General features: G+C 42.9%; 1 protein-coding gene across 2 annotated transcripts; it reads right to left on the bottom strand.

Moving 5' to 3' along the window:
- Positions 1–29,366: 29,366 nt before the first annotated feature.
- Positions 29,367–70,268, bottom strand: ANKRD46 (ankyrin repeat domain 46). 2 transcript variants are annotated; one of them, XM_068983679.1, is made up of 5 exons: positions 70,198–70,250; positions 42,320–42,415; positions 39,209–39,546; positions 37,885–38,043; positions 29,367–31,344 (listed from the first exon to the last, which is right to left on the bottom strand). In XM_068983679.1, the coding sequence occupies exons 3-5, from the start codon at positions 39,517–39,519 to the stop codon at positions 31,128–31,130; spliced, it is 687 nt and encodes a 228-aa protein (XP_068839780.1). In that variant the 5' UTR covers positions 39,520–39,546; positions 42,320–42,415; positions 70,198–70,250; the 3' UTR covers positions 29,367–31,127. The 2 variants fall into 2 exon arrangements, with proteins under 2 accessions (XP_068839780.1, XP_068839781.1); XM_068983680.1 differs by lacking the exon at positions 42,320–42,415 and having other exon boundaries at positions 70,198–70,268.
- Positions 70,269–72,089: the final 1,821 nt, after the last annotated feature.

Raw genomic sequence — 72,089 nt, 5'->3', positions numbered from 1 at the left:
CCTCTTTCAATTCCCCTGGAGCTAGGGACAGAGCCCTGGGAGGAGGCTGGGCCCTTGGAGAGTATGTCACCTGTGGGTCCCAGGCTCCGGCGAGTTCTCCCCGCCCCTCTGACTCCAGTGCCAGCTTGGGTGTTGGGTATGGGCAGCTCTTGAGCAGATGGGCCAGGCATCTGCTCTGCTGGCTGGGAGCCTGCCTCGCTGCTGGCTGAGGTCGGCGTCTCCCCTCGGGTCATTGGCACGGTAAAGCAGGTCTTGCGAGTCAGTGGAGGCGGGCAGGTGGGGTTGGAGCAGGCACCCCCAAGAAAAGAGGGATTGGAGTGAGGCCCTGGGACCTTAGAGGGGTGAGGACCTGAGAGGTGGGGGGCAGGCATAGCCCCCTTCTGCGTGGAACCGATTATGGTTGCCTCAGTAGGTGCCAAGGCCACAACCTAAAACTTGGGTGTTAGGTTTTATTTGGCAGACACACTGAGGACTTAAGTCCAGAAGACAGCCTCTTGGACAGAGAACTCTCAGGGGGTAAGGGAGGAGCCACGATATAGAAATTATATATATTTAAAAAAAAATCAGGTAGTCAGAACATCAAAAGATGACTGTTAATTAAAGAAAACCAGACATTTCAAGTTAATGAACTTAGCGCTTTTCCAGGTATGGGAAGATACAAGAGTCTGGGCTCACTGAAATCATTGCTTTGCTTGGCACCTTGGCTGTCTGGAGCCTGGAGCCTTACTCTTCATTCTGATCCCCTCTAAGTGCACACTCAGGGGTGGCTGCTGGTTTGATGGGCTCCAGGCAGCATTCTTTGTTTAGTGACAGGGAAAGGCAAGCCTTTTCCTGCACACTTGCACGGCCGCAGCCCTCCCAGATGGGCACGGTCTTAGCGGCTATGCTGAGACTCTGGCCATGCTCCTTCGGAGGCTGCAGATGTTGACAGCTGGGGCAGAGCAGGAGAGGGAAAACACACTCCAAAGGAGACTCGTGACTGGCGCCCCACCTGTTCCTCCTCCCTTCTGCCCGTCTTGAGGAGTCGAGGCCAGAATTCTAGGGGCCAGGTTCCACTCCTCTCCCATTCAGCACGATCCAGTATCTGGTCCTCTCCACCTCTAACCTGTCCCTCGACCTGCCCAGTTTGGTCCCCCACATCCCACCATCTTATCCAAGCACGATTTTCTCTGGCTCGGCCACTGCCATGGCCGCCCACCTTGGACCCCATCCCCATTTCCACCTTGGCCTTTTCCAAGTGTAAGCGATGAAACAAATCGAATCTCCTTCACCCTTGCTTCATCTGCTTCCCGGGGGGGGAAAAGACAACTCGCCATCGTGGTCCCGGGGTCCTCCCTGATGGCCCCTTCCTGTGCTTATCACTCACTCACTCATTCGTTCATCCAACGCGCATTCACTGAAGCACTATCACATACTCTTTTTAGACCCTGGGGGCAGTGACAAAACAGGGGAAAAACCCTGATCTCTTGGAAGGAAGTTTTTGGTGGAGGGAGGGGAGACCATCAGTAAACCAATATACAAGATGGTAGATGGTAAAACCAGGGAGAATAGAGAACGAGGACAGGAGCTAGGGAGTTGGGGGCTGAGGGGGGGCCACAGGGGAAGGCGGCCTCGAGAAGGTGACCTTGAAGGAAGGCCTGAAGGAAGTGAGAAGCGGGTCACGAGGATGTGCAGGGGGAAACTCCTTTCTGCTGAGAAAACAGCAGTTGTGTCCTGACGTGGGAACACACAGGATGCTTGGCATATTTTTAAGGAACACCCTGTCTACTGTTGATCACTATCAGATAATTTTTATCACAATGCTTCCACAATTTATGATTGTATATATTTTTGTAGACGATACTCAATAAAATGTCGGAGAAGGCAATGGCACCCCACTCCAGTACTCTTGCCTGGGAAATCCCATGGACAGAGGAGCCTGCAGTCCATGGGGTCGCTGAGGGTCGGACACGACTGAGCGACTTCACTTTCACTTTTCACTTTCATGCATTGGAGAAGGAAATGGCAACCCACTCCAGTGTTCTTGCCTGGAGAATCCCAGGGACGGAGGAGCCTGGTGGGCTGCCATCTATGGGGTCACACAGAGTTGGACACGACTGAAGTGACTTAGCAGCAGCAGCAACAAGATGTCTTAGAGTCTTCCCTCAATTAGCTGTCAGCTGTCTACAATCAGGGATGCATCTCTCTGACACCTGAATCATTCATATGACATCATTAGCACAGGGCTTGGTGTCTTGAAGGTATTCAGTAAACTTGTGTTAAATGAGGCAATCAACCTGGCAGCTGGCACTGTGAAGAGGATATGTGAGGAGTCCCTTTGGGGGTTTCCAGAAAATGCCTGGGACACTCTGAAGGGGGTGGAGGTCTATGTGAGCAGGTGGTTCTGTGTGTGGTGGGGATGGGGCGCATCACTGTGAGGTGGGCGTTACCATGACACCACTGGTGGCAGGCTTTTTTTCATTTTCTTGTAATTGGAGGATAATTGCTTTACATTGTTGCATTGGTTCTGCCACACCAGACTTCTCTTCTCTGAGCTGTCCTTTCTTGTTCCAATGGCTCTCCCACCAGTGGCAGGGGACAGTTTCAACTCATTTAGACCCCTCACTCTTCCAGCCACTGGTATGGAAAACTTGAGAAGCAGATTCTACTTTACGAGAATTTCTTGCAGACCCTGGAGACAGGCTTATTCTTTTTTGTGAAGGTCCCACCCAACTAGCAGTAGGAATGTTAAATATTGACAAGCAGGAGAAGATAAAAATCACCTTCCAAGGCCTGGAATCTCCCCATTCCTGAGCCCCGGCCTCCCTGTCTGAGAGATAGACTGCCAGTGCCAACCCTATACCCAATCTCCCCTACTGCCTTGCTGAACTGTGGTGTTGGAGAAGACTTGAGAGTTCCTTGGGGTACAAGATCAAAGCAGTCAATCCTAAAGGAAATCAACTCTGGATATTCATTGGAAGGACTGATGCTCAAGTTGAAGCTCTAATACTTTGGCCACCTGATGCAAAGAGCCAACTCATTGGAAAAGATCCTGATGCTGGGAAAGATTGAGGGAAGGAGGAGAAGAGGGTTACAGAGGATAAGATGGTTGGATCGCATCATCAACTCAATGGACATGAGCTTGAGCAAACCCGGGAGATAGTGAAGGACAGGGAAGCCTGGCGTGCTACAGTACATGGGCTCGCAAAGAGCCAGAGATGACTTAGTAACTGAACAACAACAATCTTAGCCAGGCCTTAGTCTAAACAATCTCATATAAGACCAACATCAGGCAAGGCCATTCTGTGCCTGTGAGGCCATAAAGTGAGTCAAATGGACCACTTCACAAGTTTACCTAAATGCAGACAAAACCAAGCACAAAATGCTGAACATCTCCCTTCCCTGGCTAATATGAATGACAGCTGCTTTTTTATCAGTTGTGACTTTAGCTTTGATCTAGTCTACCCTCCTTACAGATAAGACTTCCAAGGTACCCGACCATAAAGTCGTCCCATTTCCTGACAGAAGTCAGTCCAGAGCAAAGCCCTGCTTTCTTGGGCCCTCCCTAAATTCCCCTAACCAAAGTCCAAGTCCTTGGGGTGAGCCATCTCCTTTGCAGTAAGTGATTAGGGCAACTTGTTCAACTACAGGCATTCAAGTAAATCACGTGGGGGTTAGTTACAAGACAGACTGGGATTCTGAGTGATAGAACACTTGCTCTAACTCATCCCCAGCAGTGGAGCATCGGGCCACGCGTTGAGTAGCAAGGCAGTCAAGAATAGTTGGTTCCAATGCTAGAAGCACTTGAGTTTGGTCACTGGGCCCCTCTATGAACCCTGGACTGCTTTCTAGAGAAAACATACCTGTATTTCAGTAAGTCACTGCTGTTACCAGCAGTTAATACTGTACACTGTCCTTAGACAGACTTGTGGTCCCAGCTGACAGGGCCTTGTGGTGACCCAGTGTGTGCAGGCCTAAAGTGAGCTCGGGGAATGGTTGATCAGAATATGTTGTCTTGGAGGCAACATTTTGAGCAATCAGAGAAACCACGTCATTCCACTTAGCTGACTGGTTGAAAATCCTCCAGCAGTCTCCAGCTGCTCTTGGGCTCAAGGACCCGAAACACGGGAGGTTCCAAGCCAGCCAGGCTGAGGCAGTCTGGGCCTCGCCCCTCCCCGCCCTCCCTGTCTCACCACCCTCACCTAAGAGCACCTCGGCGCCCTTTCCCCTCCCTCCCCTCGTCTTCCTCAGCTCAGGGTCCTGACCCTCTGAGGCTGCCTGGGGTCTTGTGCTCCCAGGGAACCCGGCCTCCCTCGACCCTCGCTCTTTCTCAGGATACCCAACAGTTCTTTACTTTGTGTTCCTCTCTCTTTCCATTGGTGGTCAACGCCTACAGGGCAGGAACCACGTTCTGTTCATCGTCACCTCCCCGGAATAGTCTGCAACACTCAGTAAATACGAAACTGAACTGAAGGCTCCAGCCCCCACGGTTGGCCCCTTAACCTCTAACCAACTGGACGAAGGTTAGAAAAGAATAGTGAAAGAAAGCTTCTTCACTTCACAATGTTTCTCCTTTTCAGCCTGTGTGAAATCGGGGGACCCCACGGGGTTTAGATGTGAAGCTCTAGGTCATACTTCCCCCTGGAAACTTGGCCCCCAAGAAAAACGTGGGCTTCTGAAAAACCACAGGTGTACGAATTAGTGTTTAGTAAATGACTCTTAAACTGAAAGTTGGGATTCGTCTATATCTGGGCTTCTCATGCTTGAATATGTTTACATATCAGCTGAATAGCAAATGTGTCTTAGCCCCAGGGTGAGTTCCACAAGCTGAGACCTGAGCACTGGCATCACCTGGCAGCTGCTTGGAAACACGAATTCTTGGAACCCACCCCCGCCATGGATCCTATCGAATCAGAATCTCTAGGGGTACGATCCAAGCATCTGTATAAATCTCCAGGTGATCAAACTCAGCTCCCAGATACAACAAAAACACAGTTAGCTATAGTAATAGCGCCCATCTAAGCAAGTGGGCTTACGGTGTACATTCCTTACTTTCCAATCTTACAACAGCTGAAGGGAAGCTGTTGAAAATAGACTTTTAAAAACCACAGAAAGAGAAATGCTAATGACAATACCTGGATAGTGATGGTGACGATGACAGCAGTGGTATACACTCTGTGCACTGGGGTCTGTAATGATATGACTGTCGGGAAAGCTTTGTAAGGAAATAAGCTAAAATGCTCACAGTAGCTGGTTTAGGAGTAATTCTCCCCCTCTTCTCTAAGTTAAAAAAGTTAATTTTTGTATTATTTATATAATAGAAAGATGCAAGCAAGTGTGCTAAGTGGCCTCAGTCCTGTCTGACTCTTTGCAACCACATGGACTGTAGCCTGCCAATCCTCTGTCCATGGGATTCTCCAGACAAGAATACTGGAGCGGGTTGCCGTGCCCTCCTCCAGGGGATCTTCTCGACCCAGGGAGCGAATCCGGGTCTCCTGTATTGCAGGTGGATTCTTTACCGTATGGGCCACCAGGGAAGCCAATAACAGAATGATACGTTTATTCAACTGAAAATTCTGTTCTTATTTCACACTATCAGGGACAGAAGGGGCTGGAGGTTGGGATGGTTTGGTAGCCTCCACAGCACCACAGCATCAGCCTTTCTCAGGGTCGAAGGCAGGAGGAGGGGGATGGGCAGGCACATGAAGTGGAAATGCCATCAGGGTATTTTGGGGGAACAATTTTAGTACAAGAGACGAAAACCAAACTCAAACTGGACTGTGCCGAAATAAGTAAGAGAGAGAGAAAGAGAAGAATGAGGAGGAGGAGGAATGCTGGAAGGGAGGGAGGAAGGAAAGAGAAAGACAGAAGGAGGGAAGGAAAGAAGGAGAGAGAGGGAAAGATGGAGAGGAATTTGCCTGACTCTGCAAGTTACAATACCAGCCGGAGCCAGGATGCTCTCAGGATTCTGTTCACCTCTTAGCCCCCCTTTCCTCAGCATCAGCTCCACTCCCAAACTAGCAGAGTCTGCTGAAGTTGTCTTTGATTGGCCCAGCCTGGGTTCTTTTTTTAAAATTTAGTTATTTATTTATTTTTGGCTGCAATGGGTCTTCAGAGCTGTGCTCGGACTTTTCTCCAGTTGCAATGAGCGGGGGCTACTCTTCCTTGTGGTTCAAGGGCTTCTCATCATGGTGTCTTCTCCTGTTGAAGAGCATGGCTTCTAGAGTGTGGGGCTTCAGTAGTGATGGCGCAGAGGCTCAGTTGCCTCCAGGAATGTGGGATCTTCCCAGAGCAGGGATCAAACCCATGTCCCCTGCATTGGCAGGTGGATGCTTGACCACTGGACCACCAGTGAAGTCTCCAGCCTGGGTTCTGTGTCCAGTCCTAGGATCTGGACCAGGTTCCCCTACAGAAGTACATCAACAGAGAGGGTTGAAGAGTGCTCCCCTAAGGAAAGCCGAAAGGCTGCTGTCAGAAGGATGAGATGCAGGGCAGGAAAAATCTTGGATAACTGCTTCAGTCCATCAATATTGGCACTAGGAGACTGCCTCCTAGGTTGGTCCCGGGCATTTTTCAGACTTGGGCTGAGAGTTTGGATAAGACCTGGGGTGGCTGCAGTCATCCAGAGAGCAAAGCTGTCCTCAGAGGCATGGGGGTGGTGGGGTGGGTTCTTACTCACCGAGGTTAACCCTGCGTGCACTGTTCTCCAGAGGAAGTGGGAATTTCCACATGGTAAGTTCCCTTCCCTGTACAATGAATTGGTATCTTGGTGAGAAACCCGTGGGCCGCTGGTTGAGAAGAGAGGTCTTCTCTGAACAAGAGGGAATTTACCACCTTCCTCTCGACGGTGACAGGGCTGGGTGTGGATTGATTCATCTGCAGATGTATACATCTCTGTAGACACCATACTGCTGGCCTCTGCAAAATACATGCCTGGAGATCATTTCTGCCAGCCAGGATATGTCTCCTTTGTCATAACCACTCTCTCCCCCCACCCCTGCACCCTGTGGGCCTGGAGTTCCCCAGTTGGAACCAGATGAGAGATCTCTGAGCCCAGGGATTGCAGAGGTGGGGCTGGGGGAGGGAGAGGGTGATAAGTTGTCTGGCAGCGGCCAAGAGCCTGGCCCGGGCCTCTCTCTCGGGGCTGTCTCTTCCATCATTGAGTTTCTAACCCGAGCCTTCAAGGTCATGCCTATCTCATCTCGTGCCCCGGGGTGCTCAGATTCCTCGTTCCCCCGAACCCCCAGCCAGAGCTTAGAGCCCTGGTCGTTGTTCCCGGAGCCCCGTCCTCCCCAGGGGATGGGTGGAAGCCACACAGGTGCCACTGTTCTGGATTCTGAGTGGGATTCATGGGGCTCCGTGTGTTGCTTCCTTCTCCGAGATTTCTCCCCCACAGTTATCAGGCCCCACAGTTGCCCCCAGAAGGCTTCAGCTGCTACAGCTCCCCATGACAGATGTTCGGCTCTTTTCTGCTCAAACACGGGCTCTTCCCCAGCCCCAGAATTGCGCATCCACACTGAGTGCCTGTGTGCTGAGCAGCTGAGCAGGAGGGAGAAAGGCCAACCACCCCCCCCACCCCCCACCGGCACCAGGGGGTTCTGCGGGTTGACCAGACCTGACACTCTCTTCCATGGAGTTCTTAGCCAGCATGGGGTCACCAGGGAAAACTGCCCTGATCTTGTCAACAGGTCGTTTGACCTCCACCAGAGCCTAAGGACATTAAATTATGGGTAAGTGAAATTTTTATGGGACAAGGTGGAGACTCTGAGAGTGAAAAAGATTTTCAACACTTACAGAAGGAGCCAAAGACATTCTCCCAATATTTCACTCTCTATAGGCTCATTTCTATCAACATACAGATAGACTGTTCTTTTCTTCATCTTTTATAGAGAAAGCTTTCTCTATAAAAGCTATAAATTTATAGCTGTAACTTTATAAAAGAGTAACTTTATAGGAAAGAAACCTGTTGGACACCATTTTCACCAAGTGATAATGGTCCCATCACGTGATAAGCCAACATGATAAGTCACATTGCTATCATTCACACATATGATCTAATCAAAAGGGCACTTCACCCCTGGAATGTTCTTCCTTAAAACTCATAACCCCAGTTGAATCATAAGGAAACCTTGCTGTGCTGTGCTTAGCCTCTCAGTCATGTCTAACTCCTTGCGATCCCATGGACTGTAACCCGCCAGGCTCTTCTGTCCATAGGATTCTCCAGGCAAGAATACAGGAGTGGGTTTCCATTTCCTCCTCCAGGGAATCTTCCTGACCCAGGGATCAAACTCATGTCCTGTGTCTCCTGCACTGGCAGGCAGATTCTTTATCGCTGAACCACCTGGGAAACCCTGTTGATGCCATACCAAAGTGAATTTCTTAGTTTTGACAAGTATACCATGGCTTTGTAAGATGATAACATTAGGGAAAGCTGGGCCAACGGTATACCAGATCACTCTGTAAACAAACAAACAAGCCTTCCTGGCAGTAGCAAGTGTTTGGTAACTGTGTGGAGCAACTGGAACTTACACATCGCTGGTTAGAATGTAAAATTAAATAGTCATTTTGGAAAACATTTTGGTAATTTTTTAATAAAATTAAACATACATTTTGATATGACCCAGCAATTCTATTCCTAGATTTCTATCCAATAAAAATAAAATTCATGCCCAAACCAAGACTTACATGCAAATATTCATCGTATCTTTAATCACAATAGCCAAAAACTGGAAACAACACAAATGTCCAACAGCAAGTGCGTGGAAAGTCAAGTGTGATCTGTGCATACAATGGAATGCCACTTAACGCTACAAAAGATACTATGTCTCAAAAACATGCTGAACAAAAGAAGCCAGACTCAGGAGTACACCCTAGATGATTTAACTTTTATGAAATTCTAGAAAGGGCAAAACTAATCTCAGTAACAAGAAGCAGATCAGTGGCGGCTTTCCTGGAGGCTCAGGGGTAAAGATCCGCCTGCCGGTGCAGGAGACACGGGTTCGATTTCTGATCCGGGAAGATGTCACATGCCGTGGAACAACGAAGCCCGTCCACCACAACTACTGAGCCTGTGCACACGGCAGCTCCTGAAGCCTGTGTGCCCTGGAGCCTGGGCTCTGCAACGAGAGAAGCCACCACGACGAGAAGCCTGCACCACAACTAGAGAGTAACCCCCGCTTGTCGAACTAGGGGAAAGTCCACACAGCAAGAAGGACCCAGCACAGCCCCAAATAAGCAAACAAAGTTAGTAAAAAGGGAACGGAGGCAGATCAGTGGTGCTGGGGATTGGGGTAGTGATGGTGAGAGGGATTATAAAGGGGCACGAGGGAATTTTGAGGGGGTGATGGAAATGTTAGACATCTTTGTTGCAGAGGTCACATGGATACATATATCTGTCAAAACTCATTGAATCGCATACTTCAAATGTAAATACTTAAGTGTAAATTATGCCTCAATAAACTTTTTTTTTTTTTGGCTGCGCCACACATCTTACAGGATCTTAGTTCCCTGACTAGGGACTGAACCCTGCCCCTGGTACTGAAGGCCCTAAGTCCTAACCACTGGACCATCAGCGAGTTCCCTAAAGCTGATTTTTAAAAGAAGCTTTCCCTTGACTGCATTTACCCTTCCAGCTGCCCTTCTGCATCTGAAGGAGGTGTTTGTACTCAGTGTCTCCAATTCTGTCCCACGTAGTCTCTCTTAAGTCTACACCAGTCATGCTTTTGCTCCCTGGAAACAGCTCTCATTATAAATGCAGAGGCCTCCATGTTGCTAAATCCAATGGCCAAATCTCATTTCTCAGTCACATCTTACTTGACTGTCAGGAGCATTCTACACACTTCCTGCCTTTTTCCCTCTGGATTCCAGGACGTGCCAGTCTCTTAGTTTTCCTCCTATCTCACTCCTCCTCAGTCTCCTTTGCTGATTCTCCTATCTTCTCAACCTTTTAACGTTGAGGTGTCTTGGGATACTCATCTCTGTACTCACTCTTCAGATGGTCTCCTTGAGTCTCAAGGCTTTAAACTCCACCCATATGCTGAGAAATCCAAATGTCTTGGCAGTCCTGATCTTTCTCCAAATTCTAGACTCATCATTCTAACTGCCTACTTGATATTTCTATTTGGATGTTGAAAAGACATGTCAAAGTCAACATCTTCAAAACTAAACTCCGGGTCTTCTCACATAAAACTGCCCATGTACAGCCTTTCCTGCCTCTGTGGATGGCCTTGACAGCTAATCTTTTGCTTGAATAAAAACCCAGGAATCACCCTTGACTCTTTCTTCTCCCATGGACTCTATGTTGAAAACATAATCTGTCTATTCTTCATCATCTTTGTTGCTACTACCCTGGTCCAAGCACCATCACCTTTCATCTGGACTGCTGAAGCAGATTCCTAACCCTCCTGCCTCCACTCTTGGCTTCCTCTACTCTCTTCTCAGTGCAGCAACCAGAGGGACCCTGTTGAAATTTAAATCAGAGCAATGTTATTCAAGGCTTCCCTGACAGCTCAGTTGGTAAAGAATCTGCCTGCAATGCAGGAGACCCTGGTTTGATTCCTGGGTTGGGAAGATCCTCTGGAGAAGGGAAAGGCTACCCATTCCAGTATTCTTGGGCTTCCCTCATGGCTCAGCTGGTAGAGAATCCACCTGCAATGCAGGAGACCTGGGTTCAGTCCCTGGGTTGGGAAGATCCCCTGGAGAAGGGAAAGGCTACCCACTCCAGTATTCTGGCCTGGAGAATTCCATGGACTGTATAGTCCCTGGGGTCGCAAAGAGTCGGACATGACCGAGCGACTTTCACTTAACTTGATGTTATTCAAAATTCTATCATGATTGTCTCAGAATAAAAGCCAGTGTCCTTGGAAATGACCTGCAAGGCCTTGCCTGATCTGCCCCCACCAGCTTACCCTGTGGTTTCATCTCCTAACACGCTCCCTCTTGCCCATTCCTCTCCAGGCACGTTGTTGGCGTGTTTTGCTATTTCTTGAACACGCCCTGCCCACCTGAGGGTCTTGCTCTAGCTGTGTTGTCTGGATGCTCTAGCGGCCAACGTCCTTGTCTCAAATCTTTGCATACGGATTTGCCCAAACCTCACCTTCTCAAGGAGACCTGCTCTGACCACGACATTTAATACTGCAACCCGCCCCATCCCCAGCACTTAGTTCCTTACCTTGCTCTGTTTTTTCCTTTGTTTCCACAGCACTTACGGCTTTCTAATACACTCTTCGATCCGTTTACCTATTTTGTTTCCTTCTTATTGCCTGTCTACTCAAGGGCAGGGATCTGTTTTGTTCACTGCTGTATCCCAAAGTCCTGGAACAGGACTGCCACATAGAAGCCACCCTGTAAGTGCTTGTTAGGTAAATTAATGACGTTTCTCCAGAGGAAGCAAACCTCCTACCCCAGACTTATCTACCCAGATCTGACCAGGCGAAAACAAGAGACTGCAAGGAAAAGATGGGTCTGGGGGATCCCAGGCCATGTTAGGACTGAGAAAATTGAGGGAGGCTCCGGACTCCTCCTGTTTTTGGCATCACTGACTCGATAGACATGAGTTTGAGCACACTCTGGGAGTTGGTGATGGACAGGGAAGCTGGGCGTGCTGCAGTCTGTGGGGTCACAAAGAGTCGGCCACGACTGAGCGACTGAACTGAACTGAACAGTCCGGCACTGTAGCCCAGTGCTGATACTAAGTACTTGAAATGTGGCCGGTCCAGACTGACGGGTGTTGAAAGGGTAAAATTTCAAAGACTTAGGGCAAAACAGAATGTGACATGGCTCACTGATATTTTTTAATATTGATTCCATCTTACTTTTTGAGATTAAATTTGAGATTAAATAAAATATACTATAAAAATTAAGTTCATCTGTTTCTTATTACTTATCAAAAGTATGGTTACTAGAAGATTTAAAATTCCTTCAGTGTCTTGCACTGGGTTTTTATGGGAGAGCCTGATCTGTGAGGAAAAACTACTGATGTCTAGAAGTCAAATCTCACGAACTTGAAAGTCCACATTTCCTAAATGCAAGCTGATGGTCCGTTTATTTCAAGTCATCAAGAGATACAGCAGGATTCCATTAACACAAAGGCCCCTTCAGGATTTGACTACTTGGGTTAATGGGGACTTTTGAAGAAGCTTGGCTTTGTTTTCATTCATCTATTATCTGGCAATGCTTTGCCTGAGGGGCCAAAAGCCCTCCCAGAGACACACTTGGCCTCCCCCTTGGTTGCTCAGGTGGTTATTGAATTCCCACACATCCAGGAACCAGGCAGAATGGGAGGGCATTGGGAGACAGAGGGCGGGCTCCCTGTCCTGTCCCAGAGCCCCTGCCCTGACCAGGTGGCTGGGCAGGAAACTGCTGTGCCCGGGGCAGCGTCGAGGCCAAGGTGGCCCCACTCAGACCTCCAGGATGGCGGCAGTGGGCACTGGGGGCTGAGCTGCTTGGGCACCCAGGCCAGCAGGTACTTGAGGCCCAGGTCTTAGGTCAAGGGAAAGGGCTCTGTGTAATCAGCATGAATACAAGGGGCCTGGTGCTGCTGGGAACTGAGTCTGAGATGGAAATATGAGGCTGTGAGCGAGGGTCAGGAAAGGCCAGCTCCCACAGCCTGGGAACATTGTGGAGGCCAGACCCCAGTAAGGGGTGCCCCAAAATGGGATCGGGGGACAAGGAAGACAGAATGAGGGGCTCAGTGTCCTGGGGACCTGGTGCCAGGTGGATGCAAGGATGGAAGGAGGGGCTGGGTTAGGGAGACTTTCTCGTGTCTTCCAAAAATCTGTGAAAGAAAGTTAAGTTGCTCTGTCCTGTCCGACTCTTTGCGACCCCATGGACTGGAGCCTACTAGGCTCCTCTGTCCGTGGAATTTTCCAGGCAAGAATACTGGAGTGGGTTGCCATTTTCTTCTCCAGGGGATCTTCCCGACCCAGGGATTGAACCCGGGTCTCCTTCATTGCAGGCAGACACTTTACCACCTGAGCCACCTGGGAAGTTCCACGCCTGCGCCCCCCAGCCATTATTTTGCTGTATTATTTTTATATAATTGGAGAGAGAGAGGAGAGAGGAGAGATGGTCAAGGAAAGGCAACATTTCTTGAACACTTGCCCTTGGATATAAGCAATCTGCCCCAAGCCTTTCCTGGCTGTGATCATTCCGCTCTGACCCAGGGCTGGGGATCTGAACTGGGAATTATCCTCTTCAGTTTCTCATGAAAAGCAAAATAGGATTTCATCCTTTATTTATTCCCTCTTTCTCACTGTGCCAACGGGAGGGGAAAAAAGAGAAAAGGACATGAAGAACAGAAAAGGATTCACAAGAGATTGTAAGGCTGGAAAGTGTGAAAGAAAGGAAAACAAGATAATGAGATGTTATTTATAATTTGCTTTAACAGCAACTCAGAAATGCAGGCCAACCACTTATGAGAGGGAAGTGGGCTGCTTTGTGTGAGATACTCCAGGGATGGACTGGCGGGAGGCGATTTAGGGTGGGATCAGGGCAACCACATCCCCAGCCAATCTCCCACTGGGTTACAGGGTCTCCTCAGCGGAGAGGGGGTTGCTGGGGGTCTTGCCCAAAGCCCAGAGGAGCAGGGGCTGCCGGTGGCCATGGCCGGGATGAAGGGGCCCCCTCTTGGAGCTCTTCTTCCATCCCCAAATCATTGTCCACCCGTGAATGCACTTTCATCAACTGCAAACTGTATTTATGGCTTCTTGGAATTTTCCAAATGAAGTAACTATTTTCTCCAGACCATTTTCTTCTCAGCTGAAATCGGATCCCCACTGTCCATGGAGACAAACAAAACAGCATGACGTCATCCACCAGGGAGTTGTCACTTCAGACGCAGTAGCAGCTTTTTATTCAACATCAGATGGATGTGACTTGCCTTGGGGAGGTCTTCGCATCCTGCCCTGGCAGAGGAAGAAATGGTCCCCTGAGCTTGCCTTGAGGAGCTGGGAGGAAGGAGGGAGGCAGGTGCACCAGGCAGGCTGCCGGGCAGGCCTGGACAGGCAGGGCCTGGCGGAGAGATGGCCCTGCCTCCCCTCTAACTGCAGAGACGCTGCTCTGGAAGTCATCACGGGATTCGCCCCACCTGCCAGGGACACCAGCTCGTGTCCCTCCTTTTTCAGAGTCTGATGCTCAGGGGATGGCAGCTGGGTGCAGAGAACACTGACCTCTATTCAGCTTCTGCCCCCTCTGAAAAGGTGGGGAGGGTAAAAAAAAATCCCTGTTCTGCTCCCCTACAGAGATGCTCTTGGACCAAATGAGAGAGGACGAATCTGGAAAGCACAAGGCATATTGCCCTGTTCTTGCCCTCAGATCTCTCAGGGTGGCGAGCTGTAGCTCCTCGGCTACAAAACCCTTGGCTTCCTCCTAGGAGGTTCTGGGGGGATTGGCAGGGGCAGGGATCCATGTCCTCTTGAGCTGATAATGAAGGTATTATTTAATGAAAGCTCAAAGAAGAGGGGGAAGCCGACTGGTCACTTGGGCACCCGGTCACTCATCGCCTGAGGGCCTGACCAGTCCCCGAGAACAGAGGCAGTGCTGTCTCTCGGCCAGCAAAAGCTTTTTAAAGTGTAGCTCGGGGCTGCCACAGTTCTAGGTAGCAGTTGGCCTAAAGGGGAAGCAATCTCATAATTATGCTAACGACTGAAGAGTTATTGCCCACCAGGCCCTGGGCTGAGCTGCTCACAGGCACTGTCTCCTTCAGCCTCCGTTAGGGTTACTATTCTCAGCTAACAGATGAATGGGGCAGGGGGAGGGGGAAGGTAAGCTGCCCGAGGCCACTCCAAGCTAATTGTGGGCTTAGTATCCAAAGCAGGGCTGTCTGACTTCAAGGCCCAGGTGTTTAACCACCACACCATTCTGTCTCCTGGTCACACACAGAAGCTGTCTGTGAAAAGGGGTGCTTTATTTTGTGTTCATGTGAAGCTGGGAAATGGTCAGGCAGGGAGACCAAGTTGGGTGTGTGTGTTACCCTTGGGTGCTGAGGGTGGGGGCACCTCCCTCCTCCTTTCATATCTATCATTGCCACTCAGAAGCACCAGGTTGACCTTCTATAACAACTTAATTTATCCAGAAATCAGGAAATGTCTGTACATACTCTAAAAGGCTGACATTAAAAATAAGTTGACAGTCCATATTTATCCCACAGCTGAGAATGTGTGAGCAGTTGGAAGCCAGTCAATCCTAAAGGAAATCAACCCGAATATTCATTGGAAGGACGGATGCTGAAGCTCCAATACTTTGACCACCTGATATGAAGAGCCAACTCATTGAAAAAACCCTGATGCTGGGAAAGATTGAAGGCAGAAGGAGAAGAGGGTGACAGGATGAGACGGTTAGATGGCCTCACTGACTGAACAGACATGAGTTTGAGCTCCCCTGTCCCTCACTGTCAGGGAGACAGTGAGGGACAGGGGAGCCTGGCGTACTGCAGGTCATGGGTCTCAAAGAATTGAACATGACTTCGCGACTGAACAGCAACAAAGCCAGTGAACCAGAGTCAGGCCACTGTCTGGGTCATTAGGACTCCATTAAAGACAATAAAGAATTCCAATTAGCAGGAGAAAAAGGGTTCAGCCACATAATTTTAGAACTGGAATGGTTTCTTTCTAAAAGGAATAATCCTCTTGATTTAACAGAAGTTGTATTCCCTGTAGTCAACAGAAGTTGACCTCCCTGGCAGTCCAGTGGTTAAGTCTCCACCTTCCGATGGAAGGGACATGGGCTTGATCCCTGGTCAGGGAACTAAGATACTGTGTGCCATGTGTCACAGCTGGAGAAAAAAAAAAAAAAGCTGTGTTTTGAGCAGGATCAGATGTTTAGCTTGCAGCAAGAGAATCGTGATTTTGGAGTGGGAGGTCCCTTCTACTCATAGCTTTCTTTGAGTGAGGGCCAGAGAAAAAGATCATTACTTGCCTTCCGAGTCTCAATCTCTCTTCCAACTACAGCTCAAGATGTGGGCAGGGCTGCTGCTGCTGCTAAGTCACTTCAGTCATGTTCAACTCTGTGCGACCCCATGGACAGCAGCTCATCAGGCTTCCCCATCCCTGGGATTCTCCAGGCAAGAACACTGGAGTGGGTTGCCATTTCCTTCTCCAATGCATGAGTGAAAAGTGAAAGTGATGTCACTCAGTTGTGTCTGACTCTTAGTGACCCCATGGACTGCAGCCCACCAGGCTCCTCCATCCATGGGATTTTCCAGGCAAGAGTACTGGAGTGGGGTGCCATTGCCTTCTCCAATGGGCAGGGAAGTCCTTAGCAAAGTCTAAGGTTTGTCAGAAGGGAAATAAAAGAGCATTGCTTCCTTGCATTGGATGCTGGGGCTGCCACTTTCTCGAATGGGAATTTCAGAATGGCTGAAGGTTTGTTGATGAAGTATCTAATGTGTTCCCATTTCAGACTAACACATGTATTTTGAAGATCCTAAGAAGTATAGGAAGCATAATATATAAGTATAGAGTTTCTAGGCTCAGCCATTAAAACATTTTTGTAATTAGGCAAGATGATGTCTTGATAGTGCCAATGCCATCACAGATACAAAAACCAGGAGAGAAAAGTTTCCTGCTTCCTAAACAGAAACCAAGCTCAATTAGAATGAAAACATAAGCTTCCACAATTCTCATTTCCAAGTTATAATCAAGAGTACTTCTAACAGAGGAATCCCTTCTAAAAGAATTTAGCAAATGTGGTCACCAACATCTGGATCTTTTCTCACAGAACTCAGTGGAAATCACCCTCTTGAGTCTTACAGGGTGTGCATTTGGAATTTTAAAATGTCACAGTTGGTTATAAAGGTACTTCCTTTCTCAGTGTATACTTGAGATGGGACAGTTCAGAAGTTATGAGCTGACATATTTCCCTTCTCCCTCTCAGTGGAGAGGTCTCTGGATTCAACCGACAGCTGAAAGGCTCTTTCACCAAGGAGGAGCTACCAGAGCAATGAGATGATGCATGGAAGGTTCTATAAGGCCATTGATAATGAAAAATAATGGATGGGGATTGCAAATAATAAAGCAGTTGTTAAAGCTGCCTCACCAAGTCATACTGTGGTCATGTATGGATGTGAGAGTTGGACTGTGAAGAAGGCTGAGTGCTGAAGAATTGATGCTTTTGAACTGTGGTACTGGAGAAGACTCTTCAGAGTCCCTTGGACCGCAAGGAGATCCAACCAGTCCATTCTAAAGGAGATCAGCCCTGGGATTTCTTTGGAAGAAATGATGCTAAATGGCCACCTCATGTGAAGAGTTGACTCATTGGAAAAGACTCTGATGCTGGGAGGGATTGGGGGCAGGAGGAGAAGGGGACGACAGAGGATGCGATGGCTGAATGGCATCACCAACTCGATGGACGTGAGTCTGAGTGAATTCCAGGAGTTAGTGATGGACAGGGAGGCCTTGTGTGCTGCAATTCATGGGGTCGCAAAGAGTAGGACATGACTGAGCGACTGAACTGAACTTAACTGAATTGTATAGATCATTTCCTCATAAAAAGTCAGTCAATAAATCAAATAATTTATTCTGCTGAGAGAAAAGAAGAAGTAACTTGTATTGAGTCCCTATAAAGTACTAGGTACTTTCAGATGTGGTAACTCAATAGGAGAAGCAAAATGTTCTAATGGCTACACGCAAAATCACTGGAATTAGATTCTTGCTTTGGTTTACTCTATGACCTTAGGAGACATACTTCACTTTTTATTAAGCCTTGTTTTCTTTATGGGGATAACAACAGTATCAACAATTGTAGGGTCTAGTATACATGCAAACACACAGTACTCAAATAAGACAGTTTTATTATTCCTTTAATTGTAAGTATCTTGGGGAGGGTATTATTTCTGTCTTACAGATAAAGAAAGACAGAGACGCAGAAAACCTAAATTATTTGAGCAAGGTCAGTCCATATTACGCAGTTTTGTCCAAGAAATTCTCCAGGCAAGAACACTGGAGTGTGTTGCCATTCCCTTCCCCAGGGGATCTTCCCCACCCAGGGATCAACCCTGGGTTCTCCGGCACTGCAGGCGGATTCTTTACTGTCTGAGCCACCAAGAGAGCCCTAGGCAGAGCTGGGATCTTGTCACTCAAGTCTACATGTTTCCAATATAACCATAGCCTGCACCATCCGATGCAAACTGGAACTTAGACTAAACTAACAAATGAAGTTAGGCGAAATGCAGAAATGGTAATCTGATTAAATGTCTCCCCTCCCCAAATCAGGGGCTCTACCAAAGCAAGGGAGAATCATCCAGGCCTAAACTTACAGGGTAAGAATTTAGGGATCCTTATATTTTATTTTCTTCTAAATTTGAGTCAGAGTCTAAAAGAACAGCATGTGCTGATGGAATTGTACTAACTAGGACTATCTACAGAAAGTTATAGCTTTTGGACAGCTTTCTGTGCCAGTGACCTAGAAACTATTTCAAAACCTATTTTCGTTTCTTAGGGGCTGAAATTTCAGTAAAACAGTCCAGCCAACTGTGACCCAGAGTCTTCAAATTTAGAAGTTAATCTCCAAAGAAAGGGAATATTAATTTTTATTGTGACAAAGAATAACCTTCTGATAGCCCAATTATAAGAAGAAACAACTAACTCTGCAATGCCACACTTTTAAATACTTGCAATTTATAGCATGAAGATGCAAGAGAATTAGGCTAGCAATTATCCTTGAACCTCCAAAAAGGAATTTGGCTTATGGACACACATACAGAGTGAGCATTCTGCAACACTAATATTGCAGACTGTATCATTTTAAAAGGGATACAACTTTAAAAAGAGAAAACGAAAACAGGTGAAATTTGCTGAAATATATTTACTCATAAAATAAGTATATGTATACATTAATTTGTAATGATTCTGGCAAATAAAAATTTTACTCACGTTTTTTAAATCTCAGGAGCAGAAACTTACTATTGCACATTTCAAGCTGGAATTATCCTTGGTCAGCGCTTACTATTAAATTGATCCTTAGACTAACTGGACATGAAAAAATAACTCAGAATTAAAACAAAGGGCTTCCCTAGTGACTTAGATGGTAAAGAATCTGCCTGCAGTGCAGGAGACCCAGGTTCGATCCCCGGGTTGGGAAGATCTCCTGGAGAAGGAAATGGCAACCCACTCCAGTATTCTTGCCTGGAGAATCCCATGGACTGAAGAGCCTGGCGGGCTACAGTCCATGAGGTCACAAAGAGTTGACATGACTGTGTGACTAACACTTTCAGAAAACCAAACCAAACCTTTAGGGAAAAGAAAAGGGGAGAAGAATCTAGGCAATATCCCTAAAAAGAGTGAATCCTAAGCAGATACAGTGACAGCATAATCCTGGTGTGAGTTATTCTTCTATCTTCACACATCTTTCACTTTAGAAATGCTTCCAAAGATGGGGGAAAGGACACAAAGGAACACCCGTTGAAGAGCTCAATTAACACCTGCAAGACATCTCTGATACACCAGGGAACCAGGTATTGAAGAGCCTTGTCGAACACCATCAAGCAGGGCATTTTATAACTCCAGGGCTTGAGTTTACAACTGGTCCTGCAACCATTGATCTCCTAACTTCAATGAAAAGCATGCACCAGACAGCAGTACTGAAGACATCGCTGTTCCAATAAGAAACAGTGGACTTACCAGTGATAAAGTGGCACGTTGGAAACTTCTGTTTACCTTTCTCACAGCATCTCCACAGTGTATAACACTTCATAGGCTTCCCAGGCGGTGCAAGGGGCAAAGAACCCCCCTGCCAATGCAGGATACGTAAGAGATGTGGGTTTGAACCCTCCAGGTTTGACCCCTGAAGGAGGGCGCAGCAACCCACTCCAGTATTCTTGCCTAGAGGATCCCATGGGCAGAGGAGCCTGGCAGGCTACAGTCCATAGGGTCGCAAAGAGTCAGACACGACTGAAGTGACTTGACACACACACAAGACACTTTATAGATAAAGTCCATCATTTGATGTGGCTCTTTTTTTGGTTTGTTTGTTTTTAGAAGTAAAAAGATTTCTCACTTAAAATGTTTGTCAGGGGAAGATGATAGTTGGACTTCCTTGGTGGTCTGTCCAGTGGTTAAGAATCCACAAAGCAAGTAGCCTCCAATTTAAAAAAAAAGAGAGAATCTGCCTGCCAGTGCAGAGGATGCGGGTTTGATCCCTGGTCTGGGAAGGTTTCACGTTCTATGGGGCAGCTAAGCCCGTGTGCCACAAATACTGAGCCTGCACTCCAGAGCCCATGCTCTACCATGAGAAGCCACTGCAACGAGAAGTCTGCACTGCAACTAGAGAGTAGCCCCCCACCACTTGCTGCAACTCGAGAAAGCCCATGCGCAGCCAAAAATAAAAAGGACACCCTGGGCTTATGACAGTATCAGCCTACAGAAGCACGTCAATATTTTGGTTATTAATGTTTTGGTTAATTATTAAAATACACAGAACACAATGTAAAGCTTACCTTTATGCATCTAGCATCAAACACTCTTTTTGAAAATCAACTTTTATTGAAGTATAGTTGATTTATGATGCGTTAGTTTCTGCTGTATGGCAAAGTGAATCAGTTATACATATATCCGTCCACTCTTTTTTGGATTCTAAATAGAATGGAATTTAGGTCCTAGGTCATTACAGAGTACTGAGTAGAGTTCCCTGTGCTGTACAGTCGGTTCTTGTTGGCTCTCTGTGTTATCAATGTACACAGTGGGGTGTATATGTCAATCACAGTCTCCCCGTTTATCCCTCCCTTCACCCTCCCCCTTGGTAACCATAAGTTTGCTTCTACATCTGTGACTTGATTTCTGTTTTATAGACAGCTTCATTCATACCATTTTTAGGATTCCACATATAATCGATACCATATTATGTCTTTCTCTGTCTGACTTATTTTACTCAGAATGACAATCTCTGGGTCCATCCACATGTTGTTGCAAATGGCATTCTTTCGTTCTTTTTATGGCTGAGTACTATTCCAATGTGTGTATGCATGTATTCAGTTCAGTTCAGTTCAGTCACTCAGTCATGTCCGACTCTTTGCGACCCCATGAATCGCAGCACACCAGGCCTCCCTGTCCATCACCAACTCCCAGAGTTCACCCAAACTCACATCCATCGAGTCAGTGATGCCATCCAGCCATCTCATCCTCTGTCGTCCCCTTCTCCTCCTGCCCCCAATCCCTCCCAGCATCAGGGTCTTCTCCAATGAGTCAAATCTTCGCATGAGGTGGCCAAAGTACTGGAGTTTCAGCTTTAGCATCATTCCTTCCAAAGAAATCCCAGGGCTGATCTTCAGAATGGACTGGTTGGATCTCCTGGCAGTCCAAGGGACTCTCAAGAGTCTTCTCCAACACCACAGTTCAAAAGCATCAACTCTTCGGTGCTCAGCCTTCTTCACAGTCCAGCTCTCACATCCATACATGACTACTGGAAAAACCATAGCCTTGACTAGACGGACCTTAGTCGGCAAAGTAATGTCTCTGCTTTTGAATATACTATCTAGGTTGCTCATAACCTTTCTTCCAAGGAGCAAGCGTCTTTTAATTTCATGGCTGCAATCACCACCTGCAGTGATTTTGGAGCCCAAGAAAATAAAGTCTGACACTGTTTCCACTGTTTCCCCATCTATTTTCCATGAAGTGATGGGACCGGATGCCATGATCTTCATTTTCTGAATGTTGAGCTTTAAGCCAACTTTTTCGCTCTCCTCTTTCACTTTCATCAAGAGGCTTTTCAGTTCCTCTTCACTTTCTGCCATAAGGGTGGTGTCATCTGCATACCTGAGGTTATTGATATTTCTCCCAGCAATCTTGATTCCAGCTTGTGTTTCTTCCAGTATAGCATTTCTCATGATGTACTCTTCATAGAAGTTAAATAAGCAGGGTGACAATATACAGCCTTGACGTACTCCTTTTCCTATTTGGAACCAGTCTGTTGATCCATGTCCAGTTCTAACTGTTGCTTCCTGGCCTGCATACAGATTTCTCAAGAGGCAGGTCAGGTGGTCTGGTATTCCCATCTCTTTCAGAATTTTCCACAGTTGATTGTGATCCACACAGTCAAAGGCTTTGGCATAGTCAATAAAGCAGAAATAGATGTTTTTCTGGAACTCTCTTGCTTTTTCCATGATCCAGCAGATGTTGGCAATTTGATCTCTGGTTCCTCTGCCTTTTCTAAAACCAGCTTGAACATCAGGAAGTTCACGGTTCACATATTGCTGAAGCCTGGCTTGGAGAGTTTTAAGCATTACTTTACTAGCGTGTGAGATGAGTGCAATTGTGCGGTAGTTTGAGGATTCTTTGGCATTGCCTTTCTTTGGGATTGGAATGAAAACTGAGCTTTTCCAGTCCTGTGGCCACTGCTGAGTTTTCCAAATTTACTGGCATATTGAGTGCAGCACTTTCACAGCATCATCTTTCAGGATTTGAAATAGCTCTACTGAAATTCCATCACCTCCACTAGCTTTGTTCGTAGTGATGCTTTCTAAGGCCCACTTGACTTCACATTCCAGGATGTCTGGCTCTAGATGAGTGATCACACCGTCATGATTATCTGGGTTGTGAAGCTCTTTTTTGTACAGTTCTTCTGTGTATTCTTGCCATCTCTTCTTAGTATCTTTGGCTTCTGTTAGGTCCATACCATTTCTGTCCTTTATCGAGCCCATCTTTGCATGAAATGTTCCCTTGGTATCTCTAATTTTCTTGAAGAGATCTCTAGTCTTTCCCATTCTGTTCTTTTCCTCTATTTCTTTGCATTGATCGCTGAAGAAGGCTTTCTTATCTCTTCTTGCTATTCTTTGGAACTCTGCATTCAGATGCTTATATCTTTCCTTTTCTTCTTGGCTTTTCACTTCTCTACCTTTCACAGCTATTTGTAAGGCTTCCCCAGGCAGCCATTTTGCTTTTTTGCATTTCTTTTCCATGGGGATGGTCTTGATCCCTGTCTCCTGTACAATGTCATGAACCTCATTCCATAGTTCATCAGGCACTCTATCTATCAGATCTAGGCCCTTAAATCTATTTCTCACTTCCACTGTATAATCAGAAGGGATTTGATTTAGGTCATACCTGAATGTCTAGTGGTTTTCCCTGCTTTCTTCAATTTCAGTCTGAATTTGGTAATAAGGAGTTCATATTTGAGCCACAGTCAGCTCCTGGTCTTGTTTTTGTTGACTGTATAGAGTTTCTCCATCTTTTGCTGCAGAGAATATAATCAATCTGATTTCGGTGTTGACCATCTGCTGATGTCCATGTGTATGTGTATATATATATGGTTGGCACAGTGGTAAAGAATCCGCTTGCCATTGTAGGAGACACAGGAGACATGGGTTCAATCCCTGGGTCCGGAAGACTCCCTGGAGAAGGAAATGGTAACCCACTCCAGTGTTCTTGCTTAGAGAATTCCATGGACAGAGGGGCTTGGTGGGCTGCAGTCCATGGGGTCACAAAGAGTTGGCCCTGACTGAGCATGCACACACACGCACGTACACGCATGCATGCACACACACACATATACACTTTTTCTTTTTTATCCACTCCTCTGTCCATGGACACTTAGGTTGCTTCCACATCCTGGCTATTGTAAATAGTACTGCAATGAACATTGAAGTACACGTGTCTTTTCGAATTGTGGTTTTCTCAGGATATATATTTAGGAGTGAGATTGCTGGATCACATGATAGGTCTGTTTCTAGTTCTTTAAAGAACCTCCATACTGTTCTCAATAATGGCTGTACCAATTTCCATCCCTACCAACAGTGTAGGAGGGTTCCCTTTCCCCCATACTGTCTCCAGCATTTATTGTTTGTAGATTTTTTGATGATGGCCACTCTGACCAATGTGAGGTGATACCTCATTGTAATTTTTATTTGCATTTATTTGATAATTACAGATGTTGAACATCTTTTCATATGCCTCTTGGCCATTTGTATGTCTTCTTTGGAGAAATGTCTGTTTAGATCTTCTGCTCCTTTTTTGATTGGGTTGTTTGTTTAATAGTGAGATGTATGAGCTGTTGTTATATTTTGGAGATTAATCCCTTGGCAATCACTTCATTTGCAAGTACTTTCTCCCACTCGGTGGGTTGTCTTTCCATTTTATTTATGATTTCCTTCACTGTGCAAAGTTTAAGTTTAATTAGGTCCCTTTTGTTTATTTTTGTTTTTATTTTCATTACTCTAGGCTGCTGCTGTTGCTAAGTCGCTTTGGTCATGTCCAACTCTGTATGACCCCAGAGATGGCAGCCCACCAGGCTCCCCTGTCCCTGGGATTCTCCAGGCAAGAACACTGGAGTGGGTTGCCATTTCCTTCTCCAATGCATGAAAGTGAAAAGTAAAAGTGAAGTCGCTCAGTCGTGTCCTGACTCTTCGCGACCCCATGGACTACAGCCCACCAGGCTCCTCCGTCCATGGGATTTTCCAGGCATGAGTACCGGAGTGGGGTGCCATTGCCTTCTCCGATTACTCTAGGAGGTGGGTCAAAAAAGATCTTGCTGTGATTTATTTCAGAGCATTCTGCCTCTCTTTTCCTTTAAGAGTTCTACAGTGTCGGGTCTTACATTTAGGTCTTTAATTCATTTTGAGGTTATTTTCGTGTGTGGTGACAGAGAATGCTCTAAGTTGTATTTTTAAATAACATTAGAATGGTCTGTGGGGGTTGTGGGGATGGAGACCGCAAGAGTAAGCGATGGTGTACCTGAGCTAAGAGTGGTAAAGTGGATTTGCACAACAGTTCTGTCCTTCACACCTGAGGGACCACAGTCATTGAGCCCTTCCTAGTCTTTTACCCTCCCTAGATGACCTCTAATGGCGCACTATCTCTAAAATTCTTAGTATTTATTAAAGTTTATTTTTCAGGCTTCATTCAAATGATTCATGAAAATGCTAGAATAGAACTAGGACACTGGCCTTCCAGGGTTCAGACTACTACCTGCTTATTCAGCGGAACTCAAATACTTTTTCAACAGAGACATGTGAAGAAGGTAAGCACAACTGCAGCAATGCCAAAAACCATAACTGCATTCTGAATAGGAGGCAACAAACTATTTTTCCAATTGCAAAAGGTCAATACATTTTATGTCATTAGTTTCTGGAAAATGACAGGGAGTTTTGTGGTAGTTCTATCAATCCAAACTAATAACTGCCTAATTAACAACCCATCTCCTATTATGATCCAAAAGTGACAGAGGGCTTAAATAATACAGAATAGCATAAATTCAAAGTGAACATTTAGAATAGGAAATAAAACTAAAGATGAGGCTATAAAATGAATCAGGAATGTGGTCCTCATAAATCACCATAATGACTCATATTGCAGTCATTTCTGATGGAACTCTCATCTGGCATTAAAGTTGACAGCATCCAATGTGGAAGAGGAATGCTACCTGATCAACTACATAATTCACAGAGAACATAAGATGGAAGCAAAGTTCAGCAGAAACGCAGTTTTTTGTGGTTGTAAAAAATACTCACAGATCTTCATACAGAAGAACTGGGCCAACAGCATCCTCAATAACTTTCTTTAGAATAGATGCAGTGGTTAATACAGTGCTAATCCTAGAGACAATTCAAACTCCAAGATGATGGCACCATGATTGAGGAGAGGGCGGCATCACGGCGCAATGGTTAGAAGAGACCCCAGTCTTATACTGTCTGACTTCAAACCCCAGCTCTGCCAGTTAATAGCTGTGGGACCTGGGACATTATTCCAACCTGCCTCAGGTGACTCAGTTGCCCTAACTGTGAGGTGGGGCTACAAGAGCAATCTGCTGAGAATTAAGAAGCACTGCATTGTGTTACTATTTGTTAACAAAGAGCTCAGTAAAAGCAGTTGTGGTGGAAACTGCCTTCATTACATTCCATAGCTAGTTCTATCCAACCCGACGAGCCCAAGGGAGATTTGAGAATATTGCTGTCCAAGAGAAATTTCTGCAAAAACTGCTATCCAAGGACTTCCCTGTGGCTAGTGATTTTCCAAGGTCCAGTGGCTAGGATTCTACACTCATAGAGCAGGCTGCCCAGGTCAAGCCCTGGTCAGGGAACTAGAGCCCACAGGCGAAACTAAAGACCTCATGTGCCACAGCTGAGACCTGGCACAGCAGAAAAAAAGTGCTGTCCATAAAACAGCCGCTTGTGGCTAATGAGCACTAGAAATGTGGCTAGTTTTGTTTTTAAACGTACAGCGCATTTGAGTTTCAGGCTCGGATAACTGTGCTAATGAAGGATTGAATTTCTAATTTAATTTAAATGAATTTGAGCAGCCACAATGATGAGTGGCTACGACATTAGATATATACACAGAAAATCTCCACTGTTGCAGAAAGTCTGGACAGTGCCAATCTAAAACAGCTTCCAAGCAACACTGTGAACATGGTTATCAGCTAAGTTTTCTGATGACTGTTAGACAACAAGGAACTCCAGACTGTATTCCCTGACATCTAACTAGAGCATGTCCAAACCTCTGTTGCCCAGTGAGTGGAGACCCCTGATGCCTGACGTGGAGCTGTCTGTTCATGATGTAAAGTGAAGAGAACAAACGCATGAAGGACTGGGCAGAATGCCAGCCTACCAGCACTTTGAGGGATGCCAAGGAGGTATCCACAGCAAGGCTGAGATCCTCCCTAGAAAACTGTTTTGAATCAACTTCAGAGCCCAGAGGAGTGGGCTTGATCCCAAAGTTCTACTTCATCTAGCACAGCTGGGATTGTTGCAGTTTGAACAGTTTTAAAGGGTGCTTTAGCCAGTGCTGGCCTCTTTCCTTCTCCCTAGTGCTCCATTAACTTTGAGAAATGCTACTTCCTGGTATATCCTCCAAAATAAACTACTAGGAAAAGGTAAACCGAGATGATAAAAGAAGCTGTAGTAGGCATCCCAGATAAAAGTGAGTAACAATTGCTGAAATTAATAGAATGACTTAGTATAAATCATGTAATATAAAGGAAAAATAAAGGGAAAGTAATTGATAACAAAGTGTGTATCTTGATACGTGAGTGCCCACGCACAGCCACACTAGAAGAAACAATGAAGTCATCAGTGCCCACTCACAGGGTTATGTGGGGGACTCAATTATCATCACTAGCACTGCTGTGAAGAAAAAGATTTTCAGGAAGAGGTAAAGTTCCTGGTCAAGTTTTGAACAAAATAAATAAAGAGTGCTGTGCTTAGTTTCTCAGTCATATCTGACTCTTTTTGACCCCATGGACTGCAGCCCACCAGGCTCTTTGGCCCATGGGGATTCTCCAGGCAAGAACACTGGAGTGGGTTGCCATGCCCTCCTCCAGAGGATCTTCCCAACCCAGGGATCGAACCCAGGTGTCCCTCATTGCAGGCATATTCTTTACCATCTGAACACCTAAGGAAAGACGGTTTCTTTTCTTATTCTCTACACGCTTACAAATGGATGTGAGGCCTGAAAATTCTGGACTCATCTCAGAACCACCTGGAAAATGAAACCAACAGATAGGAGGACAAAGTGAAAAGCGCGGAGGAACTGAGCTAAATTTGGATTCTGTCACCCTTGGGGTCAACTCTACCTCTGGGCTTCTGGTTACATAAATCAATTAATTTCTTACGGTTTAAGCTGCTTTGAATTTGCATTTGACTTCCTGAAGCTGAAAGCACTTTGTTACATTCATAAACAACTTCACAAGTCAAAGACTGAGGCCTGGTTAAAACAACAACAACAATGAAAGGAGAACATTGTTGTGTATTTCTATACCAAGTGGTAAAAAAGGAAGCAACTATGGTTTTTTTTGTTTAAACCCATGGTATATGTGAGGCAGGCTGTGCTGGTGCAAAGCCTGCATGCTCTTATGTCAAGGAGCCTGCAGTATAAGACTCTAGTCCTTCCATCCAGCGGCAGACATATGGCGAAGGAAAGGTCAGCACATTCACACACATGCAGCCTGTTGGAGGAAACGTGTGGAAAGCACATGCTTAATCTGCAAAGAAAAAATACACTTATGATTTTAAAAAAAAGGTATTTGTGTTCAGAGTTCTACAGGGTGCACTGTGAACAAATAGGAGAGAAAAAAATAGTCTAAGTCCCTGTTCTCATGAAAACTATCATCAAAAAGACCCCCCTCAAAAAAATTCAGTTGACCCTTGAACAAGGGTTGAACTGCATGGGTCCACTTATACGTGGGTTTTTTTTTTTTTCCATTAAATATGTAGTTCTACAAGATCATCGACTCTTGGCTGAATCTGCAGGTGTGGAACCTGGGTACCAAGGGCTCACTATAAAGTTACTCCCTGATTTTCAACTATGCATTGGTCAACGCCCTGAGTCCCTAACCCTCATACTGTTCAAGAGTCAACATACATGTTTACTAAGTGTGGTAAGTTAACTGTGTTAGGTTTTCTGAACGTGCCAAGATCTGAGCTTCAAAATTATGGGTTAGAAACCCTGGGAGGTTACAGAAACATGGGCCATATAGGAGGAGGAAAGGTGTGTTTAGAAACAGGATTGAAAATTTTAGTACCATGTGCTGCTGAAATGGCAGTAGGTACGATTCTAGATGGTTCCACAGCCAGACTCAGGTCAGACAGCAGGGTAAAAGCAAAGAACAAGCATATAATTGGGGAGAGAGCCTGAATGTGGAATCGCTATTCCAACTATAGCCTGTCTGCCCTTACGTAACTGACCAATTACCTAACCCTCATAGTGTCAGTGTCCTCATCTTACAGGGAACATAAGGATGATCATAAGGATTAAACGATAGTGAAGTTGCTCAGTTGGGTCCGACTCTTTGTGACCCTGTGGACTGTGTCCATGGGATTCTCCAGGCAAGAATACTGGAGTGGGTTGCCATTTCCTTCTCCAGGGGATCTTCCCAACTCAGGGATCGAACACAGGTCTCCAGCATTGTAGGCAGACGCTTTAATTTGAGCCACCAGGGAAGTCTCAGGATTAAATGAGATGAGGCTTTAAAGTGATCTGTACAATTGGGAGGTGCTTAATCATGGTAGTTATTATCACTCTTGGGCTTCCCAGGTGGCGCTAGTGGTAAAGAACCCACCTGTCAATGCAGGAGACATAAGAGATGTGGGTTCGCTCCCTGGGTCAGGAAGATCCCCTGGAGAAGGGCGTAGCAACCCACTCCAGTACTCTTGCCTGGAGAATCCCACTGACAGAGGAGCCTGGTGGGCCACAGTCCATGGGGTCGCAGAGTTGAACATGACTGAAGTGACTTAGCAACAGCAGCATTATCACTCTTAAATCCGTAAGTAATTCACCCAAATTAGTGTCAGAATATTTACAAGGCAAACACAAATGAAACTTGATACACATATTACATGGGGTTTCAAAAAAAAGCTCTTTGCTTTTTTGAACAGCCAACTGGAACCTATTTTTTAAAAAATCCTAAATTAAAAGAAAAACAATGATAAATACAAAAATAGATTGTGATTAAGAGATTATAAATATATTTATTGGTAATATTATTGAATACAGAATGCAGAGAACAGAATACAAAGAAATCATCACTTAAAAGGAAACATTAATCTTTAAAAATGCAATATTTACATATATGTTAACCAATTTTGCACATCTGTTTAGAGTTACAAACAAATACAAAGCTAATTCCAAAGCTTTTAATCTGAAGTGTTCTCCATTCTAACGTCCACTGCTTTTTGCTGTATTTACACCAAGTATGATTAATTTTGTTTGCAGCTAATCTAAAAGAAAGATGCTATGAGCTGACCCTGAGGCAGTCAGGTAAATCAGGAATTTCAGAACAGCTCTTTAAGACAGGATAAAGTCACATGGAAGAAAATGCCTCAATCCTAGATATATAACTGCAAAAGAGAAAATATTAAGAAGCAAAAAGAGTCACAGAAATACCAATTCTAGTCTAAATTATAATTTCTAATTCTAGCAACAATTCAATTACCAGTAGCTTAGATGACTATGTTCTAAAAAATAAAACCATTAGTTTTTTCACCACAATTTTCTGACTACACCTAATGAATCATGTCTTCATATCTTTTTTTAATAACCCAATAATATGATATAAACATAGCAGAATCATTAACAAGAGGCCTTCAAACACACTGCAGAAAGCTGCAATATAGTTTGGGGGCCAGATTTCAATTTACATAATATTACCATTCATAAAGACACCTGGTACAATACTGTTCAGCACTGTTAATTCAGAAATGCTCCATCCATTCTTTCCATCAGAGAACAACTGACATGGATGGGATTGTTATGACAATTCTAATAGGGCCTCTAAAGAGGATTGCACATGAAATGAAAAAATTATGAACTATGATATAATCATGACAACACAGCTAGCTTATAGAACTGAATTTTTCACCATAATCAGTGACATTAAACATCAGAAATATTTATTCCTGCTAACTACTGAGTAGAAAAAGTCTTCCAACTGTATTTTTGATGAATAGGATATCTTTGAAATAAACACTAGGGGGAAATTGAAAATTTCTCGATTGAAAATTCTTAAGTTCATTTTTCACAGATATTAACAACAAGCAAAGCAGCTCACACAAAAAAAATCAAACTTATCTTAAAAACAAGTAAGTATAAGATCAAATCAATCATTTTTGAGGAAAATATAGCTCCTTTTCACAAGTTCTGTTTGGTTTGTGACTAGACTTGAAAATATTAAAATAAACCAAAGAGATCCCAACAATACTGATTTGTGCTACAAGATCTGAAAAAAGCACTTCAAGTTTTAAGCTGAAGGTTTCATTTCCCCCCTACCCTACTATTCCCCAGAGAAAGTAAATCGCAAAAAGCAGCTATTGCAAAAATAAACAAAAACAAAACAAAACTACCAACCACAACTGATCATATAAGACAAGCTTTAAACATTTCACTCTAGTTGGTCTTATGTTAGGGTAAGGTTTCTGTAGCAAGGATTTCCTAGTCTCATCCTCTCTCTCTCATTTGTTAGTCAATGCCACATTTTTATCAAATAAGGCTATGCAGAGCCTTTCCTAAGAAGTCAGGCTGAGCTGGAGGTAGCTTTAGGACAGCATCCTTGACTACAGTATGTAGTTAGTTCAAACAGACAGGTTATTCTTCTAAAAGGATTACAATGTGTAAAAATGCAAAAAGAAACAAAAGTACAGCCCTCGCTGCTTTGCACTAAGAGATTTTGAGAACCAGAACAAACACTGGAAGCCAGGACACTGGCATCTGTCTCCTCTCCCGTGAGCTTCTTTAATGCACCAGTTCAGGCTGGTTTTCCACGAAAGGCAGCACCCCACTCACATAGTAGGCGATGCCAAGAGACAGCAGAGCAATGACAAAGATCAAGAGCAGCACCCTCCAGAAGCCCAGATCCTCTACAAACTCCTGCCACGTGGTACGGAAGCTGGACAGGACCCCCTCACCCTGCTGCAGGTTGGGATTGAGGAGCGAATGGCTTTCCATGGCGCTGTGAGAGAAGCAAAGGAAAGAAAGGGCATGAAACAACACATCGCCCATTTCAACAACAAAAAACCACAGAAACTGCATTGTTTAAGAAGACCAACCTTAAAATATACATTGACGAGAAGAAAACTGACATATATATTCTAACCCATTTATGTACTGACTTAAATACCCATTTATGTACCGATTTAAACATCTGCAAGTATTTGGACAATTTACCTTGAACCATAAATTGCTAAACAATGATGATTATGTTCCTTGGTTAAGTATCTAGAAGAGCCAAAGTTAGAAGCTCCAATACTTAGGCTATCTGATACGAGCCGACTCATTGGGAAAGACCTTTATGCTAGTAAGATTGAGGGCAGGAGGAAAAGAGGGCAACAGAGGACGAGATGGTTAGATGGCATCATCAACTCAATGGACATGAGTCTGAGCAAACTCGAGGAAATGGTGAAGAACAGGGAAGCTGGCATGCTACAGTCCATGGGGTTGCAAAGAGTTGGACACAACTGAACAACAACAAAAACATCCCAACTGTGAAGCAGAAGTCTTGAAAGTGAAAGTGAAGTCGCTCAGTCGTGTCCAACTCTTTGCGACCCTGTGGACTGTAGCCTGCCAGGCTCGTCCCTCCATGGGATTCTCAAGGCAAGAATACTGGAGTGGGTTGCCATTTCCTTCTCCAGGGGATCTTCCCAACCCAGGGATCAAACCCGGGTCTCCTGCATTGCAGGCAGATGCTTTAACCTCCGAGCCACCAGGGAAGAAGTCTTGAACAGTGTGTGAATCTTAAAGGCAGATTTTTATCAATTTAGTTCAATAATCTGACCAATGAAGGAATTCCTTCTTTAAACTGAAATACTCTAATAATGGATGCTTACTATGTTGTACACATGGACAGGGCTAGCCATTAGTGATTCCTCGTAATAGCTTCCTCCCACTGGTTTTAGCACTATCTTGTACAATAACACAAGGTCAGTTTACTTCTCTTCTGTATAAGGCTGAGTCTAGCTGAAAATAACACTGCAAGTGCCATAAAAACTACCTAAGTGAGGACATGGCTGCCCCAAATGGAGCCCGCCTGACACTGGCACTCCAGAGGCTGCACGGTGATGAGCTTGAAGCTCCAGGAGACTAGCGCCCACATCTATGTCACAGCACGCAGGACCAGTAGCAGGGAGTCATTTAGATAAAGCCACAATGACCATGATCATAGGTATCGACTAGTGATTGCTGCTATTCTTCTTTCTAAACTCCTTTTCATATTCTTCTGACCATCTTGGGACAGAACAATGGAAACAGCACAAAACAAGGTCTTAGAGCCTGGTTCACCATGCACAGTTGACAGGTTTTTTTGGTAAGTTACAATTTTACTTTATTCACCGACACTCTTAACCACAGACCTCTCAGCCTTTCCTGGCATTAGTGTCTTTTACAATCCTAGGAAAATGACTTTGTAAAGGGCCAGTCTGTTTGCCAGCCAAACTTTTTTTATATGTTAAAAAAATGTTTATCTTCTGAATAGGAGAAGACATTTTTAATGGGAATTTATAACAATACAAAAATTTAAAGAAAACTCTAGCAAGTTCAAAGATAAGATTAGAACTCTGTGAAGTTCAGTAGAGGTTAATTTTTTTTGGGGGGGCTCACTTCTCTATTTATTAGAATAACCACATGTGGAGAGGCATAAAGCACTTAAATTTTATATGACTACAAAGTTATCACAAATCCCAAACTTCTTAGCCACAGATATTTCACTTACTCTGTTTAAAAAAAAGGAGGGAGGTGGGAGGGGGGTTCATGTTTGGGAATACATGTAAGAATTAAAGATTTTAAAATTAAAAAAAAATAATAATAAATAAAATAAAACTACACTAAAAAAAAAAAATAAATAAAAGGCTTTTAAAACATCTGAGTTAGCTTAATACACAGAGACCCTGAACTACATATTTTTAAACGGTTGTACTTCCTGCTCGAATAATGTCTTCATTTTGACTTACATGAAATTCATTGACTACATCTGATTCAAAATGCTCTCATACTTAAAGGTGTTAGATATACAGGTATCCCCCACTTTTTGAAAGTTCACTTTATGCCACCTCACTTTTAAGAAACACCTACTATACTACCTCTATTTGCTAATTAAAAGAAATCCCAAGAGGATTTTTGCTTTTATAGGAAGTAAGGCATAAAGCAAAATAGTGCTCAGCATTTGTCTTGCAGCAAGACTGGCACCACCAAGCTCAGGAACCTCACAGCATCTCAGTGTCCAGCCACCCCAGCCTGAACAGTGTTTGAGCACCTGTGTTTTATCTCAGTTTGTTTTGTGCATCTGTTAGTAAGATGAGTCCTAAGGTTCTTCACTTTATGCCATCTCAACTTAAGGAAAAGTTTCCTAGGAACATTCTACTTTTGGACAGTGGGGGTGGGGTGGGGACCTATAAAATGAGACTTTGGTCGCGCCTTCTCTAAGAGCTCATGAAGTTCTGACACTCAGAACTGTCTATGGTGACTTGATCCAATGAAATATTTTCTACTATCTAGGAAATATGTGATTCTAGTGTGATGGTCTGTGTGCACAATGTGTAATTTTTTTTGTACACCGTGTCATCTACACTGTCCCTGTCAGCCCATACCTAAAATAAAAAGGAACTAAATTAAACTTAAGTTAAATGGTGTAGGGAAATATTTTTCATCAACTTGATTTATAGGCTCTTAAGAAGTTATGCTATGTTTCAGGGAATTATAAGGGAACAGGAAAATACTAAATACATTCAAAATCTTGCTTTATCCCCTGTTCTAGAAAAGGCTAATCATCACATAGCTATGCCACAATGCCATGTCTAGCCAGCACCTTTAAGCTTCCCCCTCACTTTTTTTAAGTTGATATAATTCATGTACCATAAAATTCATCTTTCTAAAGTACAAGATTTAGTGTTATTTAGAGAATTCACAAAGCTGCAGAGCCGCCTCCACTATCTAATTTCGTCTTACCGCCATACTGAACCCTGTGTCCTTCAGCAGCCACCGCCCCTGTCCCTGCCCCTGCCCCTGCTCCTGGCACCCACTGCTGCCCTTTGTGCCTGGCTTCTCTCATGCAGCATGTTCTCAAAGCTCATCGGTGTTGTGGCACATGTCAGTATTTCATTACTTTCTATAGTGGGATAACATTTCACTGAATGGATAGATGACATTTTGCTTATCCATTCACCAGCGATGGACTTTTGGGTGGTTTCTTCCTTTTGGCTATTATAAATAAAGCTTCTATGAAATTTGCATGCAAGTGTTTGTGTAAACATGTGTTTTCAATTTTCTTGGATATATACCTAAAAGTGGAATTGTTGGGTCATATGGTGACTGTGTAACTTTTTGAGGAGTTGCCAGACTGTCTTCCACAGCAGCTATTTCACTTTCCCACCAGCAATGTACGGTGGTTCAAATTTTCCTACATCATTGCCAGTACTTGTTATTGTCCATCTTTTTGACTGCAGCCGTTCTGTTGGGTATGAAGTGGTATTTCACTCTGGTTTCAATTCGCATTTTCCCTAATGACCAATGATGCTGCCTTTAAGCTTTCTAATTTAAGCTTCAACCACACCTTCCTATCATGACACTGAAGGGGAGGAGTAAGACTCGGCAGCTAGGTACTACAAGTATTAATAATTCAGTTTTTAAAGAACAAGCTTTACCTAATGCTGTAAATAATATGAATCCTCATATTGAAGTGCAATGGCAAGTATGTGAAAGAAGCAGGAATAAATATTTCACACTGCACTGCTCAAATGACTAATCACTTCTGAGTTAATAAGGAATCACAACTGAGGCAAAATAAAACATATTTCTAATACAGAGATGCCAAGAAACTGGCTAGTAACAAAATATACCAAGCAACGTCCTGAAAACACACCAGGAAGAGCGCATCTAGAACATTTTTCATGGTAAAGAAGCCCAAAGTCATGATGAAAATAAATTTCAAGTTGTTTTAGAAGCATATGATCTTTAACAAAACCAGATAACTCAATGTCACTAAATTTCTTAGAGCAATCTGACTGCCAATCCAGAGCACGCAGGTGAGAGAAGGGCTTGCCAGTGCACCACTGACTTCTTATTTTACGTACTTGCCAGCCTTCAGTGATAAGCCATGAGGAGCATGCACTGTTTTAGAAGTAAAACACTTTAATTTCTTTGGACAATAATAAGTGTTTGCCACAAACAAAATAATCCTAAACTTGAGAGTGGAATTAGTGGTCCCGAAGAAGTACTAATGAAGAGGGAGGAAAGGGGTCATGCGCACAGAGGAATCAAATTAAGGGTGAAGTATGATAGAGGATTTCATCTGGAACTCACAGAAACAATGATCCCAACAGTCTAAGTGGACCATATGCTCCTAATTCTAAGTCCTGGTCAATCTGCTACTGAGTCAGTAGCTAATGAGGGCCCCAGTCCCCTGAAAAATCTGGGAGGAGATCATGCAAGTTCATTATACTTCTTACCTTGCAATGTCTGGAAGGCTGAAATTACATGGTGGTCAACCAAACTACACGCTGTTACAACTAAATCTGGCCTAGAGACTTTACCTGTTGAGCCTGTGATGCCAAGAGAAAAGATGATTGATTACCTTGTCAGAGCTTCCTGAACTATGTTCTAAGCTGCTTTTAGATGAGGAATGATGAGATATTTGAGACCCTGTCAGTCACTCCATCTTAGCTTCAGTTACATACAGGAGCCCAAACTTCATTTGTTCCAACTCATGTTAAAGTCACTTTCACATCACTGAACTGTGTATGTGTTAAATCTTATCTTACTCTCCTCCTGTTCTACTCTTCCCTTAGTACTTTAATTCCCTATCTCTGAAACTACCTTTCCTAATATTGTCCCAAGTTCTTCTATCTTTCTCTGCCTTTTTTGAAATCCCATTCTTTTTGTGACCTGTACCTAAATTCTCAAACTCCTGTTTCCTTCCCTCCTATTCGGCTCTTCTCCCTTGTATTGCCAATACAGCAGGCTGCCCTGCATAGTGGCTAACAGAACATTCTGTGCATGTGGGCACACGGTGCTTCCTGTTAATGGCTCTTCAATCGTAATCTGGAGCCATAAGGACCAAGAGAGAGTTCAAAGAAAGTATCAGCACTTTACCTGAAAGCAAATAAATATAAAGCTGACAAAAAGTTGTCATAAAAGATTCACTCAATGTAAGACCAGAAACTATAAAACTCTTAGAGGAAAACATAGGCAGAACACTCTTTGGCATAAATCACAGCAAGATCCTCTATGACCACCTTCTAGGGTAATGGAAATAAAAACAAAAATAAACAAGTGGGACCTGATTAAACTTAAAAGCTTTTGCACAGCAAAGGAAAATATTAATATTAACAAGGTGAAAAGACAACTCTCAGAAAGGGAGAAAATAAAAGCAAATGAGACAACTGACAAAGGATTAATCTTCAAAATATACAAGCAGCTCATGGAGCTCAATGTCAGAAAAACAACACCCCAATCAAAAGTGGGCAGAAGACCTAAACTGGTATTTCTCCAAAGACATACAGATGGTTAATAAACACATGAAAAGATGTTCAACGTCCCTCATAATTGGAGAAGTGCAAATCAAAACTACAGTGAGGTTTCACCTCACACTGGTCAGAATGGCCATCATCAAAAAACCCACAAACAATGAATGTTGGAGAGGGTGTGGAGAGGAGGAACCTTCCTGCACTGCTGGTGGGAATGTAAATTGATGCAGCCACTATGGAGAACAGTATGCAGATTCCTTAAAAAAACCCAAAAACTAGAAATAAAACTACCATGTGACCCAACAATCCCTCTAATGGACATGTGCTCTAAGAAAACCATAATTTAAAAAGACATATGCACCCCAATGTTCACTGCACCACTATTTACAATAGCTAGGACATGGAAGAATCTAGATGTCCATAGACAGATGAATGGATAAAGAAGCTATAGAAGATATACAAGATGGAATATTACTCAGCTACAAAAAGGAACGCATTTGAGTCAATTCTAATGAGGCAGATGAACCTAGAGCCTATTAAACACAGTGAAGTAAGTCAGAAAGTGAAAAATACTGTGTATGTTAACACATGTAAATAGACTCTACAAAGACGGTACTGACGATCCTATTCGCAGGGGAGCAATGGAGATGCAGACACAGAGAACAGGCTTGTGGCCACAGAGGGGGAAGGAGGGGCGGGACGGACTGAGAGAGGAGCACTGAAATGTATGTGTCATCACACAGAAAGCAGAGGGCCGGCGGGGACTTGAGACCTGCCGCAGGGAGCTCACACCGGTGCTCTGTGACACCCTGGGGGGTGGGATGGCGGGGCGGTGGTGCGGGGGAGGCTCAAGAGGGAGGGGACATGCGGATGCCTATGGCTGATCCATGCGGATGTATGGCAGAAACCAGCACAATACTGTAAAGCAATTATCCTCCAATTAAAAACAAATACATTAAAAAAGACAAAAGAAACAAACCACAAAAAAAGATTCACTTGAAGTGACTTGCCTCTTAAAAAAATGAAATCTTAAGTACCTTTCACTCTCAGCTGTCTGCATGGTCTCTAGTTTTGAGTGAGTTCCTCTGTTAAATCCTTTTACCTCCTGTTCTTCCAACGATTCCAGCAATCGGATGACATCTTTATTCACTCCCCTGCGCTTTGCCAGAACTAGGGGTGTAGCACCTTGATGGTTGCTGAAAAGTTCATAAAAATAAAAACAGCTGTTACACTACACTGTTAGTAGCCATTTGTGGAAATCTCAGTGAGGAAGGCATGGGCCCCATTAACTCAAAATTTAAAACCAGAGCAGAACCAGTGGTTGAGATGGAGCCTGAATTTTGAGTTAACCTTTTTTTTTCTTTTAGGAAAAAGGAAAAATATATACATAGTTAAGAGTAGATAAATGAGAATAAAGAAAAAAGGGCATCGTCCTAGAAACTAATTGGAAAAGTCTAGATTCTAGATTCATTCTTATCTGACATTTATATATTTCATGAGAAGAGTGTCTATTTTTTAAAATGTCTAAGAACTAAAAGAAAAAAAAAAAACCCAAGCTCAAAAGCAATCAAATAATCTGCTTTGGTTCACCTAACCATTTAACAACAGGAGAAAGCCCAACTAACACTGAATCCTATAGTTAATTCCTACCACATTTTGTCCTATAGTAGCAGTATCATTTACTGTCTTATTCAGATTTAGGGACATTATAGCACCAATAAATTAGGTATAAAAAATGTAGCTTTAAAGGTCAAGGTTTCTTTTTAAGTGACCTGATTTTATTCCTACTCAAGAGACAAGGTATCACAAAAACAAAACAAAAAACACTACTTCTTCAAATTGTTCAGTATAAGAAGGACTCTGAGTCCAGAGAGAGAATGAAGCTAGCATGGTATATTACATGATAGAAGGCAAACAAGCTTTGGAACCAGGTGGAACTAGTTTTAAATTCCAACTGTGGTAAGTCATTTAACCCAGAATTCTTGTCTCAACTATTTCATCTATAAAACGAATACTTAAGAGCTATTCATTCTGAAGGTTAAATGAGCTAACACAGTAAACGCAGTGCCCAGGTCATAATAGATTTTCAACAAATGTTAGTTCTTCTTTTTCCCTTGTCTTATAATACATAATTAATTAGTAGCAGAACTTAGCCACTATTTTCATAGAAAACTTTACATAGCTTCAGCACAAATCTAGAAGTCAGGCTCTTGTTCCCTCACTCATTGTCCTCAATACCTTTCTGAGCTTGTCACTACACTTGATCAATGAGGAAACAAAATCGATAGATTTCAAGATTAGACCACTGGTTGAGAGGCTAATGGGAGGAAGTGACGAGACTTCAAAAACCACAAAACTTACCAAATATCAATTTTGAGTCCATTGGAAACCAAGAATTGAATAGTATCCACATGGCCACAGAGATGAAGAGCCGTGTTTCCCTGATAATCAGTGGCCAGGAGATCAGCACCAAATTTATGTAACAACTGGCAGATGTCTACATTCCCTCGGGCTGCTGCAAGGTGAAGGCCTGTTCTGCCCCTGCTGTCACGGATATTTGGGTCAAAGCCACTTTCCAGAAGCCTCTTGGAGTAGTTAAAGTCCCCATCAATACAGGCCTGTAGCAAGGGTACATTAGTCTGAGAAGAATCATTTACAAAAACGTAGGACATTGTTCGGATGTGGTGGATGGAATATGCCTGTAAAGAAACATGAGGTGAGTTGAGATTCAGAGAAGCCAAACTAAATCAAGAGAGTGAAGTCATTTAGAAAAGTACTATTTCTTATTCTTCTTGGTCTCCTGCCTCTAATAAATGACTTCACCAAAGAGAAACATCAGAGTTATCAATTATATCTTATTTTCCATTAAAATGTCTAAGTTTTCCCATGTCTGCTGGATCAAAATTGCAATTAAATTATCATAAAGCCCGATTTCAGTTTTCATCATATAAAAAGACTGAGATATTTTTAAAGTAAAACAAGACATAAGTGCTTAGGTTTAGCTTTATTACATTGTCAGAAGACACAGACAGTAAGTTCCTTACACGCACACTCACATGCACACACAGCAGTTCTCTTTCATATATTTGCTTCTTACTGTACTTGAGATATTCTATACGGTAAAACAGAATCATGTGCTCAAAAGTTAACTAAATCAGCATGAAAAAAGACAATTCACTTAATTCACACTCCGTAAGGACCTGCTCGATGCTGTTTGGGGCTTCCCTGATGGCTCAGTGGGTAAAGTCTGCCCGCCACTGCAGGAGATGCAGATGTGGGTTCGATCCCTGAGTCGGGAAGGTCCCCTGGTGGAAAGCAGGGCTCCCCACTCCAGTATCTTGCCTGGGAAGTCCCAAGGACAGAGGAGCCTGGCGGGCTACAGTCCAGGGGGTTGCAAAGAGTTGGACACGACGGAGCGACTGTCAGTTTCACTTTCAAATGCTGTTTAGAGCACAGAGGTCAAACTTTAATAGAAAGAGAAAAGCTAAGGAAAGCAGCAAACTAAATTTAAAAATGAGACCTATCATGAAATTAAGAATGTCCATCTTTTTTACAGTACTGATCCTATTCTGCTTTGGTTATTCTATGGTTATCTAGCTACCTGATTTTGCCAAACGCCCACTGTCTAAAGATGGAAAGATGAGGTCTCCATGGGAATAGCTGTGTCCATGCTAATATTGCATCCATCCGAGAAGACTCACCTCACCAACGGGTTTGTCCACACCTCTTTCACTGACACTCCCTGCCCCCAGCAATCTCTCGGGTCTCTCAGTGTACATGCATGCGTGTGCATCTCTACCCCACCTGCAACCATCTCTTCCTTGATTCATTTAAGAAAAAGTTAGAGCCTGACAAAAGAAACTTTACTAAGGAGTTAAAGAGAAAACAAACCAAAAGAAGAAAACAAAGGCAGAGATTGACGTGTTTGTAAAGATGGCTCCTAAGGTTTCAAAAGCTTAGTCACAGATGAGCTGGCTTGTAATTTACCAGGCAAAGTCTTTCTGGAACACAGATGGAATTGGATGCTATTGTGCCTAACCTCACAGGGATTCAGGAAAGCCTGGCTCTGGAGTCTGGTGAGATTCTTGGCCGGTACTCCTTTTAGCCTGGTTTCCCACAGAGCCACTGCCCCTCTGGTCCTGGGCCATGTTAAGCTCTGCTGCTGCCATGGGGGCAAAGGGGAAATGGTAACATAGACTGAGGGCCTGTTCTGAGCCAGGCACTGCATTAAGGGCTTTTAATGAATTTTATTTAATCTTCCTAATAAGTCCATGGTAAGATTTACTATACTTGATTTTAGTAGGAGTCATTGAAGCATTCTAAGTCAAGGAAATGGCATAGTCTTAGTATATCATTCTTTCAAAAAGATGATTTTGTTGGCAATATAAACAGGTTGGATTGGAGGGGCTCAAGTCTGGAGACAGGGAGATCAATCAATAAGTCACTGTAGAAATCCAGGCAAGAAATGAGGATAACCTGATCTAATACAGTGGCAGAGAGAAGGGGGCATACTGGAGGGATATCCTAGATAGAATTAACACAGATATGTAGGGTGAGAAGGAACTGTTAAGGGTAATTCTAAATAAGGGGGAAATCTGCTTATGATTAAGAATTACAGAAATCAAGATAAGATAAACTTCAGATTATGATACTATATAATACTTTTAAAAGAAACTAACCTATTGGGAAGATGTTACTCAAAAAACAGTAAAAAATTCTCTTTCAAGGGTAATCTCTCTATTTTCCCCTATAGTATTCATTAACTGGATCATACAAAAAAGACAGAGGTATCACAAAAGTCTTAAAAGTTAAAATACCATGTATCAAGGATTTTTCAAGAGGTATTGTGCTTTGGTTAAATTCTCTAAGAACAGATAATGAAAAACAATCTACTTGGTGTTTTTGAACCAAAACACAGCAAGAATTCTTGTGGTTTTCAGACTGGGATTCTTTTGAATATTGGCTCAGTAAAAATGGCAAGACTTTCTTGTCTATTTTTTGAGTGAGAATAAGCATGGTATATTTTGTGAGTTTCTCTGTGTCCTTAAGAAACTACTAACCTCCAAACTGAATAAGCCTGAAGTCTAACGACTGGAAAAGGCAATGGCACCCCACTCCAGTACTCTTTTGCGTGGAGAATCCCATGGATGGAGGAGCCTGGTGGGCTGCAGTCCATGGGGTCACTCAGAGTCAGACACGACTGAGCGACTTCCCTTTCACTTTTCACTTTCATACATTGGAGAAGGAAATGGCAACCCACTCCAGTGTTCTTGCCTGGAGAATCCCAGGGACGGGGGAGCCTGGTGGGCTGCTGTCTACGAGGATGCACAGAGTCGGACATGACTGAAGCGACGCAGCAGCAGCAGGAAAATCTAACAATAGGTCACATTTTTCATCTTGATCACAGAACTGAATATGCCCAAATTCAAGGTTTCGCATATTGTGAAGAAGTCCACAGTAGAAAATACTCACGTAAGCCTTAAGATTGGATCTTTCTTTGTCACGTGACAGTTTCTCTGAATTCTTAACAAGGTTCACCAGAATATTCAGAAATGTGCCAGCAAGGATCTATACAGTAAAGAGAATATTCAGTTATAACAAAGGACCTGCTGTCCTACTAAACCTAGACAATGTAGGGGACCTGTAAATACTTCCTAGACAATCTATGGGTAAAGCATCAACTTATGAAGTTGGTAAAGCCACTGAGGAGTAATAAAGTGGCAAAAGGAGCCCACAAACATACTCAGAAAGACTAAAGAGTCAGATAATGTGCCACCAGCAGTGAAGAAAATTCACTGGACTGTGAAAATTCGCTCTAACTTACTAGAATTTGAAATGCATATTTTTCACATTAGAAATGGTGGCTGCATCTCAGGTTAGCCCACCAAAGCAATTTCAGAAATAAAATGCTATTTGCAGTGGGGGGGTGGGGGGTAGTAAAAACAATCCAATATTTATGTTAAACCAAATAGGTATGGCTGCGCAGGTGAAGGAGAGCCGAGAGGAGCCACTCCACGTTCAAGGTCAGGAGGGGCAGCTGTGAGGAGGTACCCCTCGTCCAAGGTAAGGAGCAGTGGCTGCGCTTTGCTGGAGCAGCCGTGAAGACATACCCCACGTCCAAGGTAAGAGAAACCCAAGTAAGACGGTAGGTGTTGCGAGAGGGCATCAGAAGGCAGACACACTGAAACCATAATCACTAGCCAATCTGATCACACCGACCACAGCCTTGTCTAACTCGATGAAACTAAGCCATGCCGTGTGGGGCCACCCAGGCTGGACGACGGATCATGGTGGAGAGGTCTGACAGAATGTGGTCCATTGAAGAAGGGAATGGCAAACCACGTTAGTATTCTTGCCTTGAGAACCCCATGAACAGTATGAAAAGGGAAAAAGATAGGACACTGAAAGATGAACTCCCCAGGTTGGTAGGTGCCCAATATGCTACTGGAGATCAGTGGAGAAATAACTCCAGAAAGAATGAAGGGACAGAGCCAAAGCAAAAACAATACCCAGTTGTGGATGTGACTGGTGATAAGAGCAAGGTCCGATGCTGTAAAGAGCAATGTTGCATAGGAACCTGGAATGTCAGGTCCATGAATCAAGGCAAATTGGAAGTGGTCAAACAGGAGATGGCAAGAGTGAATGTTGACATTCTAGGAATCAGCGAACTAAGATGGACTGCAATGGGTGAATTTAACTCAGATGACCATTATATCTACTACTGTGGGCAGGAATCCCTTAGAAGAAATGGAGTAGCCATCATGGTCAACAAGAATTCGAAATGCAGTACTTCGATGCAATCTCAAAAACGACAGGTTGATCTCTGTTCGTTTCCAAGGCAAACCATTCAATATCACGGTAATTCAAGCCTATGCCTCAACCAGTAACGCAGAAGAAGCTGAAACTGAACGGTCCTATGAAGACCTATAAGACCTTTTAGAACTAACACCCAAAAAAGATGTCTTTTTCATTATAGGGTACTGCAATGCAAAAGTAGGTAGTCAGGAAACACCTGGAGTAACAGGCAGATTTGGCCTTGGAATGCAGAATGAAGCAGGGCAAAGGCTAATAAAATTCTGCCAAGAGAATGCACTGGTCATAGCAAACACCCTCTTCCAACAACACAAGACTCTACACATGGACATCACCAGATGCTCAACACTGAAATCAGATTGATTATATTGTTTGCAGCCAAAGATGGAGAAACTCTATACAGTCAGCAAAAACAAGACCAGGAGCTGACTGTGGCTCAGATCATGAACTCCTTATTGCCAAATTCAGACTTAAATTGAAGAAAGTAGGGAAAACCACTAGACCATTCAGGTATGACCTAAATCAAATCCCATATGATTATACAGTGGAAGTGAGAAATAGATTTAAGGGACTAGATCTGATAGAGTGCCTGATGAACTATGGACGGAATTTTGTGACACTGTACAGGAGACAGGGATTAAGACCATCCCCATGGAAAAGAAATGCAAAAAAGCAAAATGGCTGTCTGAGGAGGCCTTATAAATGGCTGTGAAAAGAAGAGAAGTGAAAAGCAAAGGAGAAAATGAAAGATATAAGCATCTGAATGCAGAGTTCCAAAGAATAGCAAGGAGAGATTAAAAAAAAGCCTTTCTGAGCAATCAGTGCAAAGAAATAAGAGCAAAACAACAGAATGGGAAAACTTAGAGATCTCTTCAAAAAAATTAGAGATACCAAGGGAACATTTCATGCAAAGATGGGCTCGATAAAGGACAGAAATGGTATGGACCTAACAGAAGCAGAAGATATTAAGAAGAGATGGCAAGAATACACAGAAGAACTGTACAAAAGAGATCTTCATGACCTGGATAATCACGATGGTGTGACCACTCATCTACAGTTAGACATCCTGGAATGTGAAGTCAAGTGGGCCTTAGAAAGCATCACTATGAACAAAGCTAGTGGAGGTGATGGAATTCCAGTGGAGCTATTTCAAATCCTGAAAGATGATGCTGTGAAAGTGCTGCACTCAATAAGCCAGCAAGTTTGGAAAACTCAGCAGTGGCCAGACTGGAAAAGGTCAGTTTTCATTCCAATCCCAAAGAAAGGCAATGCCAAAGAATGCCCAAACTACCGCAAAAGTGCACTCATCTCACATGCTAGTAAAGTAATGCTTAAAATTCTCCAAGCCAGGCTTCAGCAATATGTGAACCGTGAACTTCCTGATGTTCAAGCTGGTTTTAGAAAAGGCAGAGGAACCAGAGATCAAATTGCCAACATCTGCTGGATCATGGAAAAAGCAAGAGAGTTCCAGAAAAACATCTATTTCTGCTTTATTGACTATGCCAAAGCCTTTGACTGTGTAGATCACAATAAACTGTGAAAAATTCTGAAAGAGATGGGAATACCAGACCATCTGACCTGCCCCTTGAGAAACCTATAAGCAGGTCAGGAAGCAACAGTTAGAACTGGACACGGAACAACAGACTGGTTCCAAATAGGAAAAGGAGTACGTCAAGGCTGTATATTGTCACTCTGCTTATTTAATTTATATGCAGAGTACATCATGAGAAACACTGGGCTGGAGGAAACACAAGCTGGAATCAAGATTGCCGGGAGAAATATCAATAACCTCAGATATGCAGATGACACCACCCTGATGGCAGAAAGTGAAAAGGAACTAAAAAGTCTCTTGATGAAAGTGAAAGAGGAGAGTGAAAAGGTTGGCTTAAAGCTCAACATTCAGAAAATGAAGATCATGGCATCTGGTCCCATCACTTCATGGGAAATAGATGGGGAAACAGTGGATACATTGTCAGACTTAATTTGGGGGGGCTCCAAAATCACTGCAGATAGTGATTGCAGCCATGAAATTAAAAGACGCTTGCTCCTTGGAAGGAAAGTTAAGACCAACCTAAACAGCATATTAAAAAGCAGAGACATTACTTTGCCAACAAAGGTCCGTCTAGTGAAGGCTACGGTTTTGCCAGTGGTCATGTATGGATGTGAGAGTTGGACGGTGAAGAAAGCTGAGCACCGTAGAATTGATGCTTTTGAACTGTGGTGTTGGAGAAGACTCTTGAGAGTCCCTTGAACTGCAAGGAGATCCAACCAGTCCATCCTAAAGGAGATCAGTCCTGGGCGTTCATTGGAAGGACTGATGTTGAAGCTGAAACTCCAATACTTTGGCCACTTCATGCAAAGAGTTGACTCATTGGAAAAGACCCTAATGCTAGGAAGGATTGGGGGCAGAAGGAGAAGGGGACGACAGAGGATGAGATGGCTGGATGGCATCACTGACTTGATGGACATGGGTTTGGGTAGACTCTGGGAGTTGGTGATGGACAGGAGAGCCTGGCATGCTGTGATTCATGGGGTCACAAAGAGTCAGATACGACTGAGAGACTGAACTGAACTGAACTGAACTAGGCACATTTGAGAAAAAAAAAATTTCTAATTTGAATGCTGGTATACTTAAATTTCTGAGATTGTTCCCCCATCTTTTCTCTTCAGTGTGAAAGAAAACTGGCTCAGACCTAACTGCAGTGTTTTCCACCTACCTGACCTCACCCCTCTTGCACCTTGGTGGTGCCCCATCTCTGCGCTTTCACTGGGAGCCTCTCAGGTTTCCCCTCAGGGCACTGAGAGACATTTCCAGAGACTTATTTTTGACCACTCTCTCCTCTTGAAGGAACATGGAAGGGAGGGAGGTCATGGACAGGAAGTATGGACCACAAAAAATCCTTAGTAATTTGCTAGGTAAACATTTTTGTGTGCCAAAAATGTTCTAGAAACCATGCAAAGTGGTAAAGTTGGAAAGTAAAGTCTAAATTCCAAATTTATAGCTCCAGCTGAAATTCATGACTTTTACTAGTCACTCATGCTGTTACCAAGTCCCCTTAAGTAAACTTATACACGAAAGTAATTAGCGGCATTTTATGAAGCTCCATTTACCAATGTAAGTTAGGTTGTATCATAAAGGCTATCAGTGCGAGGCTGGAAGTGAAGACAAGGGCTGACAAACTGCATGAGAGGACCAGTCCCGTAATAGTTCAGCAAATACCATGACGACACAGTAATACTCAAAACATCCACCCTTCTCGACTGTTCCCTAGTTTTCTGTCAGTCTGTAATAGCAGTTTAGACAAACTTCATTTATCACCGATTCATCAAATCACTCAACTGATTTCCATAACAAATAATCTGTGTTTACCCAAAGCTTACTATTTTCCTCTCATGTCCTGCCCACTGGAGCTGAGTGTTCATGACTAAAGCCTCTAATATATTAATATAAAATCTGCCCTTTTCAATATTAAAATGGTACAGGGGTTATTTTGAAGTTTGTAACATTTATACTGGGTTAGCCAAAAAGTTCACTCAGGTTTTTCCGTACAGTCTTAAAGAGAAAACCTGAATGAACTTTTTGGTCAACCCAATATTATGAAAAGGACAATTGCTGCTTTGTGATTGGAGACAGAATTACAGATTATATAGTTATGCACCCTCAAAGTAATCCAAATGTTTCCTTAAATTCACAAGACTATTTTCTGCCAGTTTCTTTTGATATGACAAGGCCCCATAAGAAAATAAATGATCAAATTACAAATTTACAATTGCAAACTAAATATTTTATAAATGCATTAGACTTACTAGAAACCTGCCAAGAAAATGTCAAAGACCCTAAATAAATCACTAGAAAGCTATTAATAGCTTCCACCCAAAATAATAGAAATGAATAAAAATCAGGATATATATTAACTGTCGTCTGAAGGGTGAAGAGGACTAAAGATTTTTTTCAGTTAAATTTTTTGAGATAATTGTACATTTGGCTTCAGCTGTAAGAAATAATACAGAGAGATCCTGTGTGGCGTCCAGTCAGTTTCCCTCATGATAACAGAGAGTAAAATTGTAGCACGTCAGTCAGGATATTAACTGATACTGATAAAGTCAGGACACGGGCACAGAACCTCTCCATCCCCACCAGGGTCTTTGCCCACCTACAGCCACACCTATTCCCCTCCTGCCCCCACCTTCCCTTAAATTCTGTCATTTTAAGAATGTTACATAAATGGAGCCATACAGAATGCAACTTTGAGGATTGGTTTTTTTCCACTCAACATAATTCTCTGGAGATATACCTGGGTTGTTGTCTGTATCAAAGTTTCTTTCTTCCTTTTTTTTTTAACTGCTGAGTAGTATTCCATGGTATGGATGTACCACAGTTTAACTGTCTACTTACTGAAGGACATCTGATTATCTCTAGTTTGGGGTGTTATGCTAAAGCTTCTGAAACATTCAGGTACATGTTTTTTATGGGAATATAAATCTTCATTTTTCTGGGATAAATGGCTAGGAGTGCAATTTCTGAGTCATATGGAAGCCTAAAGATTTTGATGAAAATATTGTTGACTCTGAAGGTATTCATTTTCCCCATGTAAGGGAAAAAAAAAAAGGAAGAAAGAAAGGTCTTCTTTGAAGTCATTTCTCTGGGTGCTAGAAGAGTAAGAGGTTATTTATGGGAGAATTTGTAGAACTCACCATGTGGAAGGGCTCAGGTGGAAGCCCTGGTATTTACCAAGGGAATGTGTCATAAGAACCATTTCACAAGCGAAGTTAAAGGCATTAATGTGTGATATCTTTCGAGACTCACAGAAGGCTGAGTCTGTCACCTTGTGAAAGGATGTGGGCATACTGGAGGCGGCCTTAGAGGTGGGGAACGCAGGAGGGAGAGGGACGCGATGCAGTCAGACTCTCCTGCCAGGGGCTGCTTTCAGGAGTGTACAGGACTCTAGAGGCAGTTTCTCTACAGTCAGATGCTCAGAGGGCTTGGCTCCTCCACCCAGAATGTATCTGGAACTGGAACACCTAGGTTTGAGCCCCACTTCAGCTACATAATAGCTATATGACTCAAGTACCCAAAATGTAAGTTACCACCCTCCTGAGGCTGGGCACAGCTCTGAGACCAGTCCTCAACTGTACTCTAGCTTGCACAGAGCACTGATCCCCTGTTAACACAGCAGTTTCTAACAACTGGGTGACCTCTAGTGGGGAATAAAGACCTCGAAGAAAGTAAAAGAGAACTGGTTCCTCCAGTCAAGCCCCAGAAAGTCCTCAGGTTGTTCACCATGGCCTAGTTTTGATTCCTAAGGTTGTTCAACGACTGGTTCAGAGGCCAACTCCCTGGGATTGTTAGAAGTAGGTCTTTGGGGGTCAGGTCTTAGAGGGCTGGTATAGCCTAGCTTTAAAACTTCCAACTCCACGCTCTGTTATACTGCACAGGAAACTTCATGAGGATGGAGTCACTCATTCTCTGGGACAGGGCAGTCACCCAGATCTCAGTAACAAGAGCTCCTAAAGCCAAACAATGCTTGTATAAACCCACATAACAAACAGTAAGGAGGTTTCGGTGAAAACTTGTGAGTTGCCAACTTGATAATAAAGTTCTAGTTAACACTCTTTTTCTTTTATTTTATAGTTTTATTTTACATTAATTTTAGGTCAATCTCAACAGCTTTAAGTATTCTTGATGGTTAAGAAACAGTGAAGAAAACATGTTCTATTTTAACATATACTTACTATACCATAACTTTAAATTGGTCTTCTATATCCAACATCAGTAACCATACAGAATGTATTGATTTATTTTTCATTTTGAAAAATCACTGGGAAAGGCAAGACCAAATGCTACATTCTTGGTTCAAATGGACTGACAGCCTTATGCCTACACAAGCAACTTTGATCAGAGATCCAAGTACCAAACACTCAACAAGATTCAAGGAAAAATGGCATACCTGAAGAGATATGCTATCAGATCTTACTGCCTGCATTTTCTAATGTCAAGGGAAAGTACTAAAACTGAGAATGACATTCAGTAAATGGAAACCCCAAATCTGGATTCACTATGCCTCACCTGGTTATTCTTACCCTATTAGAAGGATACAGTTGTTTTTAAAACATAAAATGATCTCAAAGAACCATAAAACAAGAATGTCCAATGAATTTATTAAATCCTAACTGCTTGCACTTTAAAATTACCTTTCTTAAAACCTAAGCATTGCACAGATCCACAGATATTAGACAAGGGGATAAAAAGCCCTATGTAAAAGAAATTTAGCTGTGAGCAAGTAAAAATTTTAACAGTCTTTAAACCCTTTCCCAAAACACGATAATATATTTATCCATCTATTTATCTTTAGGAGCTATATTTCTCTAATGTTGTTGTTGCTAAGTCATGTCCAACTCTTTTGCAACCCAATGAACTATAGCCCAGCAGGCTCCTCTGTCTGTGGGATTTCCCAGGCAAGAATATTGGAGTGGGTTGCCATTTCCTTCTCCAGGGGCTCTTCCTGACTCAGGGATTAAACCTGCATCTCCTGCATTGCACGGGGATCCTTTACCACTGAGACCTCCCTGGAAGCTCCGTATTTCTCTAATAGAGTGGTCTTGATAATTTCCAAGACTTAGAAAATTTAATGTGTCTAAGTTTATTATTAAGTGTCAGAGTGGATTTCAAATTTAGTCTATAAGATTTCCAAAATGCCATGCTGCTTCTATATCTATCAAGATAATCAGGAGAAAATGGTTTATACAAAGCTTTGTTGCTTGTTTACAATTGTTTTTAAAATTCCTGACAGACCATGCCTCTAAGAAGACAAAAAACGGGTCTGACCTGTCTGTGTATCCTGGCAGATTACACAGTGCCTGGCACACTGTTTCTTAAAACCTAGACATGGGGGGATCCAATAATTCTGTGCTGAATGTACACTCAGTGAAGTTCACTATAACAGGATTTTGAAGTAACATTTTTCTTATGACTAGTTCTATAGTTCATTGTAAAATTCTTAAGAAAATAAACATGAACAAAGAGAAGAAAGTAAGTTATCATAATCCTAACAACTAGAAGTAACTACCATTAATATTTTGATGTTACAGTCTCACAGCTTTTTTCTCTATATGAATGAATGTTTAATTCATACTATACATACTAACCTTAAACTTTTTAATTTATTATATTATGAACATGCTTCCATGTTACCAGTCTTCTAAATTATTTTTAATGGTGATATTCTATTGTTTGTATGTACCATAATTTTATTATTGAATTTCCTAGCATATTAAAAAAGAATCCGCCCTATAGTCTTCCAATTACCCAGGTTCAAACTCACTGACACTGTAAATCAGTCAAAATGAAGATAGTCTAAGAGGCTTTTTAAATAACATTTCTGGACAAACTTTGACTGTCACAGTAAGTTTTCAGGTGATGTATTTAAACATGTGACACAGATGACCCTGACTGTAATGAAAGGCTGTGGAACCAGCTCCATTTCTTCCTGGTGAATGGTGTTACTGTGATAGCAATCTTAATGCAATGCTTGCTTTGCTCACTATAAAACTTCCAAGATTCTTATTTATAGTTCATCTTAAAGTAAGTTAGGTTTAGGATCCTTTTGCTGTTGTTGTTCAGTCGCTAAGTCGGGTACGATTCTTTGGGCTATAGCCTGCCAGGCCCCACTGACCTTTACTCTCTCTCAGAGTCTGCTCAAATTCATGTCCATTGAGTCAGTGATGCTACCTAACCATCTCATCCTATGCTGCCCCCTTCTCCTGCCCTCAGTCTTTCCTAGCATCAGGGTCTTTTCCAATGAGTCAGCTCTTCCCATCAGATGGCCACAGTATTGGAGCTTCAGGCTCACCATCAGTCCTTCCAATGAATATTCAAGGTTGATTTCCTTTAGAATTGACTGGTTTAATCTTCTTGCAGTCCAAGGGACTCTCAAGAGTCTTCTCCAGCACCACAAATCAAAAGCATCAATTCTTCAGTGCGTGGCCTTCTTTATGGTCCAACTCTCACATCTGTACATGACTACTGGAAAAACCATAGCTTTGACTATGCAGACCTTTGTTGGCAAAGTGATGTCTCTGCTTTTCAGTCTGCCTGCAATGCAGGAGACTCGGGTTTGATCACTTCCCTGGGTTGGGAAGATCCCCTGGAGGAGGGCATGGCAACCAATTCCAGTCTTACTTGTGGAGCATTTTATGGTATTCCCGAGTCGAATTTAACTGTCTAAAATTTTCTAATTTTGTGATTTCTTCAACACCAAGTTATCAATTACTTCATTATTAAAAATATTTTATCGCAGTAAAGGGAAGGTTAATTTCAAATGTGTGAATTAGAGAATGCCACTTTAAGAAAGGCCAGTACATTGTGCTTAAGCTCATATACTGATATTAATTAAAAGTGGGCTAATTGGGTATTACTTAGGTGATATTCTTAGGGAACAAAGAATTTATGTTTATAAATATTTATTATGTTAGAAACCAGAATTGAAAGAGACACATGTACCCCAATGTTCATCACAGAACTGAACAGCCAGGACATGGAAGCAACCTAGATGTCCATCAGCAGATGAATGGATAAGAAAGCTTTGGTACATGTACACAATGGAGTATTACTCAGCCGTTAAAAAGAATTCATTTGAATCAGTTCTGATGAGATGGATGAAACTGGAGCCGATTATACAGAGTGAAGTAAGCCAGAAAGAAAAACACCAATACAGTATACTAACACATATATATGGAATTTAGAAAGATGGCAATGACGACCCTGTATGCAAGACAGGAAAAAAGACACAGCTGTGTATAACGGACTTTTGGACTCAGAGAGAGAGGGAGAGGGCGGGATGATTTGGGAGAATGGCATTCTATAATGTATACTATCATGTAAGAATTGAATCGCCAGTCTATGTCTGACGCAGGATACAGCATGCTTGGGGCTGGTGCATGGGGATCACCCACAGAGATGTTATGGGGAGGGAGGTGGGAGGGGGTTTCATGTTTGGGAACACATGTAAGAATTAAAGATTTTAAAATTTAATAAGAAAAAAAAAAGGAAAAAAAAAAAAAAAAGAATACATCTGAATCAGTTCTAATGAGGTGGATGAAACTGGAGCCTACTATACAGAGTGAAGTAAGCCAGAAAGAAAAACACCAGTACAGTATACTAACGCATATATATGGAATTTAGAAAGATGGTAACGATAACCCTGTATGTGAGACAGCAAAAGAGACACAGATGTATAGAACAGTCTTTTGGACTCTGTGGGAGAGAGAGAGGGTGGGATGATTTGGGGGAAGGGCACTGAAACATGTATAATATCATATAAGAAATGAATCGCCAGTCCAGGTTCGATACAGGGTGCTTGGGGCTGGTGCACTGGGATGACCCGGAGGGATGGTAAGGGGAGGGAGAAGGGGGGGTTCAGGATGGGGAACACGTGTACACCCGTGGTGGATTCATGTTGATGTGTGGCAGAACCAATACAATATTGTAAAGTAATTAGCCTCCAATTAAAATAAATAAATTTAAATTTAAAAAATTTTATTATGTTATGATTACTATTTATAATGGAAAGGGCAAAATGATTTGTATGTTTGCTATTACTCTGCAAACAACTGCTTAGCAACATGTATAACATTTATTTATTTATTATACACCAGGCACTGTTTAAGTATTTTTCTAGTAATAACTGAGTCCTCATGAAAAAAACCTATACGGTGAGTACTACTGATATCATTATTCTCATTTTTATAGGTGAAAAAACTACGTCCCTAAGTTTGTTTTCATAAGATTCTTTTTAATATAATGAATTAGTTTTTAGCAAATCTTTTCATTGAAGGTTGTATAAAGGGAAACATTAGTCTAGTCTACACACTTTGAATTAACTCTTAGAAACATTTCACTAAAAGTAAACTTTTTAAACTGTGGCAAAACAATAAACATCTGGAAATGTTTCTTACTCTACAAGAAGTATCAATCTAGCACATATCATTCTGATAAACTCTTTGCAATCATCTCACACAAATTAGACTTTTTTAAGAGTAAGAAAAATAAAAATAAAATATTTGGAAGTGTTTTCCACTTACAGGAAGTGACTATGTTCCTGGACTCAATATTCTCAAGCATTTCTTACTTGTTGGGATAGTGCAAAAATACTTGCCTAAAATTTTATTTCTCCATCAGGAAATCACAACAAACCAAACAAGAATTTCTAAAATACATATCCTGAAATATTTATATTACTTAAACATTATTTTTAAATTATTAAAATTTAGTGGGACTTCCCTAGCAGTTCAGCGGTTAAGATTCTATGCTTCCAATGCAGGGGCAATGGGTTTAATCCCTGGTTCCAGAACTGAGAGCTTACATGATGCCTGGTGCAGCCAAAAAAACACTTTTTTAGTTACAATTCAAATTTCAGAAAAAAATTGGCTTAAGATAGATAAAAATTAATTTTTCACAAAGAGAATATCATCTTAGATATTTTATTCTGATGCCTTTTAGTATTTTCTAAAAATTTTTACTGTGTTCACCGTGTTAAAAATTCTTAGCAAGGGACTTCTTCTCACTGAAATTTCCAATTTTTAATCTGTAATAATAAAACAAAGACATCAAATTAGTACTGGGAGGTCAATGTGAAGTATATTATATTACTTTTGCAATAAAGTTATTTGATTTTTTAAAAAACCGTTTTTTCCTAGCTACCTCAGGATTTTATTACGTGACCTGATGGTGCCACCTTGTGGCCCACCTGGACTTCAAAAGCAATGTGAGCATCTAGTATTGGTATAAAGCCAGAACGAGGGCCTCTGAAGTTTTCCTTTGTCTCATTTCAGTCACTTATTGTCATTCTTACTAATTTTGAAATTGTTCAGAATTGGTCCGAACTTCAATTTTCCTTAGAAAAGAAAAGCTTACCTAATATAATGTGTGTCAATTATACCTCAAAGAAGAAAGAAAAGAAAGGGAAGGAAGGAAAAGGAAGGAAAGGGAGGAGGGAGGAAGGAAGGGGAACTCCGTGGCGGTCCAGTGGTTCACTATTGGCGTTTTCACTGCCAAGGGCCTGGGTTCAGCCCCTGGTCTGGTGCAGGAACTAAAATCCCATAAGCCAGGCAAAGCAGCCAGGGTAGGAGAGGGGAGAAGAGCTTACTAGGCAAATACAGCATAAATATGATTCCAGGCCTTTTAAAAAATCTAAACCTCATTAAGCCCACCTTTGATATCAGACTTCATATACACAGAATTATTAAAGTGTTACAAAAATGACCTTCTTACTTATTAATTTTTCAGTGTTATTTAAAATATAGGAATTACAGCTTTTTGTAAATTATTCCTTATTTTCTAAATAGGACAAAATTTAACCAGACTTCACCTCAAATCACCTGAAAGCAAAAGAGTGTTCTTAGGAGTATTTCTATGAAAATTTTACAGCTGAAGGGTGATCTACGATCGCCTAACAGATTATCTAACCCAAGCTCCCAGGTTTACAGACGATACTGAGAACCAGAGAGCCTGTAACTTTTCATGTCAACCCTCACCTCTAGGGGTCTAGCCTTATTCATGATCTATGGTAGAAATACAAGGTACCTCATCTTCAACGTAACAGGTTTTCACAATTCTAGAACCTGCAGCCATTCATGCTCTGAATTACGTGCTAGATGGAAGCTAGTGTGTGTGGCATCCTTAATATAAAACACCCATTCTAGTGACAAAGGGTGGAACAGGACACTCCCTGGTCTACACAACCCCAGAGAGGACTGGTCAGCACCACAGTGGACCCGGCTCACAAGTAACTAACTGTCAATGAGGGACCATTAGGGAAGCAATTCAGCCAAGGGTCACTGGTGTGGTGGTCGTCAGGTGGAGAGTGAGTAAGAGGCAGATTCAGGCCTTCCCCTGGAGACCCTCCGGCTCACCCAGCCTTGGGCCAGCAGGTGAGCTGGGGGGCCCAGGGAACAGACTGGGAAGCACATCCTGAGGGCTCCAGAGCCCTCACCAAGGCCCCCACTAACCACGGCCCAGGCCTCAAGGAGCAGTGAACCTCTCCCTGCTCCCTCTCTCTGTGACCTAATAGCAGTGGCTGTCTGCCTGACCTGTGAGACCTGGTCTCGCCCTTTGGGCCACCTGAGGAGACTGAGGACCAGTTGGGTTGGATGCCTGGCTCCCTCAGGGATGACAGCTGGGAAGGGTGTGGGAACCTGGCCCTGAAGGAGCTGCCAACTGAGATCCGCCTCCTCTCAGCCAGGACTGGGACCTTGGAGGCTGAGAGCGGTGCTTTGGGATCTTGCCCTTTCTGGTCAGGACAGAGAATACCATTCATCTGGTAGAGATTTACAGGGTCATCATTACCTGTTACCAGACCTTAAGAACGAAGGAGCTGACACCGAGAAGTGTGCAACAACTCACCACACCCATCCGTCACCTTTTGCTTTTAAAGGGGCTTGCTGAAAGCTTTCAGTAACTCTGGGGTTCTTAGGGCACGAGCCACCCATCTCCTTGTATGAGCCTGTAACAGACCTTTCTCTGTTCTAAACTCTTGCTTTAGTACTGACTGGCCTCACTGTGCGTTGGGCACACAGACTTGCGCTTCGGTAACAGTGAGGCCACGTGAACCACTCCAGTCTAAATCACATTTAGAGCTCCAGAATGTTTACACTTGTGGCCCAGGTAGACCCTTAAAATTCAGGAACTCCTCACATATCATTATTAGACCTACAGCCTACCCAACCTGTTCCAACCTTTGGGGACTCTGGTAAATAATACGCCATGAAGAAAATAACTGACAACAGGCTGAAGGGGCTAACTTAGCCAAATCTTTAAAAATGGCATGTTTGGACTTCCTTGGGAGTCTAGTGGTTAAGATTCTACACTTGGAATGAAAGGGCCGTGGGTGTGATCCCTGGTGGGGGAACTAAGATCCTACATGCTGCAGAGTACGACCAATAAATTGATAAATGTTAAAAAAATAAAAGTGGCATGCTTATATAGAAACTATATATATAGAAACCACACGGGGTAACAGGTATTTCTTCCCACTGGAAACAGTTAAGGGTGACATCTTTGGTAGGAAGAAAGTGCAGAGTTTTAGTAAGAGAGTTGAGTGTCTAAGGCTTTAAAGGGAGCCTTTGCTTCTTTTCCTGCTGTCTCTCCTTTGGACTGTGGGTAACCTATTTTGGGGAAGCATCTTTGATACCCCAAGAAAGTAGTGAATTATATGCTTAAAAATGGCTCTAGGTTCAGGAAAGAGAAATACGGATTTTTTTTTTTCCCACTAGTTGTTTTTTTTTTTTTTTTTAAACCCAGCTTAGGAGGATAAAAATAAGTGTAGGATTTCAAGCAGAAGTTTTATTTTTCAGCTGGAGCTTTCCTTGTGCTGCCACTTAGGAACCTAAGATGTGGGGCAAGAAGTAGGAAATGCTAGTACTAATAAAGCAGGATGGAGTCAGCAGTCCTGGTAGCTTCTTTAGTGGAACAGTAATTCCGAATGGACAATGAATCATAGCAATCCCCTTTCTGCCTGAGACCTGGCCCCCATGCAGCCTCTCCTAGTAAAACAGCAGATCTGTGAGTTGGCTCAACATCTGTGTACTCAAGAGTCTATGGTATCTTTCAGAAACAGGAACAGAGGCTGGCAAAACTCTGTATCACTTTCCCGTGGAACTATTTTTATAGACTGCCCAAAGACCTACCAGGCCATTGTGACCAACATGGGAAAGAGTGGTCAGTGACTAAGGTCTCAAGACCATTCCATTTCATGATTGTTGTCTATAGATTTTATCTTTAAAATTTTTTTTAAAAGAATGGTTAACTAAATTATCAACATTTTATCAATCAGACCACTCTTTTTAAAAAAAGTTCCATGCCTCACTCTGCTGGTTGAAGTTCACCCTTCAATTCTTTTAGGGAGGATCTGTAAGCAGTCCAGTCTTTCAGTCTTCTGACAGTGGCTTTATTTTTACTTTATTCTTGAATAATAGTCCATGTGATTACAAGGCTGTAGCTGCCAGTTACTTTCCCTCAGCATTCTGAGGCTATCATTCTACTGCTTCTTGGCTCTATTATTGCTAGAAGACATCTGCTTTAGTCTAATTGTTGCATAAGTCTTTTTATTCTTTGGTTTAAAATTTTTCACTTTAACCTTAATGTTAACAGTTTTGCTGGGATCTATTTAGGAGGATTTATATATCCTGGTTGGAATTCTGAATTTTTATAACTTATAATCTAAGGACCAAGGCCTCTTGAATTCTGGGGAATTCTCACTCACCTCTTCCAACTACTGCTTTTCGATCATGTCTTCCTATTAGATATGTGTTGGAAACTCAATTTATGCTTTTCTTAAAAAAAACCCAAAACTTTTCTATGCTGTAGCTTCTAGGTACAGTTCTCAGCACTATCTTCTAATTGATTTATTATCTCTGGCTGGATTGAGTCTAAGTGTATCACACATCAAAAAAAACAAACCCCTCAACTACTGTACTTTTTCACTTCTAAGAGTTCTAATTTTGTCTTCATCTCCATCTGCTCTTGTCACTTTCTGTTTCATAATTTACCATTTTGAATAAATGCAAGTGCTTTCTCTACTTGAGCATAAGGACACTTGAAAGTCTTTGTTGGAGCAACAAGTATACACTGTACACTATAGGCATTATCTTGTAATAACCTATAATGGAATATAATTTGCAAAAATACTGAATTGCTATGCTGTACCCCTTAAATCAAAACATTTAAAGCAACCACACTTCAATAAAAAAAGGAAAAAAACCCCTTTGTTGGATAGCTTCCTACAATCACTTACACTAGGACTGAGTTTGTGTTCCAATGCCACACTGCTGGATGGGTTTTTCTTGACCCTGGATCTTTGTCATTCATTTTGGAATTTTTGCTGTAAGCTTATTTTGGGAGAGGGTTTGTTTTTGTTCTCCATTCCTCCTGCCACATGCTTACTCCTCCACATGGTTGCCTCCGACTTGCCACCTGACAATGAGTTCAGAACCAGGTCTTATAAAGGCTGAAGATCTTATATACTGGCCAAAACTAACCGTGCTTTTCACTCCCTTGGAGGCCCAGTGCCACTGTAGTGGACACAACTGGCTGCCTACCATTCATGCCTTTTTCTGTCCCGCAGTACCCAACAGTATCACTCCTGGCTGTCCCTAAGTATGTTTTGAGGAAATAAGCTCTGACTCCAAGTCATGTAACATGTAACATAGTACATTCTTCTAGCTGCAGTGGTTTACTGTTTTTTAATTAATTTTTTATTGAAGGGTAGTTGATTTATTAATACAATGTTATCTTAGTTTCTGCTGTACAGCAAAGTGAATCAGTTATACATATATCCACTCTTTTTTAGACTCTTTTCCCATATAGGTCATTACAGGGTATTAAGTAGAGTTCCCTGTCCTCTACAGTAGGCTCTTATGCAGTGGTTTTATTTAGAAGTAGACATATTTCAGTCCAATAAGACCCTTTACTTACTGTAATATATATTCAGTTCAGTTCAGTCGCTCAGTTGTGTCTGACTCTTTGTGACCCCATGGACGCCAGGCCTCCCTGTCCATCACCAACTCCCGGAATTCACCCAAACTCATGCACTTCGAGTCGGTGATGCCATCCAGCCATCTGACGTCCCCTTCTCCTCCTGCCCCAAAACCCTCCCAGCATCAGGATCTTTTCCAATGAGTCAACCCTTTGCATGAGGTGGCCAAAGTATTGGAGTTTCAGCTTTAGCATCAGTCCTTTCAATGAACACCTAGGACTGATCTCCTTTAGAATGGACTGGATGGATCTCCTTGCAGTCCAAGGGACTCTCAAGAGTCTTCTCCAACACCACAGTTCAAAAGCATCAATTCTTTGGCACTCAGCTTTCTTCACCGTCCAACTCTCACATCCATACATGACTACTGGAAAAACCATATATATTAAAGTGACATATTCTTTTTTTCTGATAATAAGGTGTAAACAGAACATCTAAAATTGCTTTAGTCATTTTGACATGGATTTCAGAAGGGACGGAGGGAGAGAGAGAGAAACAGATAAAGAGAAAGGCAGGGGTGCTGGAGATGGGAAGCACACAGGGAAACAGAGCCAGACCTTGATTAAACCTCATATGAAGCTCATACTAACTATGGACTTTTCAAATACAGGCATCAATAAATTCCCTTTTTTATTGACAGTTTAGGTTTTCTGTTACAACCAAATATTTAAATGATACAGAACCTAAAGTCTTACTTCCTTGGTGGATCAGAGGGAAAAGAATCCGCCTGCAATGCAGGAGACCAGGGTTCAATCCCTGGGTCGGGAAGATCCCCTGGAGAAGGGAATGGCAACCCACTCCAGTATTCTTGCTTGGAGAATCCCATGGACAGAGGAGCCTGGCAGGCTACAGTCTGGGGGATCCCAAAGAGTCGGACACGACTGAGCGACTAACACTTCCTTTGCACTTTCCTTGAACCTGAAGCAGTCATTACCACTTGATTCCTACTGCTGCGTGCTTCTGCCACTGCTTTCTACGAAGGAAAAAATACTGCTTGTGTTACATGTTTCAGCAAAAGACAAAGATCAAATGAAGGGTGGGAGCAATGATATCTAACCCTCTTCAAGAAGCTGAATTAACTAAGGTCTAAGAAATCTCATTTGAAAATGGGATAAACAGCACAGCAGGCAGGAAGCAGACTGACAGCTGGGTAAATTCTAGGCGCTCACCAAGGAGATAACTTGAAGTACAAGTTGAACAGACAATCTGAATAGATGAGATAAAAATAAGCTCACTGTGGGGAAAACACAGACAATACCAGTTTTTGTTCTGTTTTTAAGAAAAATAACCAAGAGGCAAAATACAGCTCCAAATGGGGAAGTGGCAGAAAGAGATTTAAATGAAAGAATCAGTGCCATCTGGCTCTTGGAAAAAGACATATTAGGGCTAAAAATATCACCAAAGTTAGAATGCTTAAACCATTCTGACAATGCCACACCCAGTTCAGTTCAGTTCAGTCGCTCAGTCATGTCCAACTCTTTGCGACCCCATGAATCGCAGCACGCCAGGCCTCCCTGTCCATCACCATCTCCTGGAGTTCACTCAGACTCAGTCCTGCCACACCCAGGACATTAAAAAAAATTTAACTTAGACTAAAGAAAAAAAGACACCATTAAGAGAAAATACAGGTTTCTTAGCTAGTTTTAATATACTTAGGTTAAAAAGTAAAACAGGGACTTCCCGAGTGGTCCAGAGGTTAGGACTCTGTGCTCCCGATGCAGGAGGCCTAGGTTCAATCCCTGCTTGGGGAGCTAGATCTTGTAGGTCACAACTAGAGATCCTGCATGCCACAACTAAGACTGTTTTTTTAAAGTAAAACACAGCAGAGGAATTTCACGAAGACCCAATGTCGAAAAAATAGCTAAATAAACCATGTGTGTTCTTGCATTTGCTTCTAGATGACTTGGCACCATCCCTAAATAACAATGTGCACATCTTTTAGTTGATTGTATTCAATTGCATAAATCTGTCAAAATGACTACTTATTGGATAGTTCCGTGAATACACAGAAGCATCAGTATTTCTTTGGCATATGTGTGTTTATGGCCACATGACCAAGAGCTGGGAACAAAAAAATCATCCAATTTTTTGAAATCAAATGGGTGTATGCCTATCTTTATTGAACATAGTTTAGTCTAGAACTGTTTTGTTTCTCTAATAATTACTGGCAAATCAGAAGTTAAATTACACAAGGTTTCTAAATACTGCAGTGAACAAAGAGGTCTAGAAAAACTGAACAGCACTAACAAGTTCTTCTTCAAGTTCTACACTTCTCCAAGTTCTAGAATTCTGGGTATATAAACAAGGAAGTGAAATCTTATCTCCAAGAGACCCCTGCGTGTTCACTGCAGCATTATTCCCAATAACCAAGACATGGAAGCAACCTAAGCGTCCACTGACACAAGCGGATGACAAAGATGCTGTATACACACGATGAATATTATTCAGCCACAAAAAGCAGGAAATTCGGCCGTCTGTGACAACATGAATGAACCTGGATGATACCACCCAAAGAGAGGTAAGTTAGACACAGAAAGACAAATACCGAATGATCTCACTTACATGTGCTATGGAATCTAAAAGAGTCAAACTCACAGAACCAGAGAGCAGAAGGGTAGTTGCCAGGGGCTGAGGAAGAGGGAAATTGGAAGGTGTTGGTCAAAGGGTACAAACTATCACTCATGGCATGGAGCTAATTTTCAGCAGGATGATTGTAGGTAATAGTATGTATTGTGTACTTGAAATTTGCTGAGATCTTGTGTTCTCATTACATACGCACACAAAGGTAACTATGTGAGGTGATGGATTGAGTGGGGCAATCATTTCAAATTTATGAAAATATTAAATCATCACACTGTACGCCTTTAAAAAAAATCAGACTGCATAAACACTATGTACAATTTTTATTCGTCAATAATATTTCAACAAAGCTGGAAAGATCCTGAAAGATGACACTGTGAAAGTGCTGCACTCAATATGCCAGCACATTTGGAAAACTCAGCAGTGGCCACAGGACCGGAAAAGGTCAGCTTTCATTCCAATCCCAAAGAAAGGCAATGCCAAAGAATCCTCAAACTACCGCACAATTGCACTCATCTCACACACTAGTAAAGTAATGTTTAAAATTCTCCAAGCCAGGCTTCAGCAATACATGAACCGTGAACTTCCAGATATTCAAGCTGGTTTTAAAAAGGCAAAGGAACCAGAGATCAAATTGAAAACATCCCCTGGATCCTTGAATAAGCAAGAGAGTTCCAGAAAAACATCTATTTCTGCTTTCTTGACTATGCCAAAGCCTTTGACTGTGTGGATCACAATAAACTGTGGAAAATTCTGAAAGAGATGGGAATACCAGACCACCTGACATGCCTCTTGAGAAACCTGTATGCAGGTCAGGAAACAACAGAACTGGACATGGACCAACAGACTGGTTCCAAACAGGAAAAGGAGTACATCAAGGCTGTATACTGTCACCCTGCTTATTTAACTTATATGCAGAGTACATCATGAGAAACACTGGGCTGGAGGAAGCACAAGCTGGAATCAAGATTGCCGGGAGAAATATCAATAACCTCAGATATGCAGATGACACCACCCTTATGGAAGCCTCTAAAGAACTAAAGAGCCTCTTGATGAAAGTGAAAGAGGAAAGTGGAAAAAGTTGGCTTAAAGCTCAACATTCAGAAAACTAAGATCATGGCATCTGGTCCTATCATTTCATGGCAAATAGATGGGGAAACAGTGGAAACAGTGGCTGACTTTATTTTTCTGGGCTCCAAAATCACTGCAGATGGTGATTGCAGCCAGGAAATTAAGATGCTTACTCCTTGGAAGGAAAGTTATGACCAACCAAGACAGCGTATTAAAAAGCAGAGACATTACTTTGCCAACAAAGATCTGTCTAGTCAAGGCTATGGTTTTTCCAGTGGTCATGTATGGATGTGAGAGTTGGACTATAAAGAAAGCTGAGCACCAAAGAATTGATGCTTTTGAAATGTGGTGTTGTAAAGACTCTTGAGAGTCCCTCAGACTGCAAGGAGATCCAACCAGTCCATCCTAAAGGAGATCAGTCCTGGGTGTTCATTGGAAGGAAGGACTGATGCTCAAGCTGAAACTCCAATACTTTGGCCACCTGATGCAAAGAGCTGACTCATTTGAAAAGACCCTGATGCTGGGAAAGATTGAGGGCAGGAGAAGGGACGACAGAGGATGAGATGGTTGGATGGCATCACTGACTCAATGGACATTGGTTTGGGTAGACTCTGGGAGTTGGTGATGGACAGGGACGCCTGGCGTGCTGCAATTCACGGGGTTGCAAAGAGTCAGACACGACTGAGTAACTGAACTGAAATGAAACTGGAAAAAAGGAAAAAGGGATAAGCATATATTTAATTTGGAAATTAGCTATTCCTTTGTCACTGATTTTATTTACATATTACATACACTTTATGCATAAGATCTAAGTTGATCATTCTTATGTCTGTATGCTGGTGTGGAAAATGGGATTTTATTACCAAGATATAAACCATGAATTTAAGTTCTAATAATACCAAAAATAATTTTAAATAGGCAAATCTTTTTCAAACCCCACAATACAATCCTTTACAAAATCTAATTCTCATTAATTTTCCTTGTAAGAAATCTAGAAAAAGTCTTTAGTGGAATGGTATGGAACAAATTTGGTAATGACATTTCTATAGTGACAATCTCAAAAGTTCTTCCATTTTTAAAGGATGAATAGAGTTAATGAAAAACCCTGTAGCATAAGAGAAGAGGTTCATTAGCTCTACACAGAAAAATATACCACTGAAAATTATTTACAAGAAATGAACAGAAAAAGAAAAAATCTGGCTTAGGAATATATAAAAAAAAAATTAAGAACTCAGGTTATGGGAAAAAAAAGTACCATATGGAGACTGGGATTTTAAAAAAAGACTATGAATTAGATAAAAACATAAAAGAAAATTTAAAATTCAAATTGTAAGCAGAGAAAGTGTTAGTCACTCAGTTGTATATGACTCTTTGCAACCTCATGGACTGCGGTCTGCCAGGCTCCTCTGTCTGTGGGATTCTCCAGGCAAGAATATAGGAGTGGGTTGCCATTCCCTTCTCCAGGGGAAACTTCCCAACCCAGGGACTGAACCCTGGTCTCTCACATTGCAGGCAGATTCTTTACCGTTTGAGCCACCAGGGATGCCCCTGTAAGCAGTAAAGAACATAACAAATATTACAAAAAATCAAATCAGCGATGGAAAGGCCTAACTTAAGAAACTCTGCAAAAGAAAAGTTAACAAGGACATGTGAAATGATTATGACAACTAGAGAACAGAGCCAACCCATGAAAAATTGCCAGAGGGGTGAAAATGAGAAAACAACAAAAAACAAACTTAAGAAAGTACTTCTCTCAAATTAAAAAAAGATTTTCATCTGTACACTGAAGGACACATCATCTTCCAGATAAAACTAATTGATTAAAAAAAATCAGTAGATATAATCCTAAACTTCAAAATAATTTATTTAATCACCTTAAGGGCTATGGTTTTTCCAGTGGTCATGTATGAATGTGAGAGTTGGACTGTGAAGAAAGCTGAGCACTGAAGAATTGATTCTTTTGAACTGTGGTGTTGGAGAAGACTCTTGAGAGTCCCTTGGACTGCAAGGAGATCCAACCAGTCCATTCTGAAGGAGATCAGCCCTGGGATTTCTTTGGAAGGAATGATGCTGAAGCTGAAACTCCAGTACTTTGGCCACCTCATGTGAAGAGTTGACTCATCGGAAAAGACTCATGCTGAGAGGGATTGGGGGCAGGAGGAGAAGGGGACAACAGACGATGAGATGGCTGGATGGCATCACCGACTCGATGGACGTGAGTCTGAGTGACTCCGGGAGCTGGTGATGGACAGGGAGGCCTGGCGTGCTGCGATTCATGGGGTTGCAAAGAGTCGGACACGACTGAGCGACTGAACTGAACTGAAACCTTTACAGTGCAACTGTGAGCTGAACTTGCTATGGAAAAGGCACAAGACAAGACCACGGAAAGAGTTTATATCCACAGTAAAGATGGGGTAAATCTGGTATATACTATATACCTTGTAGATTATTTTTTATTTGGCCATTAATTTACTGAGGGCAGAAACAAGAACCTAAACTCATGTTGAGATAAAAAGACAGTATATTTCAAAATAAATCCTGGTTTTCAACTTTCTTGAGTATGTATTTTGTTTTAAATGCACAGTTTGTAGCACCTCTAAGTTAATTTTAATCTGAGGTAAGAACAAAAATAATTGACAAAGGAACATCTTCTACCAAAGGGCTTTTATGAGCCCTGAAATGAATTATGCAAAAAAAGACAAGCTTTTGTGTGTATGGGTTTTGGAGGTTAATAACACATTATCATTTTCAGTATAGCAGTATAGTTATTTTACTTCCACCAATCATTGATAAAGTGATCCAAGTCTGACTGCTAAATAGGTGGAGCTAGAAATAAAATTATTTACTGTGAGGATGACTGCGGTGCTTTCAAATTAGAGTTTACAGCTAACCTCCTCTAAAAAGCTGTCCCTACTTGCCGACTCTAATCCCTTTCCCTAGATTCTCTCTTCAAACCACACTAATCAGATCTTCTTCCCACTCTTCTTAGGGTGCTCTTGCATCAACACCAGTGACCGGCACACTGCTAAGTACAACATTCATTTCATGGTCCTCATCTCACGATGTGTCGAATCAAAGACTGCTCCTTCTCAGTCTCCTCTGTGGTTCCAACCTCTGAACATCCCAGAGGAAAGAAAATCCCAGAGCTCAACCCTTGCTTCTTTAGACCAGATCTCATATAATCTCAAGGCCTGAAATACTACCTACTTGCTAATGATTCCTAAATTTCTATTTTGAGTTGGGACCTTTCCACTCAACTCCAGTCTCACATAACACCACCTCAACAAGCATCTCAAACCTGACTCGTCTAAAGCTGAACTCTTGACTGCTGCTCCACCAGCCTCCCCATCTCTCTCATCCTCAAGTCTTCCCCATGTCATAAAGGGCAACTCCATCCCTTCACTAGCTCAGGTCAAAGGCCTCGCGCCATCCTTCCCTCTTTCACCCTCATACTCCACATCCAATCCATCAGCAAATCCTGTCAGCCATACCTAGAAAACAGCAGCTTCTTACTACGCTATTGTTACCACTTGGTCTGACCCAACCTAACTGGGCTCCCTGCTCCTACTGTCCCTTCTGAACACAGGCGCCAGAGTGATCCTTTACACCTGTTAAGTCAGGACCCCCCCACTCCCCTCAACCACCTCCCTCCTCACTCAGGGGAAAGGCCATGATCTTCACCAGGACAGATGAGCTCTAGAGCTTACCTCACTCTTCCTGCCTCTGCTCAAACCCACTGGCCTCCTTGCTGGCCCCCAACAAGCCTGGCGGCCTCTAGGCCTGGGCCCTTGCCTGGTGCACCGGACCCCTACACAGCTGCAGGGCTGTCTCTGACCCCTTCGGGTTGTACTCAGGAGCCTTCTCTATGGAGCTGTTCCTTATTTCAAAACTGCTTCTGCTCCTTCCCTGGATCTCCCTATCCCCCTTCACTGCTTCATTTTTCTTCTAAGCAATAATTACCACCTGACTGGATAGATTTTAATTTTTAATAAGTATTTTATTTATCATCCCCATCTCCACCTTTCCCCAGTGGAATGTTAGCTCCAGGAGGACAAGAATTCTGTTTTCTTTTGTTCCTCTCGCATTTCAGGGGATTAGAACCATGCTTGCCTCTGGGAGGCACTCTGCATACATTTGCTACGGGAGTGCTGAATATGCAAACTCTTAAATCCTGATAAGGCTAAGGGATTTAGCACACTACAGTATCCAACTTCTCTCCACAATGGGAAATACCACTTTACAGGAACTGGAAATGCCTTTCTCTTCCATATAGTAAGTAATACAATTTGCTCTAAATAACACGCCCCAAATTTCTTAATTCCTCTTTACTACAGTCTTTCAAATGTCTTTCCTACATCCTCTAAAATATTAACTGGCGTGCTAAGTTGCTTCAGTCATGTCTGACTCTTTGCAATCCTATGGGCCCTATGGAACCTGCCACGCTCCTCTGTCCGTGGGATTCTTCAGGCAAAAATAATGGAATGGGTTGCCATGGCCTACTCCAGAGGCTCTTCCCGACCCAGGGATTGAACTCGCGTCTCTTATGTTTCCTGCATTGGCAGGTGGGTTCTTCATCACATGGACAAATCTTTCATTCCCCTTTAGCATTACTGTCATAATATTGCAAAGGCAAAGTGAATTCACTAAAAATGGTATCAAAATGCAAACAATGATGAAAAGTAATGAAGCTCATTAACAACCAAATAAACCCAACCCTGCTGCTGCTACTGCTGCTAAGTCGCTTCAGTCGTGTCCGACTCTGCCACCCCATAGACGGCAGCCCACCAGGCTCCCCCGTCCCTGGGATTCTCCAGGCAAGAACACTGGAGTGGGTTGCCATTTCCTTCTCCAATGCATGAAAGAGAAGAGTGAAAGTGAGGTCACTCAGCTGTGTCTGACTCTTAGCAACCCCATGGACTGCAGCCTACTAGGCTCCTCCGTTCATGGATTTTCCAGGCAAGAGTACTGGAGTGGGGTGCCATTGCCTTCTCTGGGAGGGCCCTAGTCCATGCTTAACTTTATTATCACTATACTCTTTAAAAAGCAAACATTTTTCTAATTAAACTCCCTTTTAAGCTAAAAAGGAGTTGGTACAGGATACTTGCATTTAGCCATGAAAATTAAACCTCAGGGAAATCAGTTCAAGCTATTAGGTTGGTGTGAAAGTAACTGCAATTTTACACTGTTGAAATTGGCCATGATACCAGAATACATTCTTAAATAAATGCAGTTATGTTATACAGCATTTTAACGTGTATTTCTTGCTTTATGTTTTTTGCTAATGATTTATTGTTGTTTACATTTATTTTAGACTATGGAAATGATGTTAGACAAAATGCAAATTTGAGCTTTTTTTTTTTTATTCAAGTTCAAAATGGGTTGTAAAGAAGCAGGGCGACAACTCGCAGCATCAACAAGGCAACCTGGCTTCTAACTACGTACATGCACTGGTTGTTCAAGAAGTTCTGCAAAGGAGATGAGAGCCTTGAAGGTGAGGAGCATACTGGTTGGCCAACAACCAACTGAGAGTCATTATCAAAGCTGATCTTACAACCACATGAGAAGCTGTCAAAGGACTCAACGTTGACCATTTTACAGTTGTGTGGCATTTGATGCAAATTGGAAAGGTGAAAAAGCTCAGTTAGTGGGTGCCTCACAAGCTGACCACAAATCAAAAAAATCATTGTTCTGAAGTGTCATCTGCTTTTATTCAACAACAATGAACTGTTTCTCGATTGGATTGTGACACGCAACAAAAAGTCGACTGTATACGACAACCACTGACAACCAGCTGTGTGGATGGACTGAGAAGAAGCTCCAAAGCACTTCCCAAAACCAAACTCGCACCGAAAAAAGGTCATGGTCACTGTCTGGTGGTCTGCTGCAGGTCTGATTCATCACAGCTTTCTGAGTCCCACCGAAACCATCACATGTGAGAAGTATGCTCAACAGATCGGTGAGATGCACGGACAACTGCAACACCTGCACTGGCCCCGGTCAACAGAAAGGGCCCCATTGTTCTCCATGACAACACCTCCCCGCACGCCACACAACCAGCACTTCAAAAGTAGAGAGACATGGGCTATGAAGTTGTGCCTCATCTGCCATATTCACCTGACCTCTCACCAACTGACTACCCTTTCTTTGAGCATCTTGACAACTTGTTGCAGGCAAAACGCTTCCACAACCAGCAGGAGGTAGAAAATGCTTCCCAAGAGTTCGTGGAATCCCAAAGCACGTATTTTCACACTATAGGAATAAACAAACTTATTTCTCATTGACAAAAACATGTTGATTGTAATGGTTTCTATTTTGACTAATAACGATGTGTTGGCGCCTAATTACAATGATTGAAAATTCACGGTCCAAAATCGCAGTTACTTTTGTACCAACCTAATACGAGTCAAATTGATAAGTAAACAAAAGCCTTATGGAATAGGTTTGTATAGGTAACAAGCAGGAACACTGGAGTAAGGAGATGAGGTTCAAATCCTTTACTAACTGTTCGACCTTGGACAAGTTAATTTAGACTGTGTGCCTCGGTTTCCTTATTTGTAAAATGGAAATGGTACCCTCTGCTGTTGCTACAAGGATTAAATACAGACACAATACGACTTAAAGTATCCAGCACAATGACATACAGTAAGCATTGAAGACTTCTCTTACTATAATCCCCGCCCCGCTAGCAGACCTCTTTACGCTCCTAAGTACCATTCTTTAGAATGAGAATTGACACTATTAAATGATGTATTTTTCCCCCTTCGTTATATTCGGTAGCCAATTCTAAACACCGTGGGCCGTTTTAAAGAATAAACGTCATTTTCTCGAGGCAGAGCCCTGTATTGCAAGATGATCGGCCTCCTGCATTGCACTTTTAATAAGGAGCAGCCCTGTCTTTGAACCCGGGTACCCGGGGCCATGTAATATCGGGACAATTCGCGCACATCTCAGCAGCTTCTCTTCACGCCTGGACTGCGGGTTCCGAGTAACTAGCCGCATACTGTCCGTGCCGAGGCCGAGACAGCGCACCTTTTCTGGCGGAGTGGCGAGACGCCGGCCGCGGGGTCTCCGGCTCGGACCGTCGACCTCGCGAGGCCCCGCCGGGCCGCCCGCCCCGGCCACGCCCGCCGCGCGGCCGCTGCCCTCACAGCAGCCCCCAGCGCCCGCGCCGGCCCTCCCAGCTCCCCCGGGCGGCACAGACCCGAGACCGGCCACCACGGGTCTGCTTCCCCGCGGGCGGCCCCGCCTCTCAGGTCCCTAGCCCAGGCCCCAAGCCGGGCCCTCCGGTGCTTCGGGGCCATCGGGGGGAGTGTCAGTGGCTTTCATCCCGGGGCTGCCCGCGGGCCTCGGCCCAAGTACCTTCCAGTCAGTCGAGGAATGGCGGCAGCGGCACCACCTTCCTCCCGGCGACCGCGGCAGAGGCGACGGCAGCGGACGGAGAGGAGGGGACGGGCTGGCCACTAAGACGAGCGGGCCCTAGCTGGCCAGAGCGGCCTCGCTGCGCCGCGGCTTGTGCGCCCCCTGGAGGCCGGAAGTCGCACTGGCGGCTCGACCAGCTCTGAATCACTAAGCAAAGTGAGAAAACTGCTGTGGGGGAGAAGAGAAGACAACTGAGAAAGGTTCCATAGGTCTGAGTCCAGGAGCATTTTGCACTTTTCAAGTCCTTTTCTAAACAAACATCCCACCCCTCAGCTAAATGAAGGCTTCACAGGCAAGGACAGTCTTACCAAGAGTCTTACCAAGTCTCTAAGTTGAGTTGGACTCTTTGTGACCCCCACGGGCTGCAGCAGGCCAAGCTCCTCTGTCCTCCACTATCTCCCAGAGTTTGCTCAAATTCATGTCTTTCGAGTTGGTGATGCTGTCTAGCCATCTCATCCTCTGCTGCCCCCTTCTCCTCCCCGCTTCAATCTTTCCCAGCATCAAGGTCTTTTCCAATGAGTCAGTTCTTTGCATCAGGTGGCCAAAGTATTACAGCTTCAGCTTCAGCATCAGTTCTGATGAATATTCGGGGTTGATTTCCTTTAGGATGGACTGGTTTGATGTCTGCAGTCCAAGAGACTCTCAAGAGTCTTCTCCAGCACCACAATTTGAAAGCATCAATTCCTCGGTGCTCAGCCTTCTTTATGGTCCAACTCTCACATCTGTTCATGACAACTAGAAAAAACATAGTTTTCATTATATGGACCTATGTCAGCAAAGTGATGTCTCTGTTTTTTAATACACTGTCTAGATTTGTCATAGTTTTCCTTCCAAGAAGCAAGCGTCTTTTAACTTTGTGGCTGCAGTCACCATCTGCATTGATTAGGGAGCCCAAGAAAATAAAATCTGCCACTGTTTCCACTTTTTCCCCATCTATTTGCCATGAAGCAATGGAACCGGGTGCTATGATCTACCAGGAGCTGTAGGCATCAATTAATAGTTGCTGGCCTTCAGGTAAGTCTTCTCTGTAACCCAAATTGATGTATTAGTAATAGCAACTGGCTGCTCTAATTTTCAAATATGAACCTAAGTTTTTTCAAAAAAGATTTGACTACTTACATCCCACTTTTTAAAATTCCTAGACAAAATGCAACATGTGCCTAGCCAAAACTATAAAGATGGTGGGTGGTGAGAAGTACATTTACTGCAACTTTTTTTTCCTGAGTTTACCAACAACTCCAGTCCTGTAGCCAAGACTTACCCTGCACAGTGATCCTCTCTTCCCTAAATTTTAGCATACTCACTCAGCCAATCCACCTTTCCTCTCTAGGGGGTCTCATGTCCATCCATTCCTTGGCTATTACTAACAGTGTGTTTCTGGAAGTGTCATGTAAATGTTTGGGAATTTTGTCAAATTTGAGAAAGACTCTATCATGTCTCTTTCACGAAAGAATAAGATTTCAGACATTTCGCATTTTCTTGTGCAGTGACTATCATAAATATTAAATATTCTTAATTGATGACATTTATTAACCAATTTGTCATGATATTCTCCTTGAGGTTGTGTGTTGAGTTTATAATATCTTCATTGATGCCGGTAAACTGTGTCAAATCAGCAAAGAATTTCTCCAGTGTGTTCTTACAATTCCTCTTTTTTATTAATCGGTTAACAAACAATCCAAGACCTTAGTCATTACTTCTGTTCTAATGAATCTTTCCATCTTCATGATCTGCTTTTGTTTGATCTGAAAAAGTGTAGAGACTGCTAAGTGTAAGAAGTACAGCATTCCTCCTGAGGGATCTGAGAACCCATTTCCTTGTTTCTCCAGCTT

This window comes from Capricornis sumatraensis, chromosome 11 (genome assembly GCF_032405125.1).
Source record: "Capricornis sumatraensis isolate serow.1 chromosome 11, serow.2, whole genome shotgun sequence".
NCBI lineage: Eukaryota > Metazoa > Chordata > Mammalia > Artiodactyla > Bovidae > Capricornis > Capricornis sumatraensis.
This window is presented reverse-complemented; position numbering and strand designations above follow the sequence as displayed.

Bases quoted from the DNA above. Each gene is read 5' to 3' on its own strand.
- ANKRD46 (XM_068983680.1), bottom strand. From the start codon at position 39,519: ATGTCCTACGTTTTTGTAAATGATTCTTCTCAGACTAATGTACCCTTG. The intron at 38,044-39,208 runs GTAAGTTTTGTG...TGAACTTTTCAG, and splicing joins GGACTCAAAATTGATATTTG to CAACCATCAAGGTGCTACAC. The intron at 31,345-37,884 runs GTACTTAAGATT...CTTCTCTCACAG, and splicing joins CAGACAGCTGAGAGTGAAAG to CGCCATGGAAAGCCATTCGC.